Here is a 71,889-nt window from a genome sequence, read left to right as displayed (position 1 = left end):
ATTTCTTCTGCAAAAAAAGGGGAGTCGTGCTGGTAATAGCAATTTGCAGTTTTCTTTATCTCTATAAACTGGACTACAGGCTATGTTCTTCAAGGGCCACGAGTCCAAAGCTGAATTCTCCATTTCCCTCAAAACCTATTCCTTCTTTTATATTATTCACCTAAATTAGTGACACTGCCTCCAGTCTCCATGATCTAATCTAACCATTTAACTCTTCCCCCACCGCCTCAAACACACTCCCTAATTCAATCAGCCAATTCTTATTTTATCTACTAAATATTTCTCAAATTGTCTATTCCTTTTTATTCCCCACTGTTTGAGCCAGACCCACGTTGTTACTTTCTTGGATTGTTGTAACGTGTCCACTGATTTCCTTCCTCTTGTCTTTCGTCATTCCCCTTTAACCTAGTCACTATGTGGTTCTGTCACTCCCTTGCTTAAAAATCTTTCAATGACTTATAAAACCAAGTCTAAGGTTTTGATCTTGGAAATAAAAAATGCCGTTCATGACATGGCTTTTCTTTCTTTCTTTCTTTCTTTCTTTCTTTCTTTCTTTCTTTCTTTCTTTCTTTCTTTCTTTCTTTTTTTCTTTCTTTCTTTCTTTCTAGTTTCTTGTAGATATGAGGTCTTGCTATGTTGCCCAGGCTGGTCTCAAATTCCTGGCCTCAAGCGATCCTCCTGCTTCAGCTTCCCAAAGGGCTGGAACTATAGGCATGAGCCAGCCACCATGCCCAGCCTCATGGCTTCTTTTTAACTTTCCAGACTTTTATTCTGCTATTTCCTACCTCTCACTTTTTCTGGTACTCCGACTCCTCCCAAATACAGTAGTCCTCTTTTAGACAGTTTTACTTTCCACAGTTTCAGTTACCAGCAGTCAGTTGAGGTCCGAACACATTAAACAGAAAATTCCAGAAATAAACAATATGTAAACTTGAATTGCATGCATTTTGAATATCATAATGAAATCTTGCACCTTCCTACTCCATCCTGCCTGGGATGTGAATCTTCCCTTTGTCCAGGGAATCCATGCTGTATACACTACCCACCCGTGAGTCACTTGGTAGACATCTTGGCTATCAGATCAAAAAAAACATTGTCTATAGAGGGTTTGGTACTATCAGGCATCTACTAGGGGTCTTGGAACATATCCCTCATGGATAAAGCGGGCCTACTGTACACCTAACATTTTGCACTTACTGAAATCCCCTGCATAACTATGACTCATCCTTTATATCTGAGTTTCAATGTCATACTTTGAACCTCCAGGTTGATCTAAATGCTCTTTGTAAACCCATAGAAACTGTGCTCACCTGTCTTTTCACTAACCACATTATATTAATAAATACGTGTGAGGACATTAGACTGAGGTGGTTTTAAAGGCTTGGGTTCCTGCATTAGCAGACAGAAACCTAATTCAGACTCATTTCCTCAAACACCCCCACCCCCAACCTCCCTGCCTCGAGGCCTTCGTACTTGCTGTTCGCTCTACCTGGACCTCTTCCCCTTCCCTCAGTGGTCACACAGTTATGTTCTCCTTTTCATCTCTCAGGTTTTTTTTTTTTGTTTTTTGTTTTTTTGAGACAGAGTCTCACTCTGTTGCACAGGCTGGAGTGCAGTGGTGCTATCTCGGCTCACTGCAACCTCCGTCTCCTGGGTTCAAGCGATTCTCCTACCTCAGCCTCCCAAGTAGCTGCGACTACAGGTGCATGCCACCATGCCCAGCTAATATTTTTGTATTTTTAGTAGAGATGAGGTTTCACCGTGTTGGCCAGGCTGGTCTTAAACTCCTGACCTCAGGTGATCCACCCATCTTGGCCTCCCAAAGTGCTGGGAATACAGGCATGAACCACTGCACTCAGCCCCATCCATAGCATCACCCTCCTCAAAGAGGCCCCCCTATGTAATGTGGTTCCCACCTCTTCATAACACTTACCATAAATTAAATTATCTGATATATTTACTTGTTAACACTCTGCCCCACCTCTATTAGAAAGTAGGCCTTAGGAGGGCAGGGAATTGTTTGACTGGTCCTCCTGTATCAGCAGAATTTAAAACAGTTCTTAGAAACAGTTGTTCAATAAATATGCAGAATGAAAGAATGAATAAATGAACAGAAAGTCTCGCGCTCAGAGTTGAGCATGAGATTTCTATCTGAACTCTCTTCAGTTTTCTGCCATTATATTCAGTTCCCCAAGAAAAATGCAAAAAGGAGACAGTTCAGCCAAGTGTACACCAACTGTTCTGATAGAAGCTGCTGCGTAGTCTGTTGTCCCCTGCAGACTCCTCCAGGATCCCTGATTCTCCCTCCCCCTTCCCTCAACCTCTGACATCGACATTGACTGACAGCCAGTCCCTGCAGTCTTCCTTTCTCCCTGTTTCCTGGGGCCACCCTGAACTCACCGAGGTTTCTGCGGGGGTGTAAGCCAAATAGAAACTGTGAGTATACTAAGTATTATGTGGAATAAGAAAGAGGATTTATTAGAGTTTTGTAATCCCTGGACTTCTCCCTACCTCGTTTTCCTTGGTGACAGACGTGGGCCAGGCTCTTCACTATTGCTGGGGTTGTAAAGTCTATTAACCAACACCTTAGGATGCCAACAAGCCAACAGGGGACATTTTTGCAAACAGATTTAAATATGCATCTGTCAGATGGTCACTTGCCACATGATGTTTGTGTTCCATAATTCCACCACTTCACATCTAAATCCGGGTTAAGGGCTCTGTGGGTTTGGTGTCTAAGGACTTAGAGAAGAACCACTGACACTGACACTTCTAAACTCAAATTATCTAAACTCCCTTTGAAATTGTAAGGCCTTTGTTGAGGAATGTCAACAAAGTGGTCCTGCCAGAATCTGAGAAATACCTCTGGGGCACTTTGCACAGCATACTGGCCAGGCTGGAGCGTTGTATACAGCAGATCTTGGAAATGGATTGCCTGGTTATCCTGCAAATGAAGCATTATGCATTTTTCTGGTTGAGAAGAGATAAAAACCTGGATCAGAAGGAGTGAAATGTGGCCAACGTTTGCCAAGGGCTTTCCAATGAAAATAAAAGGTCGAAACAAAGAGCAGAGCATGCAGTTTCAGAACTCCTAGGAGAAAGAATTTGGTGTTTGTAATTAGAAATTTTATATCAGGTGTTAGATTCACAAAGTGGGCAGGCAACTTTCTGGAAAGCTAACTGCTGAGGACAGGGAGTCACTGTGTTCACCACTGGACTGGGGCTGGCTGAAAGGGATAACTTATGGCGAGGATTGAGGACCAGACCTGGCTGAAGCCCAGCATGTCGAAGAGCAACATGTTATCCAAGAAGAGGCAAAGGCCAAACCACAGAGAATCTGAAAGAACAAAGAAGCCACTGTTCTTCCCTGACAAGTGCCAAGAAACCTCCTTTAACCTCTTTGCTTTTACTCAAATATTTAATGGTAAACTCATCCTTATGGCTTTTAATGGTAATATATATATATATATGTTCTGATGAGGGTCAGAATCAGATAACATGAGTTTGGATGTATTTGAAAGTAAATGGAAAAATGGAAAATAATGATGCTGTAGTTACCAAGAAGGCTAAACGAGCTGGGAATTTGGTGGTTTCGAGGTGGATTGGGTTCTTCATTTCCTGCCACTTCGATGTTAATCTGTGTGCCATTGTGGGGGAGATACAGTGACTCATTTGCACACGGGGTCATGTAGTACTTTCTGAATTGTCATAAACATTGAGAGACAGGGTACGACTATCAGAGGCAAATTTTGCCAATTAAACTAAATTGTGTAGATCATAAAGTGTTTTTCTAAATTAAATCAAATCAGTAAGTATTTATCAATCAGGTACTTATGTGAGAGGCTAACACACAAAAACAGGATTTGAAGTGCAAGGAAATGAAAAACAAGCTGGAAAATAGGAATTATAGTTGATCTTTTCTGAATTGTTTCCACAGACTCAGAGACAGGAAGTGAACTAACTTACTAACAGCCAGAAAGGAAAATTTTTTCTGGGAAATCTCTGTTGATAGAGCCAAAACAAATATTTTGATGTGGGAGAAAACAAAAGTTTAAATGAATGTAAAACTGACCTTCACATTCAGATGCTAGATAAGTCAAAGAACTTCAATTAAATACCGATCACTTACTCTGTGGTAGGTACTGCTTATAGGAAGTTGAAAAGATATGGTGGCATTTATGAGGACATTTAAACATATATTATTCTGTGCAAAACAGGTACTATCCTGTGCTGAAAAATTTTCGTTGTCCTCAAAACTTCTTTGTTGTTGTTGTTTAGGAATGTTAGAAGGATAAGAATATTAAGAGTTATTGTTATCTGAAGTTTATGACTTTGGCAAAATCTATCAGAGACTCTTTGTCCATCAAATGAAGAAATGTGGACTGGGTGATGATATCATTAGGTGGTTTTGTTTTGGTTAATTGGCTGTAACTCAGCACCATTGATTTTTTTTTTAATTACTGGCTGCTGAGAGTAGTCAGCCTCCACCTTGAGTCCTTGAATCCCAGAAGGTTCTTAAAAGTATCAATGCTATTGGGACTAACTGAAATATCAAATATCTTTGCTGTGAACTGGAATTATATCAGCTTCACCATCAAATGCTAGATAAGTAAAGTGGGAAAGAACATTTAGTGTATATGTCATTTACTCACTTGTCCAGCTACCCTAAACTCTCTCCTTAAATCAGATTAGGCCACCAGAAGACCATATGCCTGAACCACATTAAATTAGCCTTTCACCAAACGGCCTTTGCTGGCCACAGAGGCTCTGAGAGGCAAGGTTTCCCCAAAAAGAAGGTGAGACAAATAAAATGCTGGATATGATGGAACTTTTGGAAAGACAAATGAAAAATTATTGTAAGAGGTTACAAGAAGAAAAAAGAAATAGAAACTACTGGAAGAACTAAAAGCTGTATAGGAAGGAAATTATCGCCGTAATACCCTACTTGGCTCTGCCCTGAGCAGCAATTATATTGTTACTATATTGAAAACATTGTTGAATATCTAAATAGAATTTAGTGGTAATGGATCTGAAAAACAAAAAGATTTTTAAAAAACAATTTTTTTTAAATTTTAGAATAGTTTTACTAGCCTGGGCAACATGGTGAAACCCTGTCTCTACAAAAAATACAAAAAAAAATTAGCTGGGTATGGTGGAGCATGACTGCAGTCCTAGATACTTGGGGAGGCTGAAGTGGGAGGATCACTTGAGCCAGGGAGGTTGAGGCTGCAGAGAGCCAAGAAAAAATTCTGCATTCCATCCTGGGAAAAAATTGTGAGGATAGTAAAGAGTTACCATCTATCTCATACTAGTTTTCCCTATTATTAACTCCTTACAATAATTAAGTACATCTGTTACAATTAAGAAACCGATACTTGGCCAGGCTCAGTGGCTCACACCTGTAATCCCAGCACTGTGGGAGACCAAAGCAGGTAGATCACCTGAGGTTAGGAGTTCGAGACCAGCCTGGCCAACATGATGAAACCTTATCTCTACAAAAAATACAAAAATTAGCTGGGTGTGGTGGTGGGCATCTGTAATCCCAGATACTTGGGAGACTGAGGCAGGAGAATTGCTTGAACCTGGGAGGTTGCAGTGAGCCGAGATCACGCCACTGCACTCCAGCCTGAGCAGCCGAGTGAGACTGTCTCAAAAAAAGAAAAGAAAAGAAAAGAGACCAATACTGATACATTATTATTGACTAAAGTCAATACTTTTCTCAGAATTTTTTAGTTCTTACTTAATGTTGCTTTTCTGTTTCAGGATCTCATTCAGGACACCACATTACCTTTAGTCATAGTGTCTCCTCTGGCTCCTCTTGGCTGTGACAGTTTCTCAGAGCATCCTTGTTTTTAGTGGCCTTGAATATTTTGAAGACTATGGGTCAGGTGTTTTGTAGAAAGCCCTTCACTTGGGATTTATCTGATGAAGTTATGAGTTTGGAGGAAAATCCCAGAGGTAAAGTGCCATTTCCATCACATCCTATCAAGAGTGCTGGTGTTAGTCAGTGAGGGCTGCCACAGCAAAATACCACAGACTGCGTGTTTTCTTAAACAACAGAAATTGGTTCTCTCACAGCTGTGAAGCCTGGAAATCTAAAATCTGCAGGTTCGGTTTATTCCGAGGCCTCTCTCCTTGTCGCGCAGATGGCTGCTTTCTCATTGTGTCCTCACATGGCTCTTTCTTCATGCATCCACCTTCCTGGGGTCTCTCTCCCTGTGTCCTAATCTCCTCTTCTTTTAAGAACACCAGACAGCTTGAATAGAGACCGTGACAGCCTCACTTTAACTTATTACCTACTGAAAGGCCCTGTCTCCAAATACAGTCCCATTCTTGCGCACTGGGAGTTAGGGTTTCAACATGTGAATTTGGGCAAGAGGCGGACACAATTCAGTCTGTAACAGGTGCTTACTATCAACTGACTTCTCGCCGTTGTCCTTGATCATGCGGCTGAAGTAGTGTTTGTCAGGCTCCTCCTCTGTAAGTTACTCCCTCACCCCCAATCTCTGATATAGTTTTTAATTTTATTTATTTATTTTTTGAGATGGAGTCTTGTTCTGCCACCCAGGCTACAGTGCAATGGCGCAATCGCGGCTCACTGCAACCTCCGCCTCCCGGGTTCAAGCAGTTCTCCTGCCTCAGCCTCCGAGTAGCTGGGATTACTGGCGCCCACCACGATGCCCAGCTAATTTTTGTATTTTTAGTAGAGACGGGTTTTTGCCATGTTAGCCAGGCTGGTCTCAAACTCCTGACCTAAGGTGATCCACCCGCCTCGGCCACCCAAAGTGCTGTGATTATAGGCGTGAGCCACCGCGCCCAGCCTCTGATATAGTTTAGATATTCATCCCCTCTAAATCTCTTGTGGAAACTTGATCCTCAATGTTGGAAGCAGAGCCTTGGAGAAGGTGTTTGGATCATGTGGCGGATCCCTCATGAACTTCTTGGTGCCATCCTCCTGGTAATGAGTGAGTTCCAGGTCTATTAGTTACCTCAAGATGGGATTGTTAAAAACGGCCTGGTACCTTCTCCCCTCTCTCTTGTCTCCTCCTCCCTCGCTACGTGGCACACTTGCTCCCCTTTCTCCTTTTGCCATGATTTGCAGCTCCCTGAAGCCCTTACCAGAAGCAGGTGCTTGGCTGGGTACAGTGGTTCATGCCTATAATCCCAGCACTTTGAGAGGCAGAGGCAGGGGGATCGAGACCAGCCTGGGCAACATAGCAAGATCCTATCTCTACTATTCAAATATTTTTAAAACTTAAAAAAAAAAAAGAGGAGATGTTCTTGCTATGTTTTTTTGTACAGCCTGCAGAACTGTGAGCCAAATAAATGACTTTTCTTTAATTATCCAGGTTCAAGGAATCCTTTATAGCAATGCAAATAAACTATAAAGGATTCCTTGAACCTGGGTAATTAAAAGCAAAGAGATACATCTGTGTATACTAATCACTGTATAGACACATATCCATAAATATTTCTATTTGTAACCATATGTACCTATGTTAAGCTATATAAGAGTTCATACTGATCGAATCCAGTACCACACGGATCATTCTAACCTTCTCCCCTTGTCTGCAACTTTTTCCTCTCCCCTTTTAGGGAATGAAACATTTATAATACAGTATATATATTTTTTCACATCCTGCACTCCATACTGGGATCATCAAACTTCCTAAATAATTTTTTAAATTTGCATACATTAAGGTTTATCCTTTATGCTGTAAAGTTCTGTGGATTTTTATAAATGCATGGCTTCATGTATCTACCATTACAATATCATACAGAATAGTTTTCCTACCTTGAAGAAATCCTCTGTGCTTCGCCTACTCCAGTCTCCCCATCCTCTGATTTCTTGGTAACCACTGATCTGTTTACTATCTCTATAGATTTCCCTTTTCCAGAATGTCATATAAATGGAATCATATAGCATGTAGCCTTTTCAGACTGGCTTGTTTCACTTAGCAATACACATTTAAGATTCTTCCATGTCTTAGGGTCCCTTGATAGCTCATTCCTTCCTGTTACCGTATAGTATTCCTTTATATAGTTGTACTAATGTTTGTTATCTAATTCCATCACTTATTCAACCCATTGAAAGACATTCTGGTTACTTTCAGTTAGAATTTTTTAATATGTTGCAAACTTTCATGTATCCGCAAAGTAATATGACTTCCAAAAAACTTACTGAACGCATTGGGATACACTGAAGGAAGTATAATAGTTATGATGATCGTTGCTGGACATTGTGGTGTGGTGGTGAAGAATACTGGTTCTGACTTTAGACTGCTTGGGTGCTGCCACCTCCCAGTACGTGATCTTAAATGGATGACCTAACTTCTCTGTGCCTCAGTGCCCTTGTTTGTAACAGGGATAGCAATTGTACCTATAGAGTATGAAACAGCACCAGTCCAGTAGACATTACCCACTTCTGTAATTTATTTTGATTTGCACAACCATGCAGCAAGTGCATTACATACATCCCTCTACGCCTTCCAGCAAAAATAGGGAAAGCTTCATTTTCTGATTTTATAGACTGAGAACCTGAAATGCAGAGACCATAAATCATTAGAACCAGGACTTGAATTGAGGTTAGACATTTTACGAAGGCTCTGATCATTCAACTTCATTACAGTGATTCCCCAGACCAAAGGAAAAGTTTCTTCTCACACAACCCTAGACATACTGGACCTGCAACACCATCTTTACTCTGGGGTGTCACATTTTATGAAGGTCAAACTAGAATGTATGAAACAGATGATAATCAAGTTAATGAAAGTCTGGAAACCCTTTTAAATGAGGTGTGACTGAAGGAACTAGGGATGATTACATGGGTGAAAAAATAAAATATTAGAGATGAAATAAACCAAAATGTTAACAAGGTGTGTCTCTCAATGGTGGGTTAACAGGTGATATTTTTTTTTTATATATTTTAGATTTTCTATGGTGTATCATATATACATATATATATTCGTATATATATGCATCATAGTAAATCTAGAAATATAAAAAATAAAAATTGGCCTGGCACGAGGCTCATGCCTTGAATCCCAGCACTTTGGGAGGCCAAGGCGGCTGGATTACCTGAGGTCGGAGTTTGAAACTAGCCTGGCCAACATGATGAAACCTCGTCTCTACTAAAATACAAAAATTAGCTAGACATGGTGGCGAGCGCCTGTAATCCTAGCTACTCGAGAGGCTGAGGCACAAGAATAGCTTGAACCCGAGAGGCAGAGGTTGCAGTGAGCTGAGATTGTGCCATTGCACTCCAGCCTGTGTGACAGAGTGAGACTCTGTCTCAAAATAAATAAATAAATAAATAAATAAATAAATAAATATCATAATCATAAAAATACTTTCTGTGATGCATATATATAAGCATATATATGCATCAGAAAATCTAGAAAATATAAAAAATGCATCATAGAAAATTTTAAAAAGAAATAAAAACATGCATGTATATATAACATGTTAATAAGAAAAAATATCTTAATAAATTATGGTTAAGAAACTTAATAGGCTGTTGTGTGAAAGACAGATTAAATGTTTTGTTTTTGACTCAGAAGACAGAGTTTGTGCTCAACATGTGAAAATTATCTTGAGGCACATTTGGGCTCATTATATGTAAAATTAGCTGACGCAAGGTAGCCACCTCCCCGCTACCAGAAAGGGTTTGATCACAGGCTGGGATCAGGCTAGACCAGATGACTTCTGAGATCTCTTTAGCTTTTATTCCATAGCTTGGGCTTCTACTTAAGAACACAAAATGTTTTTAATTGTTTTAGCTCACGATGTACAAATTGATGCTGCTAATATAAATACATTTAGTTTATTCATCTCTCCAAGCACCCAAGAACACTTAGAGATTTGTTTCATGTATTAGGATGAAATGAACCTGTATTTTCTTAGAATAATCTGAGAATTTTTACTCATTCAAACTAAACTTTTTTCCATCTTGTATTGGTTTCCTAGGGCTGCTATAATAAAGTACCACAACCTGCATGGCTAGAAACAACAGAAAATTTTCCTCTCACAGTTGCAGAGGCAAGAAGTTCCAAAATCAAAGTGTCAACAGAGCTGTGCTCCCTCAAAAGCTCTAGGGAAGAGTCCTTCCTTGCCTCTCCCAACTTCAGGCAGCTGCAGGCATTCCTTGACTTGTGGCTGCATCACTCCAGTCTCTGCCTCTGTCTTCACATGACCTTCCCCTCTTCCTTCTGTGTCTCTCCTCTGTGTATCTCTTATAATGACACCGCGATATTGGATTTAGGGTCAACTTGGATAATCCAGGATCATCTCATCTTGAGATCCTTCATTACAACTCCAAAAACTTTTCCAAATAAAATCACGTTTACAAGTTCTGGGAGGTGGACGTATATTTTGGGAAGGCCACCACTCAATCCACTACGCATGTGAATTAAGATGTTTGTGAGATATTTTGGCAATTTGCTTTCTGATACTGATTCTTTGCTCTAGTCCTTCTTCCTCTAGCCCTGCCAATCTTCCTGCCTATCTCTGATACTTATTCCAGCCAACTTCTATCTTAAGAGTCTCTGCTTTCACCTCATCCAGGAGGCCTTTCCTGACCACTGTTGTCTTGTTCACCTCTATAGGCCCAGCATTTAGTGTGGCATATCTACCAAAGGAGGTCAAGATGATGCCCACCCTTCTTCTGAGTTACTGAGAAGTGGTAAGTTTTTAATGATGCCTGGAGAATTTCAGGGAGAGGATGACATGTGTCTTATTTGAGGGTCTGATAAATTCCAGGAGATTTTTCCACTGATACCACACTGCAAATATGTAGGGGGAATGGGGCCAGGCACGGTGGCTCACGCCTGTAATCCCAGCACTTTGGGAGGCCAAGGCAGGCGGATCATCTGAGGTCAGGAGTTCAAGACCAGCCTGGCCAACATGGCGAAACTCTGTCTCTACTAAGAATACAAAAATTAGCGGGTTGTGGTGGCACACGCCTGAAATTCCAGCTTCTCGGGAGGCTGAGGCAGGAGAATGGCCTGAATGTCGGAGGCAAAGGTTGCAGAGAGCCGAGATTGTGCCACTGCACTCCAGCCTGGGTGACAGAGTGACACTCAGTCTTAAAATAAGTACATAAATAAAAATAAATAAAGGGAATGAGAGGCTTAACCTAAACTGTTTTTTATTCTCAAGGCACAAGAATGTAGGGAGTTAAAATCAAATGCCACAGTTACTAGAGGGCTAATGACTTTAATTAACTGAGTAATTTTGAAGAGTAGGAGTTTTTTGTCGTACTGTTTTTGAAAGTGGAGGATGAGGTTCTTTTGAGGAAAGCCTCACAATGTAACTAGGGTGGGGCGGTGAAGGAAGGGGTGAATCTTCGCTTGAGGTAGAGCAGCCCTAGTTGGTTCTAAGTGAGATAACTTGGCTAATTAAAAGCAGTTAAAATGGCACATTTTGAGGCTTTGTAGTTGATTTAAAAATTAGATTTGCTGCCGTATACGCCAGCAAGTTGCTGGGAATTCATCCCTTTCCCCAGTAGCTTTTTGAGAGGTGATTTATGTCTTCAGAAACCAGAAATGGTGGTTCTTGATATTGGAGGTTGATCCTGAATTGAGTGTTATTTTTACTTGGGATTAAAGGCTCTGAGGTTCATGTCTTGAGGTAGAGTTTCAACGCTTTTTGTTTCTTAGAGAAGAGTTAATTAATGCAGTTGTTCTGTTTTCCTTCTCTCACTGCCTGCCTGCCAGGAAAGAAATACCTGAGTCTGACTTTCCATCTCAACCCTGACCTTGAATATGGTTTTTTTGGTTTTTTTGTTTTGTTTTGTTTTTGTTTTTGTTTTTGTTTTCTCAGTGAATCAAGTGAGACAAGATCCTTAATTGAGAAAGAGGAAGCGAAAGGAGATGCTGAGGGGTAGAGAGAGGCAGTGGTGTGAAACTGTATGAAGGACAATGGAGAGGGGTCAGAAGAGGGATGCATTGTCTCATTACCCAGAAGAACTAAGGACCCACTGGAGATTTAGGGGTTAAAGTCATGAATTTCAGTTACAACAAACTGACTGGCTTGCGTGTTTTTCTCCATCTATATTCAGCTGCATTGGTATAGGCATGTAGTAGGCAGAGCTGCATTTAGCTCAGTGCATGGCCTTGCCAAGGGAGTAAAACAAATTAAGATGGGGGCAAGGAAGTCAAAGGTATGTGCAAGGCAATGATTAGACATCTCCAGATGCCCACTGACATGTAACCCCTCTTTATCAGTCTGCTAGGGCTATCATAACAAAATGTCACAGACTTAGTGGTTTAAGCAACAAGAATTTATTTTCTCACAATTCTGGAAGCCAAAAGTCCAAGATTAAGGTGTCAACAGGACTGCTGTCTTCCAAGGCCTCTCTCCTTGGCTAGCCCGTGTCTGCCTTCTTGCCATATTCTCACATGGTCTTTTCTCTGTGCATCCAGGTCCCTGGCATCTTTTCCTCTTCTTATAAGGACACCAATCAGGTTGAATTAGGGTCTATCCTAATGACCTCTTTTTAACTTGATCACCTCTTTGAAGACTCCATCTCCAAAGCATTCACACTTTTTCAGTACAAAGTAAAAAACACATTTTACATTTGACCCAGTGCACATATACACAGATATATAAGTGAAAACAGTTTCCACAGGATACACAATGCACTTTGATATTTTAGATATCTTCTTTTCTATTAAAAAAAATCCCTACAGGGATATGTTAGGCATGTCAAACAAATAATAATTACATAGTTAAGTGTAGATAATAGTGTAGTAATGTAAACACTAACTATTGAGTTAACAAAGAATTGTATTCTTTTTTTTTTTTTTTTTTTTGAGACTGAGTTTCACTCTTGTTGCCCAGACTGGAGTGCAATGGCGCAATCTCGATTTATCGCAACCTCTACCTCCCAGGTTCCAGCCATTCTCCTGCCTCAGCCTCCTAAGTAGCTGGGATTACAGGCATGTGCCACCAGGCCCAGTCAATTTTTTGTACTTTTTTACTAGAGATGGCGTTTCACCATGTTGGTCAGGCTGGTCTCGAACACCTTGGCCTCTCAAAGTGCTGGGATTGCAGCATAAGCCACCGCACCTGGTCAGAATAGTGTTCTAACTAATGGGAAGATAAATGACACATGTAAGAGAGATAAAATCCTCATCTATCATAATAGGAAATAAATTTCAAAAGCAGTTGAATAGAGATACAGAATATATGCATATTATTTTAAAATATGTGAGCAAAGAATAGACGTAACGGTTAAAAATGCTGAGCTTGCCCACCATTAGTGAGAAGGATATGCTAGGAAGTGGGCTCAGGAGGTGGTAACTTAGAACTTTTTTGTTTTCATTAGAAGCTTGTGAGTACCATTTGATTTTAGAATATGTATATATGTTGTTTGATGAAAATAAAAAATTGGCCGGGTGAAGTGGCTCACATAGCAAGGCTCTGCCTTAAAAAAATAAAATAGGCCAAGCACAGTGGCTCATGCCTGTAACCCCAGCATTGTGAGAGGCTGAGGTGGGCGGATCACCTGAGGTCAGGAGTTCGAGACCAGCCTGACCAATATGGCAAAACCCCATCTCTACTAAAAATACAAAAATTAGCCAGGCATCCTGTAATCCCGGCTACTTGGGTGGCTGAGGCAGGAGAATCGCTTGAACCTGGGAGGTGGAGGTTGTAGTGAGCTGAGATCGCACCACTGCACTCCAGCCTAGGTGACAGAGCAAGACTCTGTCTCAAAAATATAATAATAAAATAACAAAATAATAATTTTTAAAAAGATACATGGTGTATTCAGCTATCTATTTTGCTGACCCTCAGGGACAGGCCTGGCTGAGTTTCTTGCTGTACCTCCAAACCTCCACACCAACTGCTTGCAGCAGCTTTTTGCTCAGAATTTCAAGCTGTGCATTTATTTGATAGTGTTTGTATGAGGGGTTCTTCAAAAAGCTCATGAAAAGTGTGTATTATAGAAAAACTACACATGTGTTTCAAAATATTTTTCCACCAAAATAAAGTCACACTAACTTGTTATAACATGTATGAACAGGATCTAGTTTGAGGCCCAAAAAGCGTTTAAGACATCAGTCTGACAAGTGCCCCTATCAGAGCAATATGAATTCTACTAAAACCGAAGCAAGAATATCAAATTGATGGTGAAGCTTGGGTGAAAGAATGGTGAAATCTTGATGCTTTATGAAAAGTTTATGAGGACAATGCCCTAAAGAAATCAGCAGTTTTACAAATAGAAAACTCATTTGAAAAAGGGATGAGATGATGTTGAAGATAAAGCCTGCAGCAGCAGACCATCCACATCAATTTGCAAGGAAAATATTTGTCTTGTTTGTGCCCTAATTGCAGAGGACCAGCAATTAACAGACAACACCATAGACATCTCAATTTGTTCAGCCTATACAATTCTGACTGAAAAACTAAAGTTGAGCAAACTTTCCAATCAATGGGTGCCAAAACTGTTAGGCCCAAATCACCTGCAGACAAAAGCAGGGCATTCAATGGAAATTTTAAACAAGTGAGATCAAGATCCCGAGGCACTTCTTTGAAGAGCTGTAACAGGAGATGAAAAATGGCTTTACCAGCACAATCCTGAAGATAAAGCAAAATAAAAGCAATGGCTACCAAGAGGTGGAAGTGGTCCAGTCAAAGCAAAAGCAGACCAGTCAAGATCAAACAGCAAGGCAACAGTTTTGGGGATGCTCAAGGCATTTTGTTTGGCGACTTTCTGGAGAGCCAAAGAATAATAACAATGGCTTGTTAAGAGAGTGTTTTTAGAAAGTTAGCAAAAGCTTTAGCAGAAAAACACCCGAGAAAGCTTCACCAGAGAGTCCTTCTCCACCATAACAATACTACTGCTCATTCCTCTCATCAAACAAGGACAATTTTGGAATTGTTTCAGTGGGAAATCATTGAACATCCACCTTACAGTCCTGATCCTGACTGCTTTTTGTTTCCTAATCTTAAAAAAATCTAGGCCAGGCTCAGTGTTTCATGCCTGTAATCCCAGCACTTTGGGAGGCCAAAGCAGGTGGATCACTTGAGGTCAGGAGTTTGAGACCAGTCTGGCCATCATGGCAAAACCCCATCTCTACTAAAAATACAAAAATTAGCCGGGCATGGTGGCACATGCCTGTAATCCCAGCTACTCAGGAGGCTGAGACAGGAGAATCACTTGAACCCAGGAGGCGGAGGTTGCAGTGAACCAAGATCATGCCATTGCACTCCAGCTTGAGCAAGACAACAGAGCAAGACTCTGTCTCAAAAATAAATAAATAAATAAAATTTGTAAAGGGCACCCATTTTTATTCAGCTAATAATGTATTGGGAGGATTGCTTGAGCCTGGGAGGTCAAGGCTGCAGTGAGCTGTGGTTGCACCACTGCCCTCCAGCCTGAGTGACAGAGTGAGACCCTGTGGCAAAAAAAAAAAAAAAAAAAGAAAAAAGTAAAAAAGACAGCATTGGCACGGTTAAATTACGAGGACCCTCAGTTCTTTAGGTATGAACTAAATGGCTGGTATCATCATTTACAAAAGTGTCTTGAACTAAATGGAGCTCATGTTGAGAAATAAAGTTTATATTTTAAATTATTATCTTTTAATTCCATTTTTCCATGAACTTTTTGAAGTCCTCTCATATTTTAGGTCAGAGTTTCCCAGTACTTTTAGTACATGAAGAGCCTTCTTTCTTTACAGAGAGTGGGGATAACCAGTGGTAAAGAGCACAGCCCCTGGAGCCAGACTCTGGGTTCAGATTCCAGCTTTACCATTTACTATATGACCCCAGCATGTGTCTTAACATCTCTGCCCCTCAGTTTCATTATCTGTAACATTATCTGTAACTCACTTACAATGAAAAGTAATAGTGCTAAACATATCTTTTTCCCATAGACAAAACTATACAAGAAGCCATATTATCACAGGATGTTGCTTGTTAAACTTGGATCAGAACAAACAAGGATAGATTAAAAATTAATGACACACTTGTGAGGCTTTGTATCAGTAGTAAGTACAGTACTTACCTCATAGGAGTGTTAGGAAAATTAAACAAGATATTACTTTTTAAGTGCCTAGAGCAGTGCCCAGCTTGTTAAATAAATAAAATTTCATGAGAAAGTAGTGTCCTTTTTGAATCTACAGATTGAGAAAATATGTACCTAACACTCCAAATTACCATGAATTCAGTAATACTATATAAAATAATTCATATTTGTTTATCATGCTTGGATTCGTACAATTTGTAAGACAGTATATCTGTGAAACATGCTGTTACTTATCAGTCTATACTGTTTAATATGCATACGAATTTGCAATAAATCTGAGGAGGTCAGGAGTTCACAATACACATATATGCTCCATACACTTATCCTCAGTGTCTGCAAAGTAGGACTATAATTGGTCATTTTTAACTGATTAGAATCCTTCTAGAATTTTTGTGTTTACACTGATATAATGTTCTCTCTCCTCCTACCAGAGTCATGGCTCAATATGACCCGTGAGAGTTGAGTAAATGAAACCAACACATACCACAGAAGTTTGGCACCCTAGAAACTTAACATAAGAAATGATTGACTAGAGTACTGAGAGGCATGTTTAGAATGCAAGTGTAATGAACAAAGCTTCAATCTACTTTAACCCATTGCCTGAGAATTGACTGCATTAACAAAAAAGGGTTAGCCAACAGCAGATGCAGGGAATGGTCAGAAAACAAAAGGTGACAAGGATTTCTTGCACTGTCTGGAGGAGAAGGTACCCCGACCTATGAACACAAATAATCCAATCTCTTGAACACAAATATCCCTACACTGTGGAGATACAAAGCCTCATGATGGTGTCATTCATTTTTAATCTATCCTCGTTTGTTCTGATCCAAGTTTAAGAAGCAACATCCTGTGATAATATGGCTTCTCCTATAGTTTTGTCTATAGGTAAAAGATATGTTTAGCACTATTACTTTTCATCGTAAGTGAGTAAATCAGCATTCTAGATTACACAGCCGTTGCTATGAGTGAATTAATTAATTAATTAATTAATTTATTTATTTATCTTTGAGACGGAGTCTTGCTCTGTCGCCCAGGCTGGAGTGCAGTGGCCGGATCTCAGCTCACTGCAAGCTCCGCCTCCCGGATTTACACCATTCTCCTGCCTCAGCCTCCCGAGTAGCTGGGACTACAGGCGCCTGCCACCTTGCCCGGCTAGTTTTTTGTATTTTTTAGTAGAGACGGGGTTTCACCGTGTTAGCCAGGATAGTCTCGATCTCCTGACCTCGTGATCTGCCCATCTCGGCCTCCCAAAGTGCTGGGATTACAGGCTTGAGCCACCGCGCAGGGCCGCTATGACTGAATTTATTTAACACGAATTTCTGAAAGACTTGTCAACTCTGGGTGCCCAGGAGTCAAGTTTAGCACCTCCAAAAAGACAGAGCAGAGGATGAGACCATGAAATGAAAGGACCACAGGTACGACTGCCTCATGGGAGTCAGGCAGTCCCCGACCGTCTTTTATAATAATGTAGACCATTATGTGATTCCCTCAAAGTCTTAAAAACCACTTCATAGAAGCTTCTCATCGCTGCTTGAAAAACATCATGCCCAGGGCCGGGCACGGTGGCTCACGTCTATAATCTCAGCACTTTGGGAGGCTGAGGTGGGCAGATCTATTGAAGTCAGGAGTTCGAGACCAGCCTGGCCAACATAGCAAAACCCTGTCTGTACTAAAAATACAAAAATTGGCCGGGCGAGGTGGCACACGCCTGTAATCCTAGCTATTCGGTAGACTGAGGCAGTAGAATATCTTGAACCCAAGAGGCGGAGGTTGTAGTCAGCCGAGATTGCGACAATGCACTCCAGTCTGGGCAACAGAGTGAGACTCGTCTCAAAAAAAGAGGAAGGGAGGGAGGAAGGGAGGGAGGGAGGGAGGAAGGAAACAAAACATTAGGCCCAGGAGAATCAGACTGCATTGCACTCCCTGTTCTCAGTTCAGCCCTCGCTCCCAGGGTTTGGACCCAAAAGCCCTCGCTGGCCCAGCAGATGGCGCCGGTGCCCGCAGTGCGCCCCTCCAGGCGCAAAGGGGGCGCTCTCGCCGGGCCTCTTCTTCCTCTCCTGGATGACTCTTCCGCCTTCTGAGACCGCCTCCTCGCCACGCCCCTGCGTCAGCGCGCTCAGCGCGTGCGCCGGCGGTAGGGCTGTGAGGAAAATGGCTGCGTCTTCGAGTGGTGAGAAGGAGAAAGAGAGGCTGGGAGGCGGCTTGGGAGTGGCAAGTGGTAACAGCACACGAGAGCGGCTGCTGTCTGCGCTTGAGGATTTGGAGGTCCTGTCTAGGTAATGCTGCGAGCCTGAGAGCCAAGCTGGAGCTAGGCCGGGGGACTGACCCCGGAGCCGGCCGGCCCAGCGTTTGTGCTCGTTCTCGGGGTTCGGCGGGGAGGGCCAGCTCGGGAGTTTCGGGTGCACCAGGGTCACGGACGTGGGGTCCGCAGTCTTCCAGCACTCTGGACGGCGGTTTTTCCCGTTAGAGGGAATTTTAGTAATGATAAGAACTCGCGCGGTCTGAGCCCCTTCGTCCACAGCCAGCCACTTAACATTTATGGAACGCCCCTTGGGTGCCAAGCACTAGGGAGACAGTAGTGCAGGGTAGGCTGAATGCCGGCTGTCGAGAGAGAGACAGATGTGTAAACTGCCTTGAAGCCTGTTTTTATTAGAGCGCTGCGCTGCGGGGTACTGGAGCACAGGGGCTAGGCCCCTTTTCTGGTTGTAATCAGGGCAGGCCTTCTGAAGAAACGGCTGTTTGGGAAGCATGAGCTTGCCAGACTCACTAGGCAGCACAGGTAGATGGAACAGCAAGTGCAAAAAGCCTGGCTTGGTGGAATTGCAAGTTGTGTATCAGAGATAGGAGATGAAATTAAATGTCATTCTTTATATTCTGTCACCTTTCATGATAAATCTTTGAAGTTGAAGCCTTCCTTGACTCCCTCCCATTGACGTGGATGGTAAATTATCTTGGTTCTACCTCCTAAAATGTTGCTCACATTTGTCCTCTCGTTCCTACCCCGCTGTTCGTAACTACTTTTAAATGCAGCCTCCCAGTTTTAATTGCCTCATGCTTCTGCACTGTATCCTTTTATATTGGCCAAGATCAGTTTTAAAAGGCATGTTATATTACTTTTCTGCAGAAAAATGATATGAAACCTACCTCATTGGTAGATTTGCGTTGTCCAGTGAGGTAAAGTTCAAATTCTTTAGTCAGACTTCCACATCTTCAGTGCCATTCCCAGTCTGCCCCGATTTGGTGAATGATTCATATATCCTTCAGATTCCAGCTCAAATGTCACTTTTTCTGTAGCCAACATTCTTTGACAGCTTTAGAATAAATCTTATCTGTTGTATTTTAAAGTATACCTGATATAATCAGCACTTTATCTTTGGTGTAAATTTAGTCCTTGCCATAGTATTGCTACCAAGTTACCAGGTCAGCACAATATTTAGTGATGGAAGAAAACCCTAAAACAAATAGACTCCAGAAATTACATGGCTTATGTGTTTGATCCACCTTTTAAAATAAACTGTATTATGGCCGGGTGTGATGGCTCACACCTGTAATCCCAACACTTTGGGAGGCCGAGGCGAGCGGATCATTGGAATTTCTTCACAGAATGAAGCTGCTCTGGTGGTGTGACTGGCTTCCAGAAAAGTCTCATGTGCTCACTCAGACATAGTGATGAGTACTGATTCTGTGATCTGTGAAGTTTGTCAGTCTCTGAATGTAATTTGTGTCTGGCTTGCATTTATGGAAAGGAGAAGAAAATTCACGAATGTACCTTACATATTTTTAGGTTGAGCCTCTTGGCTTTAAAAAATAGTGGATTTATAACTTAGGATCTTTTTTTTTTTCTATTAACCTGATTGTGTAGCCTTTCAGGATATTTATTACTTTGTAAAATGTAATGCAAGGAGACAGCCTTTTTTTTTTTTTTTTTTTTTTTTTGAGGCGGAGTCTTCACTCTGTCGCCCAGGCTGGAGTGCAGTGGCACCATCTCGGCTCACTGCAAGCTCCGCCTCCCGGGTTCGCGCCATTCTCCTGCCTCAGCCTCCCGAGTAGCTGGGACTACAGGCGCCCGCCACCGCGCCCGGCTAATTTTTTGTATTTTAGTAGAGACGGGGTTTCACCGTGTTAGCCAGGATGGTCTCGATCTCCTGACCTCGTGATCCGCCCGTCTCGGCCTCCCAAAGTGCAGGGATTACAGGCGTGAGCCACCGCGCCCGGCCAGGAGACAGTCTTAAAAAATTGAAACACAGGTTGTAGTCTAAACGTTTTTCTTAACCTGTTTGTAACTCAAAACTCATTGTTCCACGGAACCATGTTGATAGGAGTCTTGAGGTTTCCACACCAGCCTGTTAATTCTGTTTACCTGAAAAGTGTATTACCACTAATAATGTAGGCTCTAATCCCTATGGAAATTTTATTTCTGTGGGGAATTGTGGCTGGATTCTAATGCACTGTGCCAGAAATGCACCTTCTTCGTAGCAGGACAGGGCTCGCTCTTCCACATCTTTAATCAGAGAGTGAGTATGGGCCTTCCTTTGGCCTCTTTTTCACAAATGGGGAGGACAGAGGTTTCTACTTTGTCCTGGACTGTTACAGAACATGACTAAGTCTTAGAGACTTCTACCTCCCCTCTACTCCTGTGCCAGAGACTTCTACCTCCCCTGACTCCTGTGCCTAAGGCAAGCCTTGTAAAGCCTTCTGTGGACTCACACTCCCAGATTTGCAAGAACAGAGGAAGGCTTATCCCACATTTCCTACCATAGCCCCACTCCAGTCAGTACCACCCCTGCCCCACCTGAAACCAGCTTTTACTTAGACTAGAGGTTCTCAACAGTTTGTGTCTCACTTGTGGCGTACACGAAAAAGTTTACGTAACATGCTGTTTTCATACACTGTTGATCCTTCAGCAAGTCCTGATAGCTCTACCTCCAAAAGATGTCTGAAATCTGTCCATGTTTCTCCCATCACCATTACTAAGTCCTGGAGGCTATGACCTAGTCAAAACCAGTGTCATTTTTTGCCTGGAGCACTACAAAAACCACCTGTTCTGGCCCTTTTACAGTCTATTTACCAAATCGCTCAGCAGTTTTTAAAAGTATAAATCAGGTCATGCCTTTTCCCTGTTTAAAATGATCCAGTGGCTTTTCATTGAATATGGAATGAAACACTAATCTTTACCATAACTATAAGGCTCTGCGTAATCTTACCCCTAGCCACCTGGCTGCTATATCCTCACTTTGCTTTCCTCTCCCCAGCGTACCGGGCCCTGGCTACACCTCCTCAGATCCATCTTTGGGGCACTGAACTATCCGTATCTTCTGCTGCACTCTTTCCTCCCAGATCTCTTGACTGACTTCTCTCATTTAATCTGTGTCTTATGTCAAAGCTGTGCCCTTAGGAAGACCTTCTGTGACCACCCTGTTCAAGTAGCCAATCGACTCCCCCAATAGTCTCTAATAAAACGTAGCCTTATTTCCTTGCCAACCCTTATCACTTTAGTTTTATTTCTTGTCTTAGTAGTTCTTGTCTCTTGTATTAGAATTTAAGTGCCACTGTTCACTTTGATACCCCGAGTATCTAGAAAGTGCCTGGCACATAATAGGCACTCAATAAGTATTTGATGAATTAGTGAATAAATGAAGACTTTGCATTCTTATATCTATTTTTTTCATTCATTGATTACTTCATAAATAATGGTATGGGGAAGTAGTAGCGGGAAGGGTTGGGTCCAATTGACATGATCCAGAAAAATAATATAAGGCTAGCTAGAAGGAGGGTGGAAATTTGAAGGTAAAAATAGCATGGTAGCCAGTGAGAAAGTACAAACACTCGGTCTGATCAGAGCAGTGTCAGGTAGCTAGTTAGTTGTGAAACTGCCTCTCCTGCATAATTTCTCAAAAATCCCATCTCTCAACAAGTTCGAAACTAATATGTAAACATTAGCTGCTACACATTTTTCCCAATCTTATTTTCCTCATCAGATGCTAATTTTCATATAGGGAAATTGTCATATTTATTAAATGAGCATTCTAAAAGGATATCATTTTATTATGTGTAAGGATCCCTCTTAGATATTTATTTAATATACATAAATATATCCCTATAAAAACATCTATCCCTGATAGATGTTGATTTTAATTTTAAAAATTCAAATAAAGTGGAGAATCATTAAAAAATGGTCCATGCATCCCTTGTTTTATTTTGCCTTAAAATATATAAACGTATGTTCATTCACTAATCATGTTATGTAAGACAGGAGTCAGAAAACTTTTTCTGCAAAGACCAGATAATAAATACTTTTGGGTTCGTGGGCCATATAGTCTCTGCTATAACAACTCAACTCTGCCTCTGTATTGGGAAAACTGCCATAGACTATTGTGTATTAATGGGCAGACTGTCTTAGGAAAATGTTATTTACAAAAACTGCAGATGTCCTGGATTTGGCCTGTAGATCCCTCATGTACAAGTTTTTCTTGTATAAATCATTCATAATGCATTGTCTGCAATTTGTAGTTTGATTTCTAGATCAAATCAAAATGAGAACTTAGCCTCTCATCAAGCAGTCTTAGGGTAGACCCTTAGTTTTTATGACTTTTCCCTGGTCCATCCTTTATAGCTGTCCTTTGCAAGCCTCTATCGAGTCTTTCCAAGCATTAGGGTTTTTATAGAAAGAACTCTATTTACAATCATATTTCATTGGCATTTAGGTGATAGCTATTTATATAATGATAGTATTAAGTGGAACTTATTTTATAAATAAGTCTGGTAACCAGCACAACTGAGTCTTGGTGAGCTGAAGTTCACAGTCATAGCGGACTGTAGGGAGTAGCCCCGGGTGTTCAGCATGCTGTGAAAGAGTTTTTGTTGTTGTTGGTTTCTCTTTTAGGGAACTTATAGAAATGCTGGCAATTTCAAGAAACCAGAAGTTGTTACAGGCTGGAGAGGAAAACCAGGTAAGTGGCTTCTTTTTAAATTAATTAATTTCTCTTTGTTTTTAAATAAAAAGACAAAAAAACTTGATTTCTGCAAGTTTCCTATTTATATTTACTTTGAGAACAGGAATATTAGATCCTTTTAAGTTATTAATTGAAACTTTAAAATTGATATTTTCTTTGCGTCATTTACTTAAGATAACAGTGTGCTTAAGAAGAATAGTTGCCTAAGGGTTTAGCAGTATTTTATTATTTTTCTCTTACAATTCTAGTTACACTTACGTATTTATTTATTTTTGTCCTTTGAATTAACCAAGAAAGGCTTGTTATATGGAGATTACAACAATATTTAGAATCAAAAGTTAATGCTCAAAAACTTACCCTGTATTGTAAGTATAGTTCTCTAATGCAACTTGAACATGAAGGGAAATAAAAGAGCATACAACTCTTACTAGACATTGCCTTATAGGTGTGAAAGTACAGGCAGTTTTTATTTGCTCACCTTTTCTGTGCTTTCTAATTTTCCATGGAGGGTGAACAGACTTGTTTTCCTGATTTCAGAAATTTTCTTTTTTTTGACACAGAGTTTCGTTCTGTTGCCCAGGCTGGAGTGCAGTGGCGCAATCTTGGCTCACTGCAAGCTCCGCCTCCTGGGTTCACGCCATTCTCCTACCTCAGCTTCCCAAGTAGCTGGGACTACAGGTGCCCGCCACCAGGCTATTTTTTTTTCTTTTTTTTTTGTATTTTTAGTAGAGATGGGGTTTCACCGTGTTAGCCAGGATGGTCTCGATCTCCTGACCTCGTGATCCGCCTGCCTCAGCCTCCCAAAGTGCTGGGATTACAGGTGTGAGCCACTGCAGCTGGCCTCCTGATTCAGAAATTTGTTAGAGGTAAAAGGATACATTTTATATTATGTTTTTGGCACAATTAATTTTTTCTTTTTTGAGACAAGTTCTCGCTCTGTAGCCCAGGCTAGAGTGCTGTGGCATGATGACTGCTCACTGCAGCTTCAACCTGCTGGACTCAAGCGATCTCCCACTTACCCTCACCAGTACCTGGGACTACAGGCATGCACTATAATGCCATGCTAATTTAAAAGAATTTTTTTTTTTTTGGTAGAGATCTAGTCTCACTGTGTTGCCCAGGCCAGTCTTGAACTGTCTTGAACTCCTGCCCTCAAGCGATCCTCCCCAGCTTGGCCTACCAAAGTGCTGGGACTACAGGCATGAGACACCATAGCTGGCCAAAAAAAATGTTTGAGAGAAAATGAATGGAGAAGATTAACCTTTCTAAAAATGATGTAAAGTAGAAGAGGAGACAGTAATAAATCTTTTGTCTACATCATTATCTTAATTCTATCTTACGACATGTTTAGAGGGCAGGGAAATCTGACAGACTCAATAGAAAAGTGTCAATGAGCCTCAAAAGGGGAGGAGGGGATCCAGATGAGGCCACAAGCTAGGAAAAACAGCTAACCTTAGGGGTAGTAAGGTTTTTGTTTTGTTTCTTCTTTTTTTTTTTTTTTTAGAGATAAATTTTTCTTTTTTTTTTGAGACGGAGTCTCGCTCTGCCGCCCGGGCTGGAGTGCAGTGGCAGGATCTCGGCTCACTGCAAGCTCCGCCTCCCGGGTTCACGCCATTCTCCTGCCTCAGCCTCAGGAGTAGCTGGGACTACAGGCGTCCGCCACCTCGCCCGGCTAGTTTTTTGTATTTTTTTTAGTAGAGACATCCACCGTGTTCGCCAGGATGGTCTCGATCTCCTGACCTCGTGATCCGCCCGCCTCGGCCTCCCAAAGTGCTGGGATTACAGGCTTGAGCCACCGCGCCCGGCCTGTTTTGTTTTTTCAAAAGAGAAAGAGGCTAGAGATAAATGTGTTAATAGAAGACTGCTAGTCTCTCAGGTACTCTATTAATACCCGTGGGTTTAAATAGGAATTTATACAAAATGTGCAAGAAGCAAAATGCAAGGCTTGACTTTATTTGATAGACACTTATTAAATGCTTGCTATGAGCCAGGCACACAGATTATTCAGAAGGCGATAATTAAGACCTATAATCAGCACTGACCTTTCTTGTACTTTCTAAAGAGTAGCAATTCTGTGAATTGTATCTTGTACTTAGTACTGTGGATTCCTATGTAATTTTCATTGAAACTGTTAATATTAGAGAGGGATGTGCCCATTTGAAAATTTTCTAGCCACCATTTTATTTGAATAGTTATAATGTTACATAGAATTTTAGAATTAGGATCTTAACAATGTTCAGTTCAACCTCCTGTGAGACTGAGTTCCAGGGTGAACCGATGAGCTAGAGGTTAATGGTGAGTGGAACCAGAACCTAGGTCTTCTGACTTTAGTTGAATAATTTTTTTCTACTGAACAATAATATCTAAAGAGAATATTTTTTACTCGTGGGTAGTATATAAATTAGTTCAAACTGTGAAAACTTCTTGAAAGTTGTCATGGAACTAATGTGTACTACTTACCTTAATAATACAGCTTTTACAGAAATGGAAGCCTAGCTTTCTGCTACGATATAGGAGGAATGAGTATTAGAGGTCTATTAAATAAATAGAATATACTTTACTTTTTACAGAAAAAGATTTCTGTTGTTATTTAAAATACTCAATATTTGGCAGTTTGTAGCTCAGTCTTTTGTCTATTGTATTAGAAGAATTCCTATAAAAATGAGAGGAACTTCATGTCAAAAGGAACTTGAAGAGGCATACCTGTATTTTTTAGTCTTCAACAAATTTTTAAAAATAGTTTTAAAATTGATTCTGAATTTCGACAGCTATTTTCTTTCTAAAGTAGTATTCTCTAGCACAGTAAAGTAAGGGTATTTAGACTAAACTTGCATCTTAATTCTGTACTGGGGTGGTGATCGTAATAACTAGCCTTTGCTGAGCTCTTCCTGTATGTACTTAAAGTGCATTATATCATGAATCCTCACAATACCTTTATGTAATGGCTACTATTAATATTATATTCCTTTTCCAATTAAGAACACAGGCTCAGAGAGGCGGGTAACTTTCCCTATGTCACACAGCTAGCAAATGGAGGACTAGAGATATGAACCACCAGACTTTCTATTTTATGTGTTTTAGCCTTCATGGTTTTTTGCCATATCTGCATACCACTTGTTTATTTACTGTTTTATGAAATCACTGTTTTTTTGTTTTGTTTTGTTTTGTTTTGTTTTTGTGAGACAGAGTCTCGCTCTGTCACCCAGGCTGGAGTGCAGTGGCATGATCTGGGTTCACAGCAACCTCCGCCTCCTGGGTTCAAGTGATTCTTCTGCCTCAGCCTCCTGAGTAGTTGGGATTACAGGCGTGTGCCACCACCCCTGGCTAATTTTTGTATTTTTAGTAGAGACGAGGTTTCACCATGTTGGTCAGGCTGGTCTCAAACTCCTGACCTCGTGATCCGCCTACCGCAGCCTCCCAGAGTGCTGGGATTACAGGCGTGAGCCACTGTACCTGGCGAAATCACTGTATTTTTATGATCATCTTCATCATAAGTAATACTGTGCATAAAATCAGAGTTTCAGTGTCTCAGTTTTTTCTAATATATATTAGCACAAATGTGTAACTGTAAAAGCTTTTTTAAGTTCTTGGTGCCACCTAAAATCATCTCAAATACTAAGTTTTGGGAGAACCTTCATTATATATATATATTTTTTGAGATGGAGTTTTGCTATTGTTGCCCAGGCTGGAGTGCAATGGCACAATCTCAGCTCACTGCAGCCTCTGCCTCTGGGTTCAAGTGATTCTCCTGCTACAGCCTCCCGAGTAGCTGGGATTACAGGCATGCACCACCATGCCCAGCTAATTTTGTATTTTTAGTAGAGATGGGTTTTCTCCATGTTGGTCAGGCTGGTCTCGAACTTTTGACCTCTGGTGATTCGCCTGCCTCCACCGTGCCTGGCTTATGTTGTATTTTTAAGGATAAACTCTTTGTTTTGAGACAGTCTCACTCTGTCACCCAGACTGGAGTGCAGTGGCATGATCTTGGCTCACCGCAACCTCCACCTCCCAGGTTCACACAATTCTGCCTCAGCCTGCTGAGTAGCTGGGATTTTAGGCACCACCACACCCAACTAATTTTTGTATTTTTAGTAGAGATGGGGTTTCACCATGTTGGCCAGACTAGTCTCGAACCCTGACCTCAAGTGATCCGCCAGCCTCAGCCTCCCAAAGTGCTGGGATTACAGGCATGAGTCACTGTGCTCAGCCATAAGGATAAACTTTAGAATTGTATCTTCCCTAGGAAATCACTAAACTTGCTCATGTTGCCATATTGTTAGTTCTGAAAGACTAGTTTTATTTTGTTTTGTATGAAAGAATAGCTGAAAAAGTGAAAAAGTTTTATATTTATGTTTCCCAGAATAATCATAGGTAGGCTATTTTTATTTTTAACAAGAATTAGGAATAATATTTTGAAGGTGTTGAAATTTATAGCCTAGCCAATTCAGTTATGGATTCTTTGTTTCATTGGAGTGCAGCCTTTCAGTAGTCTATTGTTTGATTTAATTGACTGTTATCTGACAGGTCCTGGAGTTGTTAATTCACCGAGATGGGGAGTTTCAAGAACTAATGAAATTGGCACTTAATCAGGGAAAAATTCATCATGAAATGCAAGTTTTAGAAAAAGAAGTAGAGAAGAGAGACAGTGATATTCAGCAACTACAAAAACAGCTAAAGGAAGCAGAACAGATACTGGTAAGTTGACAGAGGTTGGTTCTTAAGGTTAAAAAGGATATTGTTTAATCTGTTTCTGAAAAATCTGTTGTCAGTATTTTGAAGAGCGGAAAACTAGACTTTTTCCTTTTTTTTTTTTTTCTTGAGACAGAGTCTCGCTCTGTCCCCCAGGCTGGAGTGCAGTGGCGCAATCTCGGCTCACTGCAAGCTCCGCCTCCCGGGTTCACGCCATTCTCCTGCCTCAGCCTCCTGAGTAGCTGGAACTACAGGGGCCCACCACCGCGCCCGGCTAATTTTTTGTATTTTTAGTAGAGACGGGGTTTTACCGTGGTCTCCATCTCTTGACCTTGTGATCTGCCCACCTCGGCCTCCCAAAGTGCTGGGATTACAGGTGTGAGCCACTGCGCCCGGCCAAAAAAACTAGACTTTCCAAGTCTAAAAGTGACATCTTGTCACTAACCATTGCCCGTGTTTGAATGAAAGGCTATTGTCATTCTCTTTTTTACTTACATTTTCAGATAGCCTGCATTACTTGTGAGCCACATTTTCATTACTTAAGGATTTTACAGTATTGAATTATAGGAATGGAAAGTTTTACTTTTATCCTGGTCTGATATAAATTTTAATATCAGTAGTCTAAATCTTTTTTTTTTTTTTTTTTGGTCTCTGATCCTTAAGATAAAAATCAGGGACATTTTTTATATATTTTGAAATTAGTAAAAATATATACACATTTTATAAATTGATTAAAATTTACATTAATTTAGTCATTCATCCTCATCTAGGTAGGCTTTGGACATATATCAAGGATCTGAGTTTTTCCTTTGCTGTTCTTGGCTCCTATTTCAAAGAGGCAATTTATTTGCTACTATTTGCCCAGTTACTTCACTAAATACTAACTAATATAATATGAGAGTATTGCAGAAATAGCTGAGCTTAATTCTCATGTCGACCAGACATTGCTGGCATCCTTAACCACTGATGAATCTCTTAACAAATGTGTCAAAATGAGCTCCAGTAACTAGAATCCTGCGTAGTTCAGGGTAAATTAATCACCCTTACTGAGGAAACAACTCACTAGTAAATAGTTTTTTAAAATATATTAAAATCAGGCCAGGCGTGGTGGCTTACACCTGTAATCCCAGCACTTTGGGAGGCCAAGGCAGGCGGATCACAAGGTCAGGAGTTCGAGACCAGTCTGGCAAACATAGTGAAACCCCGTCTCTACTACAAATACAAAAATTAGCCAGGTGTGGTGGTGTGTGCCTGTAACCCCAGCTACTCGGGAGACTGAGGCAGGAGAATCGTGTGAACCCGGGAGGCATAGGTTGCAGTGAGCCGAGATCATGCCATTGCATTCCAGCCCAGGCGACAGTGCGAGACTCTGTCTGAAAAAAAAAAAAAATTAAAATCGGCCAGGCATGGTAGCTCGTGCCTGTAATCCCAGCACTTTGGGAGGCCAAAGCGGGCAGATCACCTGACGTCAGAAGTTCAAGACTAGTCTGGCCAACATGGTGAAATCCATCTCTACTAAAAATACAAAAAAATTTAGCTGGGCATGGTGGTTCACACCTGTAATCCCAGCTACTTGGGAGGCTGAGGCAGGAGAATCTCTTGAACCTGGGAGGTGGAGGTTGCGATGAACTGGGATTGCGCCACTGCACTCCAGCCTGGGTGACGGAGGGAGACTCTTTAAGTCATGACCAACATGGAGAAACCCCATCTCTACTAAAAATACAAAATTAGCCAGGCATGGTGGTGCATGCCTGTAATCCCAGCTACTCCGGAGGCTGAGGCAGGAGAATCGCTTGAACCCAGGAGGCGGAGGTTGCGGTGAGCTGAGATCGCGCCATTGCACTCCAGCCTGGGCAAAAAGAGCAAAACTCCGTCTCAAAAAAAAAAATTTGTCTCAAAATATATTATTTATATGTTTATATATTGTATATATATAAAAATCTGTTTTTCTGTATGTAATACTTGCTTATCAAACGAAATTCAGAAAATACAGAAAAATGGAAAGAGGAGGGAAAAAATTGTTTTTAATTCAGCTGCAGAAAGAATGCCACTATTCATAGTTTGGTCAATTTCCTTTGAGTCTCAGGTATATTCATTTTTTAGCTTATTGTAGTTAGCAGGATACTAACAGACTTTCAGTTACTGTTTATTGAAACCTAATTTTTTTATATAATTGTATCCAGTTTGTTTGATTTTCCCACTTTGTGTTATAAATGAAGAATTAAAGACGGTGAACACAGGACCATAAAACTGAATTTCATGACTTAAATAGTAGTAACTAACATTGATTGAGCACTTAGGCACCAGCCTCTATGCCTTGCATTTTATATGCATTACTTCCATTTTCATAACAGTTTATATAAAGTCAGTGTCGTCATTTAGAGGAAGAAACCAAGACTTTAATAACTAACTTACCTATGGAGGCTAAAAAGTAGATTGAATTTAAACCTTGATCTCTCTGACTCCATACTCTTTTTTTTTTTTTTGAGACAGAGTCTTGCTTTGTTGCCCAGGCCAGAGTGCAGTGGCACAATCTTGACTCACTGCAACCTCTGCCTCCTGGGTTCAAGCGATTCTCCTGCCTCATCCTCCCGAGTAGCTGAGATTATAGGCGTGTGCCACCACACCCATATAATTTTTTTGTATTTTTAGTAGAGATGAGCTTTTACCATGTTGGTCAGGCTGGTCTCAGACTCCTGACCTCAAATGATCTGCCTGCCTCGGCCTCCCAAAATGCTGGGATTACAGGTGTGAGCCATTGTGCCTGACCTGACTCCATACTCTTAACCACTGGTCATAGTCGAGGATATGCATACATTAGGTTAACTTCATTTTGTCCTTTAGCGTACGTGGGGGGTTGGAGGGGATGGTGTTGTGATAAATTCATTAAACATTGAGGTTATATATAAATGAATAAGAATATGAATTCAAAGTTGTATCTTCCGAACTAGGGGGAAAAAAGGTATTTTAAGGCCGGGCGCGGTGGCTCACGCCTGTAATCCCAGCACTTTGGGAGGCCGAGGCAGGTGGATCACCTGAGGTCAGGCGTTCAAGACCAGCCTGACCAACATGGAGAAACCCCGTCTCTACTAAAAATACAAAATTAGCCAGGCATGGTGGCGCATGCCTGTAATCCCAGCTACTCGGGAGGCTGAGGCAGGAGAATCGCTTAAACCCAGGAGGTGGAGGTTGCGGTGAGCCGAGATCGCACCATTGCACTCCAGGCTGGGCAAAAAGAGCAAAACTCCGTCTCAAAAAAAAAAGGGGGGGTATTTTATTCTTGAACTAGTTACAAGAATAGGATGCTTTTGGGGTTGTGCATGGTCTAGATATCTCCTGTGTGTTTATGATAGAAGACGTGAAGAAAAAGTAGACAATCCAATTTATATTTTGTTTTTACAACTGATTTGTGAATGGGAGACTAGTTCATAAATATATTTCTTTCATTAAATATGACTGAAATAAATAATGTCAAGAGGTATTTCAGAACATTACAGATAATTGTTGGGATTTCCAGGTTTCGAAGATTGTTCTTGTAGGATAAAGGATCTTGTGAATTAAGCCAAAAACTAAGTTTGATATAGTTGAAGAATAAATCACATTTTTTTTTATGTTGTTTAAATTAGGCAACAGCTGTTTACCAAGCAAAGGAGAAACTCAAGTCAATAGAAAAAGCAAGAAAAGGTTAGTATGGGAAGACTGAATGACTTGAGAAGTTAAGGTTCTGTTTTCAAGAGACCAATGCAAGAGGATACTACTGATAATCATTTGCTGCTGTTGAAAGGATTCAATAAATTTTTATTGTAAAGTGTGTTATGTTCTAGCATTGTGCTAGGTGTTGTGAGGGAGGTAGAAGTATCACATCCTTTTTCAGATTATAAAAAGCAATTAATACAAGGCAGTTTATGGCTGTGTGCCCAAATGTGCAGTAAAAACAGTGAGTTTATAAAATTGGTGGGAGAGGGAAAGAGAATTACAGGTTAGAAGTGGAATTTGTACCAAGTCTTGAAGGCTAGGACAGAGAGAGTGAAAGGACATCCATTGGACAGCTGAGCTGGGACTGAAACATCATGAAGTCAGAGCCAGATGTACATGAAGTCAGAGCCAGTTATAGTCTTGGCAGGTAAGCACGTTTGGTGGTGCAGAGGCCCACATGCCTTTCTGGCCTGCTGTCCCTCTTTCAAAGGCTTCTGTTACAGATCTTACGTGACTTTTTAGTTTGCCATACTAAAGGTCAGAATTGTAATTACAACTTTGGTTACTTGCCTTTAATGATTTGTACATATGATTTTACATTTATTCATCTGAGATTTATTGTCTAACTGTCCTCTTTTTTGGGAACCTACCTTTTTATTGTTGCATATGAAAAATAGCTAATATTCTTCTGAGAGTTAGGTTAGGCTTCTATAGCAACAAACAAATCTCTAGGAGAGATGACTGAGGCTGGCTATTGACTTCTAGACCGTAGTGTGATTTTGTTTTTAATCTTCAAAAATTTTACATGCACTTTGTTAGGTTGAAACAGTATCTAAAGTTTGTAAAATGAAGTGTGTGGTTCTCACTTCTCAGAGGTAACTATTAATGTTTGGTATATGTCCTTCTAGATTTTTTTTCTAGATCTGTGAGTATGTATATAATAAAAATACAAATACACATATGTACATGTATTTTAAACAATCAGGTCATATCGTACATATTATTTAGCAGTGTTTTGTTTACCTAGTGAGTACATTGTAGACATCTTTCTACTTAGGTCTACTTAAGAGCCTTAGGGCATATTGATCAAACAGAGTGATGTGAACTGTCTGCTCTGATTTCATAGCTTGGATGTCTTTGAGAAATAAAACACTATTTTCTCTATTTTATTTGTGCTCACTATTGCTTTCAGAAGAGTAATAGTATTTAACGGTAGTTAATAATTGAGATTATTGAGTGCTGTCATGCTAATCTCCAAAATTTGTTTATGTCAGCTAATGTTTCTGGATTAGGGTCCTGTTTTTGGAGATTTTAAGTTTATACTAAATATGTAGATATTGTTAAGGAAGGCGGGTGACTGAGATTATTTTATTTTCAGGTAATTTAAAATTAAATATGATGGGTAACTGATAGATACATTTCTAAACTTGTATGTTTGTTAGACTACAGGTTATACTATCCTCTTAACTCTTTCAGGTGCTATCTCCTCTGAAGAAATAATTAAGTATGCACATAGGATCAGTGCAAGTAATGCTGTATGTGCTCCACTGACCTGGGTTCCAGGTAAACATACTCCTGTTTTATCCTAGATATATGTGATTTTGAAAATTCTTAGGTGACTGTGTACACACATAGATTTAATTTAGAATGTATGTATCCTTAGAAACCTCTGCCACATATTTTCACATCTTTAATGGTTTATAAGTAATGATATAGGCCATGGGTTTTATAAATTTTGTTTTCTATGAAGCCATTATTGCTAGGGACTATGTTTCTTTCCTCTTTTGAAATAATAATTTGATTTTGTTTTTAAAGTACAAGATAATGTGATGCTTCTAAAGCTTTGGATTTATATCCCATTATATCAGGGCTGGCCAGAAGCCAACTCTTTAGAGCCATTAGGATTTCCACAAAGGTTCCAGCCTGAGAAAGACAGTTCCAGTTATCTTAGATGCTAAAGACAAAGTGCTGTGTACCCAACAGTGAACACACAGGCTTGGAAAGAGCTAGGATAATTAGACAGCAAAAGAAAATATTAGGCTGCAACTATAATGACAGTGGATGAAACATAAAACAGGAGACGTAAGGTAGCAGCCTTATTGGAGGAAGGGGAAATATTAATAGTTGTCTCCACTTCAGTAACTCCTGAAGGTGCTGTGTTACCATGCTGAAAGCACTAAGGGTGACTATAATTTTGGGGATGAGTAATCTGCAGTTGGTGAGATGTGCCCAAAAAGTCAGTCCAGATCTGGTCATGTTTTTGTCAACCACGTACTGCTGTTTAGTGTGCTTTCATGTTTGGGATGAACATTACCTGCTCCTGCTATTTCGCCACTTATAGGAATTAGTTTCCGAATGACCAGATCAAAGAGGTTGGTTAGAAAAAGGTTTCATCTTAGACAAGTTGGCATGAGGAAAAAAAAGTAAAACAAAAAGGTGAAAATTAAAAAAAAAAAGTTTTAAATTGAGACAGCCCTTCTATTAAACATTCCAGTCCTTTCCGTCTTATAACTGTCATAATTTTTTTCTCCCTTCTAGCATATATCATTGTCATTTTCTTGCTAGAAAATACAGTTAAGTTTGAATAATTGAGATTATGATAATTTTCTTAAGTTGTCATCCAGAATGTTTACAAAAAAAGACTTCTCATTTTTTTAAAGTATAGAAAATAGTATATTCTTGGGAAGATTCAGAAAAATTAAAATGCATGTATTTTTAAAAGTAATATGCTATTAATAACAATTTATAAGGTGACTTTTCTCTTTCTTTCTTTCTTTTTTTTTTTTTTTGAGACGGAGTCTTGATCTGTTGCCCAGGCTGGAGTGCAGTGGCGTGATCTCAGCTCACTGCAACCTCTGCCTCGCAGGTTCAAGCGATTCTCCTGCCTCAGCCCCCAGAGTAGCTGGGATTATAGGTGCGTGCCACCATGCACGAATAATTTTCATATTTTTAGTAGAGACGGGGCTTTACCATGTTGGCCAGGCTGGTTTTGAACTCCTTTCTTCAGATGATCTGCCCACCTCGGCCTCCCAAAGTGCTGGGATTACAGGTGTGAGCCACCGCACCCGGCCAGATGACTTTTATATTTCAAAATTGAAAATGTAGCCTGAACTTTTCAGTGTGAACCAAGGAAAATGAGTATGTCAAAGAACATACTAAAATCTTTTAAAATATGATTGAATTAAATGTAGTCTTCATTGTTTTAGGGGACCCCCGGAGACCCTACCCAACTGATTTAGAGATGAGAAGTGGGTTACTGGGTCAGATGAACAATCCTTCCACTAATGGTGTGAATGGCCATTTACCAGGAGATGCACTCGCAGCAGGAAGATTGCCAGGTAATGTTAAGCCAAAGAGTGTTTTCAAACAGATAAAGGTTTTCCAGAGATGACAAGTTGGAATATCTTGCGGTAAAGCAAGTTTGAGATTCCCGACACAATTTTTTTTTTTTTTAATTTGAGACAGTCTCACTGTGTCGCCCAGGCTGGAGTGCGTTGGCCCAGTCTCGGCTCCTGGGTTCAAGTGATTCTTGTGCCTCAGCCTCCTGTGTAGCTGGGATTACAGGCATGTGCCACCACGCCTGGCTAATTTTTGTATTTTTAGTGGATATGGAGTTTTGCCCTGTTGGCCAGGCTGGTCTCGAACTCCTGACCCCAAGTGATCGCCTGCCTCAGCCTCCCAAAGTACTGGAATTACAGGTGTGAGCCAGTGTGCCCGGCTCTCAAACCCAGTTCATTGTAATAGCTAGATTCTTTGCCAGTTTATTCTATTCTCTAAAGATTCTCCTTGAGGGAGGTATGAAATTAGAATAAGCTGCCTTTCTCTTATTTGTAAATATTACACTGTCTTCCTCAGGCATTAGGCCTCTCTTTTAAAATTATTGCTCTAAACATAGGTTTTTTATAATTGTGAAACACGCTATGTAAATAGAGTAAGATAGTTTATGGAATAAAGTGAACACACCCCTGAACAACCCCCAGGTTGACAAAATGAATAACAATACCTTTTTATAAACTTTTATAACTTTATAAAATAGTATTTTTGTGAGATCCATTTCATTCTGAGCTTCAGTTTTCCTCAAGTTTTTCATAGGTTTGTGCTGTTTTTATATATATTTATTTTATATTATTCCTCATCTTTTATAGTTTATAGGTGACTTTTATTTTGATGTGGTAGAACATTGGGAAGTAGAAAAAGGCATTTTAAAAAGGGAAAAAAAATACCCTTTCTGAGGCAGTCACTTTAAAATATTTTAGCCTGTTTCCTTTTTTCCGCTATACATTTTTTGCTGAATGTTACATCATAAGACTGTCACTGTGTCATTCATAATGCTTTGTATGCATCATTTTTGTTAGCTACCTAAAGTATAATCTGGGGAACTCACTGTGATATCCTTGGATATCACCTCATATTTCTCATGTTTTAAAACTACAGGAAAAACAGAATATGGGGAGTCATTGCCACATTTTTGGACCAAGGAAGGGACAGACCTAGAAACAGTCCTCCCTAGCCCCATTCCAAGGCCAATACTCGTATCATGGTGCTGTCATTGGAGAGGGTGTAGTGTAGTTGTGGCCCACTCCACGGCAGAGAAGTTAGATGAGGCGTCAGAGGCCAGAACTGGCAAGCAGGAAATTACCCACTGGGGTTCCAGGGAGACTTGCTGGGAAGCTGCCCTTTGGGATTGTGGTGAAACCTGCTAGGAAACCACCTTTAGAGATGCCACTGAAAGTTGCTGTGGTGAACACCACTTAATGTCTTGCACACCAACCAGGCATCACAGCAGTAAAGGAAACAAAAACACCCGATCCAGGAAGTGAAACTTGTTTGCCTATGCCCTCTACTGACAAAACTTAATTGTGGCAGCTGGCAAAGGAGAAACGGTTTCAGGGGCCAGAGAGAAGGGTAGATTTGAAGCTAACTGGCGTACCTTTCTGGTTAATACCATAACTCTTTATAATACCATAACACTTTAAAAATCTGCCTTCTTTCTTTGAGTCTTGAACTGTACCTGTTGATGGGCTCTGTCCCTTTGCTTCAGAAATACAGACTTTTAATGTGACTTGGGCACTTTTTTATAAGGTATTTCATATGCATACATTGCTAATCAACCTCTCTTTGATGAGAGTCATTTACAATAGCAGTTCCTCTATCAAGAAATCATACAAATCTATTATAATACTAAAGTACCTATTACCTGTTTATAATACGTAGAATAATCTGCATAACCTAGTATAAGTAATTATATATTATATATACATATAATAGATACAGGAAAAATTTGTAATTATAAATGTCTTACAAAAGAAAAATTTATGTCAACTGACTATTTGAATAGTTTCTTAGAGTAGTATGATTTAAAAAAAAAAATCCCCAGTTGCTAAAATATCACACTTTTCCTTGATAAATTTGATTTTTATTAATTTGGCCAAATGTATATTTTTTTCCTAGTCTTAAAAAAATTGGCACAATAGCTTATGCCTGTAATCCCAACACTTTGGGAGGCTGAGGTAGGAGGATAGCTTGAGCCCAGGAGTTGGAGACCAGCCTAGGTAACATAGTGAGACCTCATCTCTACAAAAACTTTAAAAAGTACTCAGGCATGGTGGTGCATACCTATAACCCAGTTACCCAGGAGGCTGAGGCAGGAGGATTGCAGCCTAGGTCGGGGCTGCAGTGATGTGTTCGTGCCACTGCACTCGAGCCTGGGTGACAGAATGAGACTCTGTCTCAAAAAAAGAGAGAAAAGTAAAATTTTTAAAAATAAACTTCAAATTGTTTGCATAAAGGAAAAAGTAAGAACTAGATTAATTACAAATAGAGCTGTTCTTATCTATGCTTCTTTTTTTCTCCAGATGTCCTTGCTCCACAGTATCCATGGCAGTCAAATGACATGTCGATGAATATGTTACCACCAAATCATAGTAGTGACTTTTTGTTGGAACCTCCTGGGCATAATAAAGAAAATGAAGATGATGTAGAGATTATGTCAACGGACTCCTCAAGCAGTAGTAGTGAGTCTGATTGAAAAACCGTAAAAGACAATATACAGAATTGAATACTGTAGAATTCCATTTCTTTAACAGTAGCAGGGAAATGTAAACCACGGGTGACAAAGAATAACCAGGTAAATACTGGCTTTGGTAGAATTGTGCATCCATTGAAAGTCAAAGTGAACTTTCTTTTTAAAGCCAAAGATTATAGTTTTAGTTTTAAGCCACTAGGTAGATATTTAGGGGAATAGTCAACATTTACTGTTGAAAAGAGAAAGCAGTTGCTATGTGCTGTCTTACCCTGTTCTGTTCCAGTTTTGCTGGATTTGTACATAGCTGTTCTAGAAATAGAGTTGAGGGAAGTGATCCACGTACATATCACTAATAGGTTTCTTGGAATTACTTAGAAAAGCATTTTTAAGCTGGCAGTGGATGACTGAATAGGCATCATATTTCTTTTTGTGTGTCATTTAAAAGTAACAAAAACTCCCATTTGACAGTAAAGGCTCTTGGCTTCTGTTGGAGGAATGGGAAATTGTCTCAATTTGTACATTTGTAATTATTGTAATTTTTGTAAATAAATTTGTTTGTACATTGTATGCTTTTTTTTTTTTTTAGTTTAAATATACTGTCAGTGTAGATAGGAAATTATTTCTGTAACTCCAGTTGCATTTTATAATACTTGAGAGACTAATTGAATTGAAACCTATCACAAGTAATAGGTTTCTCAAAGGCCCACATTCCTATTAGAAGAAATAATTTTTTTTTTTAATAATTGAAAATCTTACCACAGCCTTGTCTGATTTTAAGAATAGATTGTGTGAAAAGATTTAGAATGGAAAGCAACCATTTCTTCCCTTCACCTTCCTCCTCTTGCAGTTCCTCAGGAGTCACTTTTCACCACTTCTAATTTCTGGTAGTAACCTCTGTATTTAAGAAATATGCTTATAGAACTATTTCTTGATGTATCAGTTTTAGACAATGTATCGTCTGATTTCAAAGGTAATACAACATTTAATGTGAAACATTTAGCGAATACAGTAAAGCACAAAGGAGAAAATAAAATTGTTAGCATTCTACCCAGAGATAATATCAATTCGTATTTTAGTGTAGATTTTTTTAAAGTTCACATATACTCTTTTTTGTAAAATGAGAATATTTCCTGAGATACTGCTGTATTTTTCAATTGCTAATCTGTATTCTTCAAATGAACTGAGAATTCCATTTTTCCATCATTTTTTCCTTTTGATTATTTTTGATCTCTAGAAAAATTGGAAAATAAGAGATTAATCTTACATTTTCACCATCTAGAATTAAGAACATATAATGTTTGAATGTCTTTCCCCCCAGGGTTATTTTTATGAATGGACTAACACAATATCTAATTTTAACCTTTCCTTGTCCGTATACTAAGAATATTGATCCATGTGGATACATTCTTGAAAGATTTACTTTAATGGCTAAAATTTTATTGTGGTATGTGCCATAATGTAACTGCTTATTTTTATTACCAAATATTTAGGATAAATTCAAAAGGATTGTGTTTTTCAAATTCTTAATACTGTATTAGTTTTCAGTTGCTGCCAAAACAAATTACCACAAACTTGGCTCGAAACAACACAAATTTATCTTAGTTTTGTACCTCACAAATGCAAAGTGGATCTCATCTAAAATCAAGGTGTGGGCAGGGCTGCATTCCTTCCTGGAGGCCACAGGGGAGAATGTTCCCTGAGTCTTTCAGGTTTTACAGGCCGCCCTTGCTCCTGCTCCAGGCCCCTGGTTGGTGAGTGTTTCTCATTCCGCATTAGTGTGATGCTCTTCTGCCTACCTTTCCCATATTTAAAGGATCGTGTGATCATTCTGGGCCCACTGGATAACCCAGGATAATCTTATTTAAAGTCAGATGATTAGCACCCTTTATCCTGTTTGCAACCTTAATTCTTCCTTGCCATCTAACAAAACAACATTCATAGGTTCTATAGATTGGGATATAGACATCTTTGGGGAAAGGGGGTCATTATCCTGCCTATCAGAAATAATCCAAACTTTTCCCCTGAAAACTACACAAATGTACATTCCATCAGCTTTACAGAAAGACTGAGACTTAACTATACAAAGTACTAAGTCAGATATCATAAGTCTATATAATAGATTTCTGAAATTTTTTTTTAAGTTTTTTTGTGTGTGTCTCAGTAGATTCCCTTAGAATAACTGCCTCTGGAAATGATTTCTCTATAAAAGGTCATAAACTCAAATTTATCTTCAGAAACGAGGCCACTAACACAAATGTAGGGAGTGGCTAGATACTACTTAACAGGGAGTGGTAGAAATTTTGGCCAAAACTAGGCATTTAAAATTAGATTATATAAACTGTGGGACAAATCTAGCCCCAAAGTGCCTGTTTTTTGTTTTTTGTTTTTTCCCCCAGAGATGAGGTCTTACTGTGTTGCCCAGGCTGTTCTTGAACTCATGGCCTCAGGCAGTCCTCCTGCCTCACCCTCTCAAAGTTCTGGGATTACAGGCCACCATGCTGGGCTCACAAGTACCAGTTTTTGATATTGGTATAACTTTGTGCAGTTGTTGCTTTGGGAAGCTAGAGTAAGATCTGCCTAAGAATTATGTATTCTGAGGTTGTGAGTGGACAAATCCATGCCCCTCAGCTGCATCAGCAGTTATTTTTAGGTGCTAAAGGGAAACACCTTGAGGCTAAAAACGAAGGGTAGAGGAAGAAAAACATTTGCACACTTCTGTGGGCAGATTTCTAAATTTGTTTATAGGAAGTTATTGTCTTGTATTTGATTCTCCAGTGTCCCCTTTACGGAAATCTGTAGGCTGTTTATTCTTCCCTACTGATAAGTATAACTTTTTTTTTTTTTTTGAGATGGAGTCTTGCTTTGTCACCCAGGCTGGAATGCAGTGGCACCATCTTGGCTCACTGCAAGCTCCACCTCCCGGGTTCACGCCATTCTCCTGTCTCAGCCTCCCGAGTAGCTGGGACTACAGGCACCCGCCACCACACCTGGCTAATTTTTTGTATTTTTAGTAGAGCTGGGGTTTCACCGTGTTAGCCAGGATGGTCTCGATCTCCTGACCTCATGATCTGCCCGCCTCGGCCTCCCAAAGTGCTGGGATTGCGAGCGTGAGCCACCGTGCCTAGAGATAAGTACAACTTTTAACTCTGGGAATATCAGTCGGCTTTTTGAAATGATCTTGGTGCTAGAAAGACTTGTAACTGTTTAAGGGCCTCTCTTCACTCATCTTCCTAAACTTCTGCCATACTTGTGACATGTGAAATGCATGGGTGTTCTAAGTAGGTTTCTGCTTTCTCAGCATAGTGCCTGGCACTCTGTAAGCCCCCAATAAATAATAATTGCAAGAATGAATCTCAGCGCGGTGCAGTGGCTCACACCTGTAATCCCAGCACTTTCGGACGCCAAGATGGGCCGATTGCTTGAGTCGAGGTGTTTGGGACCAGCCTGGGCAACATGGCGAAACTCCATCTCTACAAGAAATGCAAAAATTAGCCAGGCATGGTGGTACACGCCTATAGTGCCAGCTTACTAGGGGAGACTGAGGTGGGAGGATCGCTTGAGCCCGGGAGCTGTGATCGTGCCACTGCATTCTAGCATGGGTGACAGAGTAAGACCATCTCTCAAAAAAAGAATAAATTTCAATTTATATCCCTGGAGGACTGGCTTGAAGATATTAAAGAAAACTGTAAGGGCCCCCTTTACACCTCTTGTTTAAAGCCAGAATCTACTTAATGCTAGACCCTTGCGGGGTGCCCTACCTGTATCTCCTCTAACTGTATAGCCAGTACAAAGAATTAACCCCCAATAGCTCACAGGAAGAAGAGAGAATAACAAATTACATTGTATAAAGAGGGATTTCTGAGCCAATCGATGTTATTTCATTATAAACTGAGTGTTAGATGATAACGAAATTTTGTGAGCAGTTAAACAATGGCAGTGTAGTTCTTTAGAGCTATGTCTGCATATTGAGGTGAACCGTAAGGGTGAAATGGGGTGATGTCAAGGATTGTCTTTAAGATACCAATGGGAATGGTAGAGAAAGAATCTATGAAAAGCTACTCTTTAAGAACAATGAGAACAACGAATATGTTAAAATGAACTCCAGAATTCAGGAAATTAACCAAAGGCAATGTGGGAAGTTTTACTCAAGAAAACCACCTGAATATCAGTGAGAACAGCCTGCTTTGTAGCGTTTCCACTTACCCTAATTTCATCTCCTCCCAAACTTTGTGTTAGCCTTGACCACCAACAGTGCGGCAATCCCAGGGAAAACCAGCAGCCACTGGAGGGTGTAGAAAGGCTCTGAAGCTCCCTCAAAACACCATCTGCTGAGAATTGTCGTTATTTGACCTGACAGTTCTGTGTGGCATTTTTCTAGAAACCCCATTCACAATGTTGCAGAATTTTGCTCCTTCAGCTAAAATTGGAATCTTGTCACCAGGAATATCTGGGCATGCAGACACATTGAAGGGTGAGTACAGCAGGATTGTATTGGGTAAAAAGGAAAAAAGAAACCTCAGCAAAGCAAGATGGAGCCCTGTTCATAGGCCCCAATCCCACAGATCGATTGTCAGGTCAGTCACCACACAAGCTGAAGAGAGCAGGCTCCTCCCTTGTATAAGGCACAAATTCACCGGGGCTCCACCCCCTTTTCCCCCAGTGCGCATGTCCGACTCCAGTCTTTTGTGGGCATGCCCAGACAAGCCCTGGACAGGTTCCCTCACAAAAACATGTGATATAAACACTTGTGGGCGAGGCGAACGTTCTCAAGGGACCCCTTTTTTATCTGCCTAGGCATTTAGCTGTCTTATTCCACCCCGCAAAGAAGGACATCTAACTGCTGTTAGGATAAGGATAAGGATGAAGATCCAGCTTTACTGCTTCCTGCTGACAGGAAGTGCTGTTTTGGGGAAATGGCAGTCAAATTTCCCTCAGAGGCCTACCTAAGGGTCCCTGGCAAAAGGGGCCATCCTCCGAGGCTCCTTTGCATGACCATTTGGAATTTGATGGCCCAAAGGCTAGAAGAGACAAACTGGGTTATTGGAAAAACATATCAAAACAAAGGAAGGCCGTGGGTAAGGACAGCTCAAAAATCCCGAGGCCTTCTACCGGTTTGCACAGGGAGAAAGAGGCCAAAAGCTCCACTGGTAAAAGACCTTTTACCCCTTTGCCAGCATGTCAGGCTTCTGGGTTCCCGTCCCCTAAGCCCAATCCTAAGCCAAACAGTCTAAGGTTTGGGAAATTAATTCTTCCCAGTTTGGAGGATGCATTTGAGGAGAGTGTCCCATAGTATGGAGACATAATTGCCTATTAGTGAAGAGAGGACAGGAGGAAAAAAGAAAAAAGATGTTTCCACACCTTATAATCTTTTTCTAAAGACTTATCTTACTGTTCTTGCACACGTCTCATGTAAATCTATTTCCAGTAGTTTCAATTACATGTTATAATGGTAACTCCTAGCAATTTGTGACTAATGTAAAACGTGGTAAGTTGTTTTAATTATGTGCTAGGTACAGCCAAGGTTTGACTCCTTCCAGCATAATTAAGGTTGTGGTTAATTCAATATGTCCCCAGGCCTTACCGATTGTGAAGCAGGCAAGTCAAACAGTTCTCAAAAACCACAAAAGCAGTTTATTACCTTAAAACTTTTAGCAAACTTAGTATCTAACCTGCATAATTTAGTCCACCTATTTACATTTTGATGACATCTGCATTTTACCAATAATCTTTAAGACTTTTTATTTCTCAAAGATTAAAGTCATGTGAACTGAAAGATACCACACCTTTTAACCTCCCTTTTACAAAATATTTGATTCAAGCGCTTATCCTTCTTTAAGTTAATTAGAGCTCTTTTTTATAGATGTCACATACACACAACACATATATAACTACACAGACAGGCGGAAGGAAACCCAGCAGCCCTAAGATTTTTCATTTGCCAATCTCCTAATTGGATTATTGGCCTCCAGGTGGAGCCCTTTAAGAGACAGCGCTAGAAAAACAAGCAGCTTTTAAGGCCTAATAAACAGTCATAGGTGGGGCAAAAACAGATTTTGAGAGGGATCTATCCACTTTTAATTCCTAGTGTTCCATGAGAACAGGTTTCTTCCCAAAATGGAGTCAGTGGTGCCTTCTCTGTTTTTCCCAAAGAGTCCCATGTCCCCAGGAGTTATCTTAGGGCTTCTCATGCATGCATTTAGAGTGACAAGGCAAAATGAAGAAAAATAATTTGGTCGATTGAGAAAAAACCCTTTTTCCAGCAAAACAAGATCCAAGAAAAGAAAAACATAAAGACCCTTTAAATACACTTATAACTTAGATATCCACATTTAATTAACCTGAGTGCTCTTTACTAAAATCCTTATCCCTTGTTATCTGACTTTAGCCACACCAAGTGGCCATATTATTTGCTTTCAAACTTTACTAGAGGCTCAGAGAAAGGAAAATCCAAGTTCATGAGAGGAAGCGAATCAACAAATAGCAAAGGTTGCAGATATCAAACCAGAAAAGATTCCCTAAGCCAGGATTGAACCCAGCTGCCATTGTAAAATGGTGGGGCTAAACAAAACATTGCCACCTTGGGTCATGCTCCCAAGGATGTAAAACAAGATGGAGGCCTGCAGCAAAGTTTGCTACTGACTACAGAAAGGCATGCAAAGCACACCAGATTGGCTACAGCTTAAGACCAACCTCACAAATCCTTTTTCATAATGAAAACTTTACAGAGAATATAAACAGTGATCCTTATCATTTCTGGCCTAGTGAAATGTCTTTTAAAAAGAAAAAAAAAACAAAACTCTTACTTAAAAGTTAACTGCTAACAGGGTAGAGAAAAGGAAAAAAAGTTTGAAGTGCAGAGTTAGAAAGACACCTGGAGGAAGAACCTCTTATTATGCAAATAGATTCCTCCAACCGGGAGAGAAACTTAAGACGGGAGCAGGGGAGCTGCCAGTTTGCCCGTCCATCCGGAAAAAGAAGGAAAAAGCTGACATTCCCAACCCCTGGGAGCAACAGTGGTTGGGAGGGGAGGGAGTCATGATTTCCTCTACCTTCAGAAGTTCGAGGACAAAAAGGCTTAGAAGTAAAAGGAAAAAAGATTGGTTTGCATCTTACCCTTCCTCAAGTCTTCCATCTACATCTGGGTGCCAAAATGTCGCAGAATTTTGCTCCTTAGTTCAGATAAAGCCAGAATCTCATCACACGACCAGGATAATTTAGGCACGTGGACACATTGAAGGGTGAGTAGAGCAGCATTTTATTGGGTGAAAGGGAAAAAAGGAATAAAATTGAGCAAAACTAAATGTAGTCCTGGTAACAGGCCCCCCACCTCACAGATTGATTCCCAGGTCCCCATACACGCTGAAGAGAGGCAGCTCCTCCCATGCGTAAGGGGCGAATTCCCTATGGCTCCACCTACTTCTCCCCCATATGCATATCAGGCTTCAGTCAGCTGTGGGCATGCCCAGACAAGCCCTGGGCAGGTCCCCTCCTCTGCACAAAAGCATCTGATGTAAACACTTGTGGGGCAGGTTGAAGATTCTCTGGGGACCCTTACTTATCTGCCTAGGCATTTGACTGTCTCAGTAAGGTTTGTCTTTATTTGACCTGACTGAGCGCTCTCTCATTGTGAACAGTGTTTTCTCTGGGTGCATTTGTCAAAAACAGTCAGTGACAAAAGTTTAATATCATAGCTGCCTGAGGCTGCAATAACAACTGAAGCAAACAAACAGCTGACTAAAAACTTAAAAAGGAAAATTTGGGAAAGAAGATCTCCACATTGGGCTTTGAAAAGCTCTGACATATTCCTGGAAATCTAGAAGGCGACATGCATGCTCAGTGTTGCATGTATGCCCAGGCAATACCTAAGATGGCCCTAATCTGTCACCTCTGACCTTGAGGCTTCGTGCAAGCAGGGAGTGAAGGCGCGGTAGAGTTGTAAACTGCCTGCAAAAGCATTGAAAGTGTGCTTCAACATGCACATAGAGCTCACTTGGCAAAGGCCAGGAGACTTACTTGTTAGAGGCATTTATGGAAACCTCTGTCTAATCATAAGCTAACCACTAAACAGTAAAACTTCAAGGATTATACATGATATATTGCAGATGACATGATTTTGCATATAGAAAGCCATAAGAAATCCACTAAAAAACTATCAGGATCAATAAGTAAAATCAGTGAGATTGCAGAATACAAGATCAACATACAACACTGCATTTCTATACAATAGCAAAGAATAATCTGAAAAAAAACAATAATTCAATTTGCCATAGCATAAAAAAGAGCAACACATTAAAGAATACATTGAACAAAAGGAGTGTAAGACTTACATTATAAACTATAAAACATCACTGATATACCCAAAAGAATTGAAGGCAAGGACTTGAACAGATATTTGTACACTCATGCTCATAACAGCATCATTTATAATAGCCAAAAGGTAGAAGCAACCCATGTCCATTGACAGATGAATCAATTTTAAACATGTGGTATGTCCACACAATGGAATATCATTCAGCCTTAAAATGGTAGGAAATTCTGACACTTGTTGCAATATAGATGCACCTTGAGGACATGATGCTAAGTGAAATAAGCCAGTCACAAAGGGACAAATACTGTATGATTTCACTTATATGAGGTACCTAGAGTAGCCAAACTCACTTATAGTGACAGAAAGTAGAAAGGTGTTTGCCAGCGGAAGTGAGGATGGGAGATGGAGAAATTGTAACTCTCATATATTGCTGGTATAAAATGTGACAACCACTTTGATAATCCCTCAAATTTTTTGACAATCCCTCAAAAGCTAAACACAAGGGCGGGTGTGGTGGCTCATACCTGTAATCCCAGCACTTTAAGAAGCCAAGTGGACCACTTGAGGCCAGGAGTTTGAGACCAGCCTGGCCAACGTGGCAAAACCTTGTCTCTAATAAAAATACAGAAATAAAATTAGCCAGATGTGGTGATGCACGTCTGTAATCCCAGCTACTCAGGTGGCTAAGGCACGAGAATTGCTTGAACTCAGGAGGTGGAGGTTACTGCGAGCCAAGATCATGCCACTGCACTCCAGCCTGGATAACAGAGCAAGACTCTGTCTCAAAGAAATATATAAAAAAGATAAAGACAGTTAAACTTTATGACCCAGCAATTCCACTTCTTAATTTATATACCCAAGAGAATTGAAAACACATCTGTGCAAAAACTTGTACACAAGTATTTTTAGAAGCATTATTCATAATAGTCAATAGCAGAAACCACCAAAGTGTTCAACTAATGAGTGGGTTAATAAAATGTGATATGTTCATGTAATGGAATATGTTTCAGCTATAAAAAGGAAAAAAGTACTGATATATGCTACAACATGAATGAACCTTGAAGAAAATAGATACTAAGTGGAAGAAGCCAGACACAAAGCCACATATGGTGTGGTTCCACCTGTATGAAATGTCCAGAATAGACAAATCTTCAGAGACAGAAAGTAGACGAGTGGTTTCCAAAGGGATGGGGGAGGGAGCAATGGGGAGTGACTAGTAGGTGCTGGGTTTCTTTTCAGTGCAATGAAAATGTTCTGAAATTAGATGATGGTTCTTGAATAACTCTAAATGTACTAAAAACTACTGAATTGTACACTTTAAAGGGTAAATTTTATGGTGTGTGAATTATATCTCAATGAAAAAGTATAATATGAATTTGAAATATGTCAATGTAGGGAAACAACTTAAAAAATTTGTCTTTCAACTTCTGCAATTTCCCAGGAGCAAAATTGTTTTCTTAGATTGGTAACTTGAAATAATATAGGGCATAGAGTCAGTATTATAGTTTGGAATTCTGACAGTGTAAATATTTTATCTCAGTTTAGTTCAGTTTCTTTACCTATGTATGTATACCAATATACATAAATTAAGTCATCCCGTAGTGTCTATTATGCAGTGAATAAAATAAAATGTTGATGGGCCGGGCATGGTGGCTCATGCCTGTATTCCCAGCACTTTGGGTGGCCGAAGTGGGTGGATCACCTGAGGTCAGGAGTTCGAGACCAGCCTGGCCAACATGGTGAAACCCTGTCTCTACTAAAAATACAAAAATTAGCTGGGTGTGGTGGTGTGTGCCTGTAGTCCCAGCTACTTGGGAGACTGAGGCAGGAGAATTGCTTGAACCCGGGAGGCGCAGGTTTCAGTGAGCTGAGATCGCTCCACTGCACTCCAGCCTGGCCACAGAGCGAGATTCCATCTAAAAATAAATAAGTAAAATGTTGTTGAATAAAAAAACAGATACTACAGCTAAGGAAAAAAGGGGGCATGGAGACAAGGAAGCAAATATGGTGAAATCATGGTACTTGTTGAACGGTGATAGGTGTGTGGGGGGAGTTCATTGTCCTATTTTCTATTTCCTCTGGTATGTTTTAAATTTTTCATGTAAAAAAAAATTCCTTTGTTCTCCACATCAAAAGTATTCCCCCAATACCCTGTTTTAAAATGCCAGGGAATGGAAAAGTTTGGGTACTCTCTAAAGATGTCCTTGATGCTGCCAGAATTCCAATTCCAGGATGATAGATGTGGAAGGAGTGTGTGGGACCTCACTGTAGTGAATATTTATTCACTCTGTTGCAGTACTTTGAACACAGCTGTGAGATTTAGGCCATCTGGATTAGTTTGCTAGGGCTGCCATAACAAGATATAGTGATTTTGGCTTGCCTATGGCCACCTGCTTGCTGAATCTTCCTGTGGCGTTTTCTCTGCTCATGCATCCCTGGTGTCACATGTGTCCAGATTTTCTCTTCTTCTAAGGACACCAGTCAGAATGGATGAATTTTAACTTAAACTGCCTCTTTAAAGGCCCTATCTCCAAATACAGTCACATTCTGAAGTACTGGGGGTTAGGGCTTCAGCACATGAATGTGGGACACTAGAGTGATTCAAGAACCTGTTCCTCACCATCTGAATGGGAATGTTGTGTGAGACCCTGTGCACATTTGAGCACTGGAGCCCAGAAGCCTTTAAGGACCTTTCTTAGTCATTGCCATTCACTATCCCAGAATCTTAGCATGTCTTTCCCCTAGGCTTTTTATTTATAAGCCAACATAGGCAAAGATAACAACAAAGAAACCCAAACCGAAAAAAACAGGTAGAACTAAGAATACATAGATTACTTCTAAGAAGCATTAATGGGGAGTGAATTTAAAAAAAGAAACGGGAATTTCACATGTGCCTCTAAGAAATCAAATTGCTATGTACATGTTCATGTACATTTATATATATAGCTCCATAACCCCTCATCCAAAACCTTTGATTCTAAATGTATTTCAGAATTTGAAATTCTTTTTTTGCATTTTGGAAGGTTAAACAGGATTTATATACCACGTGTTATACGTCCCCATTAAAGCCAGAAGCAGCACCTTATAAGTCAAACAAGCATATGAAAATTTATTTGGCAAAAACATACATACTCCATGACCCAACCTTTTCACTCCTAGGTTTATATTTTTCCAACAGAAATAAGCACACACGCACATGTAAAACACATGTGCACATTATGGCAGCTTTATTTGTAATAGCCCTGAATTAGAAACAACGCAAGTGAACATCAACATTAGGTAAATTTTGGTATAAACAATGGAATACTGTGAATTACAGCCATACACAGATAAATATCTCAAAAACAATGTTGACTGAAAGATACCAGACACAAAAATATATAATGTATGATTCCACTTAGACCAAATTAAAAACAAACTAATCTATGAGATGGTGGTAATAGTGGTTATCTTCATGAGGGGATACTTTTGGGGTGATGGTAAAACAGTTCTTGATCTCGGTGGTGGTTGTATAGGTGTGTTCATTTTGTAAAAAGTTCATGGAAAGCCTATGTGCATGCTATACCTGAATTTAAAAGTTAAAAAAAAAAAATGCTGCCATTTAATTTTCTATCATCTTGTTTCTATAATCCATTCGAATCTTTCAAATAGATTCGAATATTTATGGAGCCCTACTAATACGCCAGGGACTACACTAGACATTAAAGATACCAAAAGAGCCTTATTTATTTGTTTGTTTGTTTGTTTGTTTGTTGAGATAGGGGCTCACTCTGTCACCCAGGCTAGAGTGCAGTGGCATGATCTTGGCTCACTGCAGCCTCGACCTCCTGGGCTCAAGTGATCCTCCCACCTCAGCCTCTTGAATAACTGCCACTACAGATGTGTGCCACCATGCCCAACTAATTTTTGTATTTTTTTGGTAGAGATGGAGTTTCACCATGTTGGCCAGACTGGTTCCGAACTCCTGACCTCAAGTGATCCACCCACCTCGGCCTCCCAAAGTGCTGGGATTACAGGTGTGAGCCACCGCGCCTGGCAAGAGCCTTCTTTATTTAGCACAGAAGATTGTTTAATAAATACTTGGTTATATTGCTTGCCTGTTTTGTTAGATCCTACATAAAACAAACTCTTAGGGGATAGAACTAGCTACTGAGCTGGTGTTTCTACCACAGATCTAACCATTGGTTCTTGCAACTATTGCTTCTGGCCACTTCTAGCCCTTTGGGTCAGTCAGCTAGACCCCCAAACAGTTCACCTGGGATGGCTCATGGAGAAAAATCCATGCATGGTAGCTGGGGTGGGATGGTGGCATCTTGGGACCTCACAGCACTCCCCTTTTCTGACCTGCTGATTCTAAACTCCTCACTCCATTCCCCAGTCCTTTAGTCCCTTACTATGGTCCTTGCCCAACATGGCATCTTTCATTACTGAACCTGTTGACCACCTATTCTTTCTCCTTCCATTTGAATTCAACTGTTTGGTGGTGGCATGAGCAGGGACATTGATTAAGTTAGTGAACTGCCATAAGTATTTGTAAACCCAGTGTATGCAAAAGCCATTAAGAAAATGAAAACTCGCCTGGCCCTGGATTCCTTCTATGTAGCACTGCTGATAAGAAAGACGGGTGAAGCATGTGTGGTCGAGAGCACTTGGTTTATTTTCACCAGTGGCAACAACAGAGGGAGGAACAAAATGCAGGTGTGTGTCCTACAGTTCTCAAACTGGTAGACCTAAAACATTTTGTGGACAAGTTGAGCCCTTCCTCATACTGTTTTAAAGCTGCTCCCCACTCCCTTGAGGGAGTTCATGGCTCCTACTTGCCGGACTTCCACCTGTGGTCTGGTTTACCTCTCTTGGGGTTGCAAGAATATCTTACCTAAATAGTCACTTTCTCTGCATCCCAAGGATCTTGTTGATTGAAACATCTTATTGTATGAGTCAGGTTTATCTAATTCCACTGATTTATTTCCACTAATAAAACACAACCTAATAAAATTCTCAAATATGCACGCACACATAATTATATCCCTTGAAAAATACAAAACCTGTTATAAGGTACATTTCACATGCATGTTACTTAATATTTTCCCCTACAACATAGTAAGTTGCCCTCATTTTTCCTCGTGTTAGTAAATTGGCATTTGGATTTCAACTTAACCAGTTGTGGACTTTGTGTGCATCTTTAGCCAGAGTGTCACTTCTGTTTTATTTTGGACCCTAACTTCTCCTTACACCTATAGAAACAGATATTCTTCATGTCCCTGCCAATAATTGGAATGCAGTATTTGCATTTCCTATTCTGAGGATCCTCAGTACTACTTGTTTCCATCTGACCCAGAAAAAGAAAAAGTTAAGAAAAAGAAATACTAAAAGGTATTTTTTTCATTCAGCTAGTATATATGAGGCATTTAGTATTAGTAGTTACCACTCTGGCTGCTTAGGTATATAACAGAAAGACATGCCTTTAAGCGGTTTTCCACCCTGGGTGGACCAGGTGTTCCTTGCCCTCATTCCCATAAATCCACAACCTTCCAACTTGGGCATTAGGCCCATTATGAACATGTTATAGCGCTGCAAAGATTTGTTTTATGGCCAGTCTTGGGGCCAGTTTATGGCCAGATTTTGGGAGGCTTGCTCCCAACACCTTTTTACCTTTTCCTATGAATACGACTCCTGGTTAGTTTTTTCTTTCCATTGAAATACATTTCATGTCAAGTTGGGTGAGTTAAAAAACAAAAAACAAAAAAACCTCACAAGCTTTCAGTGAGTTTGTCATTGCCTCCCAAGTAGCTGGGACCACAGGCACACGCCACCATGCCTGGCTAATTTTTTTTTTTTTTTTTTTTTTTTTTGGAGTCTCGCTGTGTCTCCCAGGCTGGAGTGCAGTGGCGTGATCTCGGCTCACTGCAAGCTCCGCCTCCCGGGTTCACGCCATTCTCCCGCCTCAGCCTCCCAAGTAGCTGGGACTACAGGCGCCCGCCACCACGCCTGGCTAGTTTTTTTTTTTTTTTGTATTTTTAGTAGAGACGGGGTTTCACCATGTTAGCCAGGATAGTAAAGACAGGGTCTCCCTGTTGCCCAGGCCGGTCTTGAGCTCTTGAACTCAAGCAATCCTCTCACCTCAGCCTCACAAAGTGCTGGGTTTACAGGTGTGAGCCACTGTGCCAGACCTTGTGATGAGTGTTTGAAGCTATAAAACATCTGCATGGATAAGTACTAACATAAAGAGATACCTTAATGAATTACCAATGAATTGTAGTAGAGATAAACCTATGAATGGGTTTAATCCGTAAGCTTGCCTGCTTTCTTATCAAGCCCCACATGTCTATCACTTAGGAGAAGCCAGGGACAGGGATTCAGTCAACTGAAGGAGTAAAATTAAGTAAAATGAGGAAGCAAGCAACAGAAGGACGTGGAATAATCAAATAGGAGCTGAAAAATTAGTGTGAAATTAATTCATATATCCAAAGAACAAGGCATACATACACACTTATTACATTTGAGCTCTTCAAACATTCCAACATCAGGCATCTAACATCAAAAATATGGACAGGGAGCGGTGGTTCATGCCTGTAATCCCAGCACTTTGGGAGGCCAAGGTGGGTGGATCACTTGAGGTCAGGGGTTCGAGACCAACCTGGGCAACATGGTGAAACCGTCTCTACTAAAAATACAAAAATTAGCCAGGTGTGGTGGTGCATACCTGTAATCCCAAGTACTCAGGAAGCCGAGGCAAGAGGATCCCTTGAGGCTGGGAGCTGGAGGTTGCAGTGAGTCGAGACTGCACCACTGCACTCCAGCCTGGCTGACAGTCGGAAAAACACAAAAACAAAAATAGGTAAAGATACAATTAATAGAAAATGGGATTTATACATGACAAATTATACAATGTACCTACGTAATTTTGAAAAAGTAAACAATTGGCCAGGCGTGGTGGCTCACGCCTGTAATCCCAACACTTTGGGAGGCCAAGTGGGTGGATCACAAGGTCAGGAGATCGAGATCATCCTGGCTCACACGGTGAAACTCCATCTCTACTAAAAATAGAAAAATTAGCCAGGTGTGGTGGCGGGTGCCTGTAGTCCCAGCTACTCAGGAGGCTGAGGCAGGAGAATGGTGTGAACCCGGGAGGCGGAACTTGCAGTGAGCCGAGATCGCGCCACTGCACTCCAGCCTGGGTGACAGAGCCAGACTCCGTCTCAAAAAAAAAAAAAAAAAAAAAAATTACCAAAGACCACAAAGTGATTTTGTTTTTGTATGGTTTTATCTAGAAATATTTATCATATAGAAATGAAAACTGAGAAATTTCTTCAAATTTTTATTAACCATTTACAAGTAACAAAATCCCATTATGTATAAACACATAAATAACATTTTTGACAGTTATTTTTATTTTTTTCACATATTAAAACCCACTAAAAATAACCATTTTTCTAACCAACAACAAAAATCATTAGTGACAAGAGTACTGCTGCTTTACATTTCTCCAAATTTCTTCAATGTCTGATGACAGACGAAAGCTGGATTCTCATATCTGCTTTTGCATTCAGCCTATTATAATATCACACCAGATAGCCTCTCAAAAACTCCTCTGCACACTCATGAAAAAATGAGTGAAAAAGATAAATGATGGCCGAGCGTGGTGGCTCACACCTGTAAGCATTTTGGGAGGCTGAGGTGGGCAGATCACTTGAGCTCCAGAGTTCCAGACCAGCCTGGCCAACATGGTGAAGCATCGTCTCCACTAAAAATACAAAAATTAGCCAGGTGTGGTAGTGGATGCCTGTAATCCCAGCTACTCAGGAAGCTGAGGTAGGAGAATTGCTTGAACCCAGGAGGCGGAGGCTGCAATGAGCTGAGATCGTGCCACTGCAACAGAGCAAGACTCCTTCTCAAATAAAAAAATAGGAAAAACTATAAATGATGAAATGGTAAGTGTTATAAAAACAGCTTTGACCTAGAATACCCTTGAAAGGCTCTTGAGGCCTCCCCGACCACACTTTAAGAACCACTGCTCTAGACGAATCTCTTCATTTTACATATAAGGACCCTGGACCTCAGAGAGAGTAAGTGAGAAACTCAACATCACACAGCCTGTTAATAGGAGGATACAGACATTAGATGGTTTGTCTCACTTCTCTTGGTTTAGGTTCTCAACTGGAAACCTGGGAAATACACCCTAATGACCTGTCCTATTCCCTGTAAGTTGCAAAGATTGCCACAATATACTTATTACCCTCTCCCCAACATGTCTTTAATAAAAGAGGTAATCAACAAATTTGGTAAATTTTGCAACAGGCATACTGTGTTTGAACCTAAACTACAATATTTAAATTCAGGTCTCTATTTGAACAGAAACACTAAGGCAAATTCGACTGCATCCTACTCCATGCAAGCTAGTAATGACAAACTGTACAGTAAATATCATAGGTAAATATGGAAAGCAGATTACCCATAATATCAGTATATATCATATATTCTGTGTCTGGAATACAATTCAATGACATATTTCAGAAAAATTTTCTCAAGTACTGGCTGAAAGGGTGGTGGATACATTAAGAGATTGCAAATAAATTGGCGATCACAGATCTTTTTTAGATAAAATGGAGTTGTTCTGCAATGTAGACATTTTTCATTCCCTAACCAGACCTTATTCCTGTGTTTTTAAAGAAAATCAAGAAATCTTTTTGGCTACCTAGAGATGATTTCCTTTGTATCCCACCAGATGGTTCAGATCTTCTTTAAATGGATCATAGCCTTGTTCTTTTAAACAACGCAGTCCCCAGAAAAGCTGGTCCAGAGGAGGAAATTCTTCCCAAGGAACCCACTCCCAACCTAGAAAAGAAAAATGCTAAATCAATTTATTTAGCTAACAGAAAACAAAGGGTATTTATTTGGGTAAGCTAACCTATATTTAGAAAAAATTAATTGAATTTAAAAATAACTTGCTACTAATAAACTCTAATAGTAATGCTTTGTATTTGCTTGGCTATACAAATATAATTTGCATGTAGAATGAAGATCTTATGAAGAGAATGGTGGTCATTTAAAACATTGTGTTATTTGAATGTGAAGCCCAGTTTACAAAGGCTATGCCAGGGTAAACCCAGATTTAGTATTAGTCAATGTTTATTTAAATATTTTTGTAAAAAATGCAAATAACTTTATATACTATAGGTTATACTACCTTAAAATAAACCATTTCCTTCACCTATAAAATAAAGTAGATTACAAAGTTTCTAAGATATCCTCCATCTCTTAAAAAAGTATGAAAGCTGTGCAGAGGAAAATCAAATATTGTACCTTGGTATATTTTAGATAAACAAATACAGAAGATAATTTTTAAAAAATCCATTCAAACAAGAAATATTTAATAGTGTCTATCAGTTATAAAGTACATGAAATTCTAGAAAAAGATTCTAGAGAATGGTGTTTTCTTTCATGATTTAAATGTAAATAACATAGAAGCACAGATGTTTATGATAGGCAAATACCTACATATTATATTAAGATATACACTCCATGTTCTTTATGATCACCTGTTTTTACTACGTGTAAGCACTAAGTATCTCTCTGCTCATAAAATACAGGTATACAGGTATGTATTTTCACTTTGGGAATGCAGGGGCCAAAAATCCATGAAACTGGAACAAGTACAGGAAGAGATGATATGAGAGAGAGAGAGAGAAGAGAGGAGAGAAGAGAGAGAAAGAGAGAGAGAGAGATTGAGTACCCAACAATGCGGTGCAAGATGCTCAGTTAACCGGGTCTCCAAAAAGCTGTCCATGAAGAGATTAACCCATCCCCTAGAAAATGAAGTGTCTGGATGAGCCTCCAAACTATAATTAGATGGTTGGAGGAAAGATGCCATGAAATAGTAAACTGAAGCAGGCTACCCAGATCCAAGGCCTGAGTAGCACGGGACAGAGAGACTGTATCTTTATACTAGAAAGAAAGCAAAGACCCACCAAGCCCTTGCACCTTGGCTAGGCTGCAACTGGTTATCAGTATAGCTGGTTATCAGGCTGCAACTGGGAATAAAGTGAACATAATTTCTGCTGTATTTTTACTAACAGATATAGAGGAATAAATGTTTTTGATCAAATCTGATTTGATGCTAGTAATCTTGGACCTTCTAAATCATACTGCTTTATTTGAGATTACTAGCAAGGTTCATGTTAGGGAGTTAACAAAATGAAAGTAGACAAATAAAAAAGTTATATAAATGAATTTTTAAAATCACAATGCATGTAAAACTACTCCTAGCTACTATATCCTAAGAGGAATAAAACAATACATATAGTTACATGGTTATAAAAACTCATGATTTAGTACTTAAAGTATAATAGTAATATTATAGAAGTTATTCAAAAGTAGGACAGTCTAGTACTAAATGAAAGCTTCACAGAAAGAGGTTGGCTTGTATATTCATTCACCGGGTCCTTCCTTCCTTCAACATATTTTGAATACTGATTATGAGCTAGACACTGTGTTTGGCAGGGAAGAGTCCAAAATGTATAAGCCAAAAGAACTGTTCTTTATAGATTCAAAGTTCAGTAAAAAAAAAAAAAAAAAAAAAAAAAAAAAGAGTGTAATTTGAAGCTGAGTTGAATTTGAGATGCCTTCTGAACATTAAGGGAAGATATTTAGAAAGCAACTGGAAACACAGGCCCACAGCTCAGAGAAGCGAGATTCAAAATTATAACTTGCATCAGGATTCCCCAACTCAAATCCCTACAAAGGCCAGACAGGGCAAAAAGAGGACTAAAGAATGAGGAAGCACCCAGAGGTGGCTTGGTGAGTAAGAATGGTCAAATAAAGCTGGTGGGACAGTCAGTGACCTTGGTGTTTTCTCTATAGCACCTTCTCTAAAAATGAAGGTTTTCTATATCTGCTTCCTGTGAAGGATACTGAATACAAAAAAAAAGAAACTTAACTATTTCATATTTGTCTCTTCTAGTCTCAGCTTTATTTGCCCATAGAAAAAAGAAAAATAAGAAAATGTTTAGTCCATTTCTTCTTTTCTTCTTTTTGAGACAGGGTCTCACTCTGTTGCTGCTCAGGCTGGAGAGCAGTGGTACAATCAGAGCTCACTGCAGCCTTGATCTCCCAGGCTCACATGATCCTTCCATCTCAGCCTCCGGAGTAGCTGGGATTACAGGCATGTGCCACCACCCTGGCTAACATTTTTAGTTTTGTAGAGACAGGGTCTCACTATGTTGCCCAGTATATGTATATACGTCCCTTTGTCAGAGACCCTTCCCGACCACCCTGATACAGCACTCATATATCCCTTTCTTACACAGCTTTATTGCTCTTTTTAGTCCTTATTGCTACTATCATAAAGTATCTGTAATCTGTCGTTTTCCCCGCTCACTAAAATGTAAAGTACCAAGAGGGCAGGGACTTTGTTCTACGCAACATTGTTTCTTCAGTGCCTAGAACAGTGTCTGGCACATCACTCAATAAGTATCTGTTGAATGAAAAGATTCTTCCCTATTAGACAAGAAATTAAATGTTTAGCGGGGAGCTTCAATACATGAGACCACTTGGATAAAGTTTCATATGGCAAGGAATATACTGAAAAAGTTTGATATTTTTCTCTTTAGTTCCTTTTCTGTTTTATGAGAAGTTGAGGAGAGACAGTAGACAGAAAATCCTTAGAACAATGCTTAGCACATAGTAAATAAAGAAACTTTCAGTGCACTCAGTTCAACATAGAGGGTAACAGATAATGAAACCACCTTTGCGAAATTATAACAGTGACAGAAATCTAACAAAGCTGACTCCAACTTGCTTCTAACCTCACAAATTGTCTGCTCATTTCTACACACAGGCCAACCTAACTATGGGAGGAATTTAGTTTACAGTTTAACTTTAAAGCAAGGATGATAATAGTCCCTTCCCAAAACTAACCCTCTCCTTGTTGAGGGACCAAAGCTGCTTTTGTAAAACTAATAAAAGGTCACAAGGTTAGAATTATGGTAAGGGCCAGAACTCTATTAAGATGTAGACATAGTTAAACTCTAACCAGGCATCATTTTATAACTTGCCTTACTGCTCAGGAAGCATGTAACCAGTGGTCAAAAGATTTATAACTCCCAATTACCCCTACAGATGGCATTGCTATTGTAAAACCTAAGACTAGTGTTTGAGATCTTTTTCAGGCTTTGCATTCTAATGGACCAACTGGTACCACCCAAATCGGTAAGCCACACAAAGAAACCGACTCAAGTGGTCCTGTGAAGCCCCCATCGAGGAACTGACTTAGCACAAGTAGACAGCTGACATCCCTATGGTCTTATCCCCAACCCAACAGATCAGCATTTCTCATTCCCTAGCCCCTTGCTTGCCAAACCATCCTTGAAATACCCTAGCCTCTTAATTCTCTATGGGTAGGATTTAAGAATTATCTCCTGTCCTCCTCAGGCAGCTGCCCTGTGATTATTAAACTCTTTCTCTGCTACAACTCCTACTGTCTCAGGGTGCTGGCTTTTTCTGGGCAGCAGGCAAGGAGAACCCAACTGCTCTGAAACAATAACTGTTTTATCAGTGTAATTATTTACAGTAAATGGATGGTATTAACTCTCCTGCACAGGTGAGAAAACTGAGGAAAACAGATAAAATATTTTCCTTAAAATTACTGCCTGAAACAAAATTAAACACTAACAATAAAACTTACTGTGTTCACGAGGTTCTTCATATGTAAATCCTTACAAGAATCCATCCAAGGTACTTACTATTATCACAGATGAGAAAAGAGGCCCAGGCATGAAATAATTTGCCCAAGGTCACAAAGCTCTAAGAACCAGCACACAAACACAGGCAGTCTGGTTCCTCATGGTCCAAATATATTTACCTATCTGTATCTCTATATGACATCTCTACATTCACATATCTTAGGCTATTCAGACTGCTATAACAGAGTATTTTAGACTACATGGCTTACGAGCAATAGAAATTTATTTCTCAACAGTTCTAGAGACTGGGAAGTCCAAGATCAAGACACTGGCAGATTCCATGTCTGGGGAGGGCCCACTTCTAGGTTTCCTAGACAACCATCTTCTCTCTGTATCTTTACATCATGGAAGGAGTCAGGGGTCTCTTTTACAAGGGCACGAATTCCATTCATTATCTTATGATCTAATCACCTCCCAAGGGCCCCACCTCCTAAAACCATCGTCAAGGGAGTTAGGATTTCTACACAGAATTCTGGGGGAACACAAGCATTCAGACAATAGCATTCTCTTCATATGGCAACACACTGTAATATTCTTCCGGACCACATGCTCTCCTCAAAGAAAAATGTAGGATTATATATAATTCTCTTACTTTCATTTTTTTCAGGTTCTACATTCTTTGGTTCTGAATCATAAGTCACATCCACTTCTCCTTTCATTAATATAGTAACATAATGGTATTTCTCCTTCTCAATGAAAGAATTCACAACTGAGGCAAAGCGAACATTTTTCAGGTGAAGAGCTGCTTCTTCCCAGGTTTCCCTTTGAGCACATTCTTCCCAGGTCTCACTGGAAAACAGAAAAAAAAATTAATTATATTTTTTATATATACATATGTGTGTATATATGTATATATAAAAATGTATATACGTGTGTGTGTATATATATTTTGCCATGAAATTCTTGGCTAGAAATTTCCAGTGTAAAGCCAAAAGAACTGTAATTGGTTCCTGCTTTAAAACAACAAATCAGTCGGCATGTGGCTCATGTCTGTAATCTTTTGGGAGGCCGAGGCAAGAGGACAGCTTGAGTTCAGGAGTTTGAGACCAGTCGAGGCCAACAGAGTGAGACCTCATCTCTCAAAAAAAAAAAAAAAATAGCCGGGCATGGTGGTGCGTGCCTATGGTCTGTGGTCCCAGCTACTCAAGAGGCTGAGGCAAGAGGATAGTTTGAGCCTGGGAAGTCAAGGCTGCAGTGAGCCATGATGGTGCCATTGCACTCCAGCTGTAAATTAGTGCTGAGATGGCTAAATGTTAATTGTGTGTGTGTGTTTTGGGGGCTTTTTTTTTTTTTAACTATTTTACAGGCAATCTCAGACATCCTATTATACCATCCCTAAATAGTTCAGTATGTACCTCGAATAGACTTTTTAAAAAAACATAACCACAAACATTTTCATACCTAACAAAATAATTAAGTATCATCTGATACCGAGTGTGTGTAGCAATTTCCTCAGTGATCTTAAAAATGTCCAGTTCAGGGGTGTGTGTGTGTGTGTTTTGGGCGGCGGAGGGAAGGGCAGTCAAGATGAAAAAAGAAAATGCTCTGTGATGGGTACAAAAGGATTCACTATTTTCTCCACTTTGATGTACATTTGAAAATTTATACTGAAGGAAAAACAAGTGCTGGGTCTGATGCTTTAGATGCTGTTTATCTGTTCTTGATTAGCATTATTCTCACTTCAGAATCCACTTTTTAGCACCATCCCAGGCTTTTTTTTTTACTTGAAAAACATTATTTTTTTTACAAAAGTGTTTCGTATACACTTTTGTACATAAAAATGTACATGTTAAATATATATACAATTTGATGAGTCTGGACATATGCGCACACCTATGATAGTATACTCAAGGTGATAAACTATCCGGGCTCTCTTCACTCTTGTATAGAACTGAGTCTCCTTAGCTGTCCAACTCCTTTGATAGTTATAATCGAATCGCGGAAGTGCCAAGGCAGAAGGAAGCTTCAAGGGGATTTAGTCCAACGCTCCCATTTTAAAGATGAAGAAACTGAGGCTCACAGCGTTTCATTAGCCCATTTGCTTGGTTAGAGTGCAACTAAAATTTTACATATAATCATCTCAACAGATGCAGGAAAAAAATGACAAAATCCAATACTCATTCATGATTATTTATTTTTTGGTTGCACTCTAGCCAAGCAAATGGGCTTGGTTACGCGGTCAGTAGGTATTAAATTGATCTGTGTTGGTCTAAATCACATAGAAACCGGCCGGACGCGGTGGCTCACGCCTGTAATCCCAGCACTTTGGGAGGCTGAGGCGGGTGGATCACCTAAGGTCAGGAGTTCGAGACCAGCCTGGCCAACAAGGCGAAACCCCGTCTCTACTAAAAACACAAAAATTAGTACGGCGTGGTAGCGGGCGCCTGTAATCCCAGCTACTCATGAGGCTGAGACACGAAAATCGCTTGAACCTGGGTAGCGGAGGTTGCAGTGACTCGAGATAACGCCACTGCTCTCCGGCCTGGGCTACAGAGCGAGACAGTCTCTCCAATCAATCAATCACACGGAAACGGTGCAATGTCTTAGCTGACAACATCGGGCTGCTGGAGGTTTACACACACCTGCTTTCCTCCTTTTGTGTGTAAACTGTGAGAAACACACCTCACAGACAAAATCCCAACTACCACCTAGCCGGCGCGCAGCCGGAAGGACTCAGCTAGCCAAGAAATGACCTCGCCTGACCCGGCACAGCGCCCCATCCTGGGCGGGAGCCTACGTCGCCCAGAGGTCGAGGGGAGGAACCGAGGGAACGCACGAGAAACGACGCAGCGTCAGCGCGGACGTTCTCACGCACGGCGCACGAAGGAAGCACAGTGTGAGCTCGTGCCTCCGCGCACGCTGCGCTTTCCTCGCGTCCGCGGCTGCTCACCCGAACTCCAAATGACCTCCAGGGAGTTGGAAACTGCCGGCTCCAACCGAGCCTTTCCTCTTCCCCAGGAGGATGCAACGCGGATGTTTGCAGCTGGTCACCACGACTCCGACTCCGACTCCAGGCCGCCGCCCCCGTGGCTCTGCACTGTCGGTCATAGCGCGTGGGAGGACGCGCCTGGCAGCGGCAGGAAGTGACGCGCTCACCGCCCAGTCCCGCGGCCTCAGCCAATCTCTCCCCGCGCGGGCGCAGGCGCCGAAATCAAAGTGAGAGCGCCTGGGCGTCTCCAGCTGTCAGTCTCCAGCTGTCCGTTGTGCGTAATGCGTCGCGGAGGGCTATCAGCTTGCGGAATATCGTGTTTCCTTCCGAAGGGCAGCGTGCTTTAAGAGTTTCGTTCTAACTAAAGTTGCTTACTTTGTGCTTTGAGTATTCATCACCCATGAGCCTATCCACTCCCAGATTCATCCAAACCATGTATTTGCACGTACAAGCCGCCTGGTCTTACAAACGTCGGCACCACTGCACATTCTCCTCTTTTCCCTTGAATGACCTCGCCCACCATGGTGCACCCATTTGCACTATAGGCCAAATCAGCGTGGTACCAGGACAAGGATAGGTAGTTTAGAAACATCCCATTATAAACAACTATGCTTAAAGTATATTCATAAGTCATGGGAGGAAATAAAGACTAATTGATAAATCATGGTAGGACGAGTTAGTTACAAAACAGTGGAAAACACGTTTTCAGATGTCTGCACACCATGTACCTTGCAAAACACAAACCAGCTGAATCATAAAAACAAATGACTAGTCACTGGGAGGATTTTCTCTTTCTCATTATTTTTACTTCTACCAAAGTAATGTGCACATACTGGTAATTTTATTTTTATTTGTTTTTAAAATTTTCACCAAGCTAGCTAATTTTGTTTTTGTAGAGGTGGGCTGTTGCTCTTTTGCCGAGGCTGATCTCCAACTCTCGTCGTCAAGCAATCCTCTCACTTGGGCCTCCCAAAGTGCTGGGATAACAGGCGTGAACCACTGCGCCTGACCTATAGCTATGATTTTAAGAAGTAAACTGATGCAAAAACCGCAACAAGAACAACCTGACCCTCTACTCCTACTTCCAGAATCAATCGCTTTTAACTTTTTGAACTGTATTTCTGAAATTTGCCTACGTATTTCTAAGTAATACGCTTACTCTCCATGTTATAGTAAATGGATAAGCTTTTTACAGCATCTCTCCTTACTATCAACATTTGCATTCATTACAAGATAATCTACAATATCTTCTCAAATAAAAAATGGTAGTATATAAAAAGGATAATATATTAAACAATGGGATTAACCCCAGAAATACTAGGTTGGCTTAATATTTGAAAATCCAATGTAATTTAGCATATTAACAGAGGGAGAAAGGAAATACATATAATCATCTCAACAGATGCAGAAAAAATTTAACAAAATCCAGGCCTGGCGCGGTGGCTCACACCTGTAATCCCAGCACTTTGGGAGGCTGAGGCGGGTGGATCACAAGGTCAGGAGTTCAAGACCAGCCTGGCTAAGATAGTGAAACCCTGTCTCTACAAAAAATACAAAAAAAAATTAGTCTGGCATGGTGGTGGGTGCCTATAATTCCAGCTACCCGGGAGACTGAGGCAGAGAATTGCTTGAACCCGGGAGGCAGAGGTTGCAGTGAGCGGAGATCACGGCACTGCACTCCAGCCTGGGCAACAAGAGCGAAACTCTGTCTCAAAAAAAAAAAAAAATTAACAAAATCCTATACTAATTTGTGATTTTAAAAACCCACAAAACCTCTAAGCAAACTAGAAATAAAATGAAACTTTAACAACATGATATACGGCATCTACAAAGACCTACAGCTAACATCGTATTTAATGACTGTTTTGAGCTGAATTGTGTCCCGTCAAGATTCCTATGTTGAAGTCCTATCCTCCAGTACCTTAGCATTTGGAGACAGGATCAAGTTAAAATGAAGCCATTAGTGTAGGCCCTATTCTAATGTGTCCTCACAAGAAGTGGAGATTAGAACCCAGACTATGTTCTATGGGAAGACTGCGTGATGACACAGGGAGAAGGCAGCTGTCTGCAAGCCAAGGAGAGCAGCCTCAGAAGAAACCAACTCTGCTAACACCTTGATCTTAGAATTCTAGCCTCCAGAATTGTGAGAAAATTAGTTTCTGTTATTTAAGCCACACAATCTTTGACACTTCGTATGGCAGCCATAGCACTAGCCTAGCCTTAGTCTCGGTGAAAGACTTAAGATTTGGGAGAAGCTAGGGTATCCACTCTGAGTACGTTTAGTTATCATGTTGCAGGAGATTCTAGTTAGCACAATTAATAAAATTTTAAAATCAATAAAAGGTAGTTAAATTGGAAAGGAATAAGTAACCGTCTTTTTTTAAAAAAACAATCCTGAGGAATTAATTAAAAAGCCATTAGAACAAATAAGCAAGTTTAGCAAGGTCATAGGATTCAAGGTCAATATACACAATTGATTATATTTCTATATATTAGCAATGAACCATCGAACAGTAAATTGTTAAAACAAGACCATTTATAATACCATAAAAAACATACTTAGAAATATAGTTAGCAAAAGATGTGGAACACTTCTACACTGAAAACTATAAAACTGAACCAATGGCCGGCGTGGTGGCTCACACCTGTAATCCCAGCACTTTTGGAGACCTCAGGTAGATCCCCTGAGGTCAGAAGTTCAAGACCAGGTTGGTCAACATGGTGAAACCCCGTCTCTACTAAATATACAAAAATTAGCTGGGCGTGGTGGCGGGCACCTGTAATCCCAGCTACTCAGGAGGCTGAGGCAGGAGAATTGCTTGAACCCAGGACGCAGAGGTTGCAGTGAACTGAGATCATGCCATTGCATTCCAGCCTGGGTAACAAGAGTGAAACTTCGTTCCAAAAACAAAAAACTGTGAACCAAAAATAAGATTCTAAACACCTTCACCCCCAACCATCTGAATGGACTCCGTCCTCTTGGCCAGAGAACTCCAAAGTTAACCTGAAAAACTGGTTCAAGCCATGATGGAAGCAGGGGTCGGATATGTCTCATTATGCCCCCCTTTCTTTTGGAATTCAGGAAAAGCCAACCAGCATTTAACATTAACACAGACCTTAAGTCTGATAAGAAACATTTATAATCTAGTCTTTTCGAAGCCTGCTACGTGGAGGCTTCAGCTTCATGATAAAATTTTGGTCTCCACAATGTCTTATCTTAACCCAGACATTCCTTTCTATTGATAATAACTCTTTCAACCAATTGCCAATCAGAAAAATTTAAATCTACCTGTAACCTGGAACCCCTGCCCCACTTCAAGTTGTCTTGCCTTTCTGGACCAAAGCAGTGATTCAATCTGTATCTTAAGTGTATTTGAAGTCTCATGTCTCCCTAAAATGTATGAAACCAAGCTGCTCCCCAACCACCTTGAGCATATGTTCTCAGGGTCTCCCAAAGGCTGTGTCACAGGCCATGGTCACTCATATTTGGCTCAGAATAAATCCCTTCAACTATTTTACAGAGTTTGACTTCTTTTTTTATTTCAAGTTTTTGGGGTATAGGTGGTTTTTGGTTACAAGGATTCATTCTTTAGCTGTGATTTCTGAGATTTTAGCGCACCCATCACCTGAGTAGTGTACACTGTATGTAGTCTTTTATTCCTCACCCCTCTCCCAACTTTCCCCTCTGAGTCCCCAAAGCCCATTGTGTCACTCTTATGCCTTTGCATCCTCATAGCTTAGCTCCCACTTGTAGGTGAGAACATACAATGTTTGCTTTTCCATTCCTGAGTTACTTCAGTTAGAATAATAGCCTCCAGCTCCATACAAGTTGCTGCAGAAAACATTATCTTGTTCCTTTTTATAGCTGAATAGTATTTTATGGTGTACATATACCACATTTTCTTTATCCACTTGTTGGCTGATGGGCACTATCATCAGGTTGGTTCCGTGTCTTATTGTGCTGCTATATGTGCGTATGTGTTTTTTATGTAATGACTTACTTTCCTTTGGGTAGATATTTATTAGTGGGATTGCTGGATTGAATGGTAGTTCTACTTTTAGTTCCTTAAGGAATCTCTATACTGTTTTCCATAGTGGTTGTACTAGTTTACATTTCCAGTAGCAGTGTAAAAGTGTTCCCTTTTGCTCACATCCAGGCCAACATCTATTGTTTTTTTACTTTTTTATAATGGCCATTCTTACAGGAGTAAGGTGGTATCTCATTGCAGTTTTAATTTGCATTTCTCTGATGATTAGTGATGTTGAACATTTTTTCGTGTGTGTTGGCTGTTCGTATATTTTCTTTTGAGAAATGTTTATTCATGTCCTTTGCCCACTTTTTGATGGGATTGTTTTTTTCTTGCTGATTTGTTTGCATTCCTTGTAGATTCTGGATACTAGTCCTTTGTCAGATGCCAAGTTTGCCAGAGTTTGACTCTTTTCATTGACAGAACATTACTGAAGAAAATGAAATACTTAAGTAAAAGAAGAAAAATATGATAAACATGGATCAGAAGACCCAGTATTGTTAAAATGTCGATTCTCTACAAATTAACTTACATAGATTCAATGCAGTCCCAATCAGAATAACAGAAGGCTTCCCTTTCCAGTAGAAATTGATAGGTTGATTCTAAAATTGGTATGAAAACACAAATAACTAGAATAATAAAAACAGTTTTTAAAAAGGAAACATTTAGAGGGTTCACACCACTTGATTTCAAGACTTAGGATCAAGCCACGGTAATCAAGAGAGTATGGCATTGGTAAAAACAGAGACACATAGATCAATGAGACAAAATAGAGGGACTAGAAATAGATCCATATATATATATATATAATTTTTGAAAATGTGCAAATACAATTCAATAAAGATAGTCTTTTTAACAAATGGTGCTGGAACAATTTGACACATAAATGTAAACAAAAAGCCTCAATTTATAATTGGCACCATATATAAAAATTAGCTCAAAGTGGATTGTAGACCTAAATAAAAACATCTAAAGTATACAATTTCTACAAGAAAATATAGGTAAAAATATTTGTGATCTCTAATTAGGTATAGATTTCATAGCTATGACACCAAAAGAATGACGCTTAAAAAATGATAATCTAGGCCAGGCATGGTGGCTCACACCTGTAATCCTAGCACTTTGGGAGGCTAAGGCGGGCAGATCACAAGGCCCAGAGATCAAGACCATCCTGGCTAACATGGTGAAACCCCGTCTCTACTAAAAATAGAAAAATTAGCTGGGCGTGATGCCAGGCGCCTGTATTCCCAGCTACTTGGGAGGCTGAGTCATGAGAATGGCCTGAACCCAGGAGGCAGAGCTTGCAGTGAGCCAAGATCGAGCCACTGCACTGCAGCCTGGGTGACAGAGCCAGACTTCGTCTAAAAAAAAAAAAAAAAAATCTGAGTTTCACCAAAATTAAAACCTTTCTCTCTTTGAGAGACACTGCTATGGACTCAACTGCGTTCCCACAAAATTGACATGTTGAAGCCCTAATCCCTAACATGATGGTATTTGAAAATGGGGTCTTTGGGAGGTAATCAGCTTAAATGAGATCATGAGGCTAGGGTTTTCATGATAGGATTAGTGGCCTTGTAAGAAGAGACCACAGAGCTTGCTTGCTCTTGCTAAATGAAAACAGAATTCTAAGCTTCCAACTGACTGAATGGACCCCTTGCACCCCCGACTTGGCCAAGGGAATGCCAGTGAAACCTTGGATGCTGAATTTACATCTGTGATAGGATAGGAGATTGGACACACCTCATTATACCCCCTCCCTTGTTAATAGTTATTAGGTTTTCAGCCGGGCTCTGTGGCTCACACCTGTAATCCCAGCACTTTGGGAGGCTGAGGCAGGTAGATCACCTGAAGTCAGGAGTTCGAGACCAGCCTGGCCAACATGGCGAAACCCTGTCTCTAATAGTAATACAAAAATTAGCCGGGTGTGGTGGCCGGTGCCTGTAGTTTCAGCTACTTGGGAGGCTGAGGGATGAGAATCACTTGAACCCAGGAGGTGGAGGTTGTGTGCTGGGAGAAAAACTGAGTGTTGGGAGAGAAGCTGAGGCAGCGCTTGCATGTCTGACATAATGTAAAAGAGTCTTGGAACATGTCTGGGTCCGGGGTCTCAAACCCCTCGTGGCCTTTGGAACAACAAGCTCTGTGCTGAAGGGTGGAAGGCTGCCATGCCGCACCATAATCTAAGCCCAGGGCATAAAACCCCTCGTGGTTTGTACGGAACCCAGGGCTCAGGGCATAAAACACCTCCTGGCCTCTGGAATGTGTCTAGACTTGCTGGCTCCTTGCTTCTAGCACTCTCATTATCTCAAGTAGTAGAACATGTTCCATATGCTGCAAAGAAAAATGCTAAACCGTCACAGCTGTAGCTCATTTGCTTGATGGCTCACTACCTTTCAATCCCTACATCCTCACCACCTGTTTCTTTGTTTGATCACCAATAAATAGTGTGGACTCCCAGAGCTCGGGACATTCACAGTCTCCATATATGCTCTGGACCCATTTTTTCTCTCAAACTGTCTTTTCTCATTCCTTTGACTCTGCTGGACTTCGTCTCCCCTACGACCTGGTGTTGGGTCCAATCACCCCATCATTGTGGTGAACCGAGATTGCACCACTGCACTCCAGCCTGGGTGACAGAGTGAAAGTGTCTCAGAAAAAAAAAAAAGTCATTAGGTTTTCTTCTGTAAAAGCCAAACAGAAACTAGCCCTTTCAAAAGACTGCTAGTTTATCTTCCCAGGTGCAGAACAAAAACAAGATGCGATTAATAGTTCCTTCACCAGTCCCTGAGACAAAATGAGATTAATGTTTCCTTTACCTCTCCCCTAGATGGCAGCTTCCTCTATTCCCTTTTTCTTCAAATGTTCACCTTATCATATGTAAAATGTAGATTTACTGGGCTATAAAGTCTTGTAAGTATGTAATCATTTATCTCACTGCTGCCTCCTGTTTTTTAAGGAAAATGTATAAATACTAAACCTCCTGAGAACTTTTTTGGGAAAAATAGCCACAGATGCTTCTGTGACTTATGTTTTTCCCAGGCACACCCTTAAGCTGGCTCAATAAACCTGGATGATTTGAGACTTATGCTTCAATCACTCATTTTGGTTGTCACTCTATCTCTGCTATGGTTTGAATGTGTACCCCAAAGTTCATGTGTTAAAAACTCAATCAACAATGCAACAGTGTTGAGAGGTAAGATCTTTAAGAGGTGATTATGGCAGAGCCCTCATGAATGCATTAACGTTAATATCTTGAGAGGAGGTTAGTTACTGTGGGAGTGGGTTCCTGATAAAAAGACGAGTTGGCCCTTCCAACTTTTCCCTTCTCTCTCTCTCTCATGCACACGTGTGTGCGTATGTGTTCTTTTAACCCTCTGCTCTTCCACCATGGGATGATACAGCAAGAAAGCCCTCATTAGACACAGTCTCTCGACTTGGACTTTCCAGCCTCCATAACTGTCAGGAATAAATCTCTGTTCTTTATAAATTACCAAACAGAAACCATTCCTTATAGTAGCACAAAACAGACTAAGACAATTTCTCTTTGCTCTGTGAGAAGACAGTGAGAAGGCAGCCATCTGCAAGCCTGGAAGAAGGCCCTGACCAGCAAGCAAACCTACTGTCACCTTGATCTTCTTGGACTTCCCAGCCTCCAGAACTGTGAGAAATAAATGTCTCTTGTTTAAGCCACTCAGTCTATGGCATTTTGTTATAGTAGCCTCAGTTCACTAAGACACTAGTTAAGAAAACAAAAAGGCAAGCTGTGGACTGGGAGAAAATGTTTGCAAAGCACATATCTTATGAAGGACTTAGATCTAGAAAATGCAAAGAATCCTCAGCTCTCAATACTAAAGCAAACAACCCAATAAATATATGGACAAAAGAATTGAACAGATATTTCACCAAAAAGAGATATTGTATTAGTCCGTTTTCACACTGCTGATAAAGACATACACAAGAGTGGATAATTTATAAAGATAAATAGATTTAATGGACTCACAGTTCCATGTGGCTGGGGAGGCCTCACAATCATGGTGGAAGGTGAAAGTCACATCTTACATGGCAGCAGGCAAGAGAGAATGAGAGCCAAGTGAAAAGGGAAACCCCTTATAAAACCATCAGATCTCATGAGACTTACTCACTACCACGAGAACAGTATGGGGGAAACTGCCTTTATGATTCAATTATCTGTCACTGGGTTCCACCCACAACATGTGGGGATTATGGAAGCTACGACTCAAGATGAGATTTGGGTGTGGACACAGCCAAACCGTATCAGTTATGATGGCAAATAAGCACATGAAAAGATGCTAAGCATCATGAATCATTAGGAAAATAAAAGCTTAACCCAAACTGAGGTACCTGTGCACATCTATCAGAATGAATAAGAAAAAAATCCCCATGAAAACTGGCAATACCAAATGCAGGTGAGGATACAGAGCTGTTAGAACTCTCATATATTGTGAGAATGCAAAATTGCACAACTGCTTTGGAAAACAATTTGCTATTTCATATAATGTTAAGCATACATTTATCATAAAACCCAGTAATCTTACTCCAAGATATTTACTCACAAGAAATGAAAACTTATGTTCATACCAAGACCTGTACGTAACAGTTATAGTGGCTTTATTCATAATCATCAAAATCTGGAAACAAATGTTCTTCAACTGGTGAATGGATAAACAAACTGTGGTAAATTCATACAATGGGAAACCACTCAGCAATATAACGGAGCAAATATCTGATACACTCAACAACATCAATGAATCTCAACTGCATTATGCTACATGAAAGGAATCAGATATAAATGGCTATATGCTATATGATTTCATTTATATGACATTTTGGAATAGGCAAAACTCTGGACATAGAAAACAGGTCAGTGTTTGCCTGGGGCTGAGGATATGGAGAGGGGTTGATGACAAAAAGACATGGGGGATTTTGTGGGGGTGATGGAATGATTCTGTATCTTGATTATCACGGTGGTAATATGATTATGTATTTGCTAAAACTCATAGAACTGCACACTAAAAAAGATGAATTTTACTATCTGTATATTAAAACGAAAATCAAACTTTTTGGAAAAAAAAAGAAAAATGTAATGTGGATTTGCAGAAAGAAAAAATCAAGATACAATTCAGCAGTAGAAAGTGTCAAAGCAATGCTGAGCTGAACTGTTCCACTTAATATAAAAAGGGGTCATCCTTTCGGGTGGAGCAGAGCCTATGAAGATTATATATCAGCAGAGGCTAGCCTTAGCAGGTTCCTCCTCTCACTGGGCCTTGGAGGACTTGGAGAGCCTGGCTCTGGGGTGGTGGTATTCATGGTCCCAGGTATTCCTGTTGAGGTAAGTAGGCCACTCCTAGAACATAGTAGGAAGTCTGGGGCTAACAGGACGTGGGAAGGTGAAGAGGAGAGCCTAAGACATTCAGAAGTCACATTCGCTAGCCAGTTTAAGGTTTTCTTTTATTGCATAGTAGTTCCATTTCATTATCCCAAAACCTTCAACAAAACCTGTTTATATGTTACAGCCTCATCTTTACTAAGCTTTGAAGAGTTGGAATAGCCTAAGTATATCCTCCCATAAAGGAATGACAAGAAAGGTGCACCAGCCCAGAGAAGCATTAAGGTCAAGGAGGATGGCTTTGATGTCAGTATCTCTAGTACCCACACAGTGACTAACACATACACACACTATAAATGAGTACTTGAGTAAAAGCTGCTCTCCCTTATACCAGTGTAACAAAATACAGATGTCCCTAGATTAAATGGTTTGATGTAATGATTTTTCTATTTTACAGTGGTGCAAAAGCAATAACATTCAATAGGCTCCTTGACTTATGATGGGTTATTTCCAAATAAACTCGTTGTAAATTGAAAATATAGTCAAGTCGAAGATTTTGCTTTCAACTTACAATGGTTCTATTTAGATGTAACCCCATTGTAAGTCGAGGAGCATCTGTCGTTTTAAATAGTTAAACAAGAAAACTTTTTTTTTTCCTGAAAACTTCATGCTGTGTGGAGAAAAGTGGCATGATTCAAGTAAGTACAAATGGTCATGAAAAAAAAGCACCAAGCTGATGTTTATGAATCATATCAAAGAAGTGTCAACCCACATAAATATTACTCTAATTAGAGAATCCTCATATTGAATTCCCTTCTGCAGGATTCTCAACCCGTTGAACAGGATCTACCAGAAGTTACTGCAGCATGAGAACCTGCCGGAGCTCCTTATTGCTACACTTTCTACATTTATCCAGATTCCCAGCTGAAGGAAAGTTGATCGGCAAAGAGGCTCCTCTCCTGCCCAATTCCAGCGCTCTGCCAGGAGAGCAACATTTTCCTCCCTCCGTTTACATAGAAATAGCCTCAGTCGGCGGGGCGTGGTGGCTCACACCTGTAATCCCAGCACTTTGGGAGGCCGAGGCAGGCGGATCACAAGGTCAGGAGATCAAGACCATCCTGGCTAACACGGTGAAACCCCGTTTCTA

The 71,889-nt window shown here is 40.4% G+C and overlaps 2 protein-coding genes and 1 long non-coding RNA gene across 6 annotated transcripts; 1 reads left to right on the top strand and 2 right to left on the bottom strand.

Moving 5' to 3' along the window:
• The first annotated feature begins 18,120 nt into the window (after window positions 1-18,120).
• On the top strand, window positions 18,121-49,686 carry MED4 (mediator complex subunit 4). Of its 4 annotated transcripts, none has more exons than XM_025364283.1 (8): window positions 18,127-18,306; window positions 22,914-22,980; window positions 27,508-27,678; window positions 31,299-31,356; window positions 32,845-32,931; window positions 34,575-34,706; window positions 37,224-37,386; window positions 49,627-49,686. In XM_025364283.1, exons 1-8 carry the CDS (start codon window positions 18,182-18,184, stop codon window positions 49,667-49,669), a joined length of 846 nt encoding a protein of 281 aa, XP_025220068.1. In that variant the 5' UTR covers window positions 18,127-18,181; the 3' UTR covers window positions 49,670-49,686. The 4 variants fall into 4 exon arrangements, with proteins under 4 accessions (XP_025220070.1, XP_025220068.1, XP_025220067.1 ...); XM_025364282.1 differs by lacking the exon at window positions 49,627-49,686 and adding an exon at window positions 40,408-40,511 and having other exon boundaries at window positions 37,224-37,382; XM_025364285.1 differs by lacking the exon at window positions 49,627-49,686 and having other exon boundaries at window positions 18,121-18,200; window positions 37,224-38,457.
• Window positions 34,558-37,398, bottom strand: LOC112610780. The gene is made up of 3 exons (XR_003116486.1): window positions 37,184-37,398; window positions 36,985-37,093; window positions 34,558-34,772 (listed from the first exon to the last, which is right to left on the bottom strand). It is a non-coding gene; the product is annotated as an uncharacterized LOC112610780 (long non-coding RNA).
• Window positions 49,687-53,082: 3,396 nt separating the features above from the next.
• NUDT15 (nudix hydrolase 15) lies at window positions 53,083-61,683 on the bottom strand. Its single transcript, XM_025364286.1, has 3 exons — window positions 61,332-61,683; window positions 59,034-59,230; window positions 53,083-54,536 (listed from the first exon to the last, which is right to left on the bottom strand). The coding sequence occupies exons 1-3, from the start codon at window positions 61,487-61,489 to the stop codon at window positions 54,397-54,399; spliced, it is 495 nt and encodes a 164-aa protein (XP_025220071.1). The 5' UTR covers window positions 61,490-61,683; the 3' UTR covers window positions 53,083-54,396.
• Between the last annotated feature and the right edge of the window lie 10,206 nt (window positions 61,684-71,889).

Source organism: Theropithecus gelada, chromosome 17 (genome assembly GCF_003255815.1).
Source record: "Theropithecus gelada isolate Dixy chromosome 17, Tgel_1.0, whole genome shotgun sequence".
Classification (NCBI taxonomy): Eukaryota; Metazoa; Chordata; class Mammalia; order Primates; family Cercopithecidae; genus Theropithecus; species Theropithecus gelada.
This window is presented reverse-complemented; position numbering and strand designations above follow the sequence as displayed.

Excerpts from the sequence above, each read along its gene's own strand:
- MED4 (XM_025364282.1), top strand. The coding sequence starts at position 18,182 with ATGGCTGCGTCTTCGAGTGGTGAGAAGGAGAAAGAGAGGCTGGGAGGC. Across the intron at positions 18,307-22,913 it reads GATTTGGAGGTCCTGTCTAG|GGAACTTATAGAAATGCTGG; the intron begins GTAATGCTGCGA and ends TTTCTCTTTTAG. Across the intron at positions 27,679-31,298 it reads AGGAAGCAGAACAGATACTG|GCAACAGCTGTTTACCAAGC; the intron begins GTAAGTTGACAG and ends TGTTTAAATTAG.
- NUDT15 (XM_025364286.1), bottom strand. The coding sequence starts at position 61,489 with ATGACCGACAGTGCAGAGCCACGGGGGCGGCGGCCTGGAGTCGGAGTC. Across the intron at positions 59,231-61,331 it reads GGAGGTCATTTGGAGTTCGG|TGAGACCTGGGAAGAATGTG; the intron begins GTGAGCAGCCGC and ends TCTGTTTTCCAG. Across the intron at positions 54,537-59,033 it reads AGAACCTGAAAAAAATGAAA|GTTGGGAGTGGGTTCCTTGG; the intron begins GTAAGAGAATTA and ends TTTCTTTTCTAG.